The sequence below is a fragment of the Oreochromis aureus genome, linkage group 11 (genome assembly GCF_013358895.1).
Source record: "Oreochromis aureus strain Israel breed Guangdong linkage group 11, ZZ_aureus, whole genome shotgun sequence".
Taxonomy (NCBI): domain Eukaryota; kingdom Metazoa; phylum Chordata; class Actinopteri; order Cichliformes; family Cichlidae; genus Oreochromis; species Oreochromis aureus.
In genome coordinates this window covers 30601146-30662093 of record NC_052952.1, presented here as the reverse complement: position 1 = coordinate 30662093, position 60948 = coordinate 30601146, and the positions used below count along the sequence as shown (strand labels likewise).

Below are 60948 nucleotides of genomic sequence, written 5' to 3'. Positions count from 1 at the left end.
TGAGAAAGGTTGGGAAGGTCGTTAAAAATGTTGGAAGTTCATTCTGCAGTTACAGGAATAAGTGGTTCTGGACAGAAGTGAAGGTCAAAATAAATATTTGACCTGTCAGCTCTAAATGAAAGATCATGAGGTCAGTGCGTTTTCAGGCAGTCTGCTGTTGGATGAACACAGAAAACTGAAAGAGGAACAAACCAAATCATGCATTTCAGTCATGAACATATAAGTTCAAGCAATGGTTTAATGACACTACATGCTTTTATAGAGTAATTCAGCACCACATACATAATAATCATTAATGCAAACTCCTTGTGGTGACAACTATGGCCAAAAAAATACAAATGTCACTCATTTTCCTACATGAATATAGTCATGGGGTTTAGTGTTGGGGTGATGGTGTATATGTTCCTTACTTCAAAAAATATAGAAATATTGCACACTTAGTAGAATAATTAAATTATAAATATAAACACAACAGGCACTTTATATACCTGTTAAACCACTCATTAAAACAATGACTGATTATCAGCCAGTCCCATGGCAGCCACTCACTGCATTTAGGCACATAGACAGATCAAGACAACCTGCTGTTCAAAATTTGAAAATATCCATTGATATTATAGGAAGGAAACAGTAACTCAAAAAATCAGTAATTATAACCAAGATGTATAGAAAAGTCTTCCAAATCTTTGAATGCACAACATGTCAAACCTTGACGCAGCTGTTATGGCCCGTCTAGGGGCGGCCAGACCACAACATAAGGGTGAGCCATCTTCATCAGACCCGAAGCAGCCACATCACACAACTAGTAAAGTTTGATAATCATTTATTTAAAATATATTCATTCGTTAGGTTATTTGACACAGACGAGGAGCTGATTATAGCTTTGGGGTGGACCTAACGCCAAAACAACAAACAAAAGGAGCCTATCTCGAGGATTCACCAAACTTACCTAATCCAAAGAATTAAACCAAATGACAGCAACTTGCCTCCCTAACTACAAAAAACAGGAGAAAGCTATGATCAAACAAAAAGGCAGTCCACCCCTGCGTGCTCCTGTATAAGGTGAACAGCAGTGGGCATGTTGCAAAAGGTCTGCTGGTTGTGATGAGCTGAGGATGAATGAATAGCTGTTTCATCGTATAAGTCATCTCCAGCTAGTTAGCCAATCCGTATGGTCCGTCCTCTGGATCTACCAATTACAGAGAAGCCCCTACACACTGAGTCGTAACACAGTTAAAGCACAGTTAAAGCAGCATAGGACCACAGTGGAGTACCAGTGGAAAAGGAAACTGAGGCTACAATTCACACAACATCACTACAAATGGATCGTAGAAGATCGGAAAAATATTGTTCAGTGTGATGGGTCTCAGTTTCTGCTGCCTCATTCAGATGGTCAGAATTTGACTTAAACAACATGAAAAAAATGGATCTAATCTGCCTTCTATCAACTCTTCAGCCTAGTGGTCTTACAATGATGTGGGAGATGTTTCCACTTTGTACTATGGGGCAAGTGCCACAGCCTTTTAAGTTCTAAAAGCAAAAGGGGATCCAACCAATTATTAAGTGTACCCAATAAGTTGTACAGTGAATGTATGAACTGTAACTGTAACTATTTGTGTTACTGTGTTTCTTTCATGCGGGCACAAAGAAACCAAATGAAGCCCTGGCTTCCATTACAACAGTGTTTAAAACTGACATGATTTCATTCAATTCAATTTTATATATACAGCGCCAAATCACAACAACAGTCGCCTTAAGGTGCTTTATATTGTAAGGTAGACCCTACAATAATACATACAGAGAAAAACCCAACAATCATATGACCCCTTATAAGCAAGCACTTTGGTGACAATGGGAAGGAAAAACTCCCTTTAACAGGAAGAAACCTCCAGCAGAACCAGGCTCAGGGAGGGGCGACCATCTGCCGACCGTTGGGGTGAGAGAAGGAAAGGACATGATTTCAGTGTAAGCTGCCAGTATTATCCAACCTGTTTAGAAAATCTGGAAATGTAACACACAGGGTTTTAGTGTATCATATGATTATAGTTTATGGTGTTTTGGTGTATCATTAAGTTATTGTACAGTTAAGCTTTTCATCTGACTTACTTTGGTGCCCACATGGTGTAGAACCATTGGAAAGTATTTTTGAGTGGATATCCTGATCTTTACATCACTTATTTCTATATTTGTTTGTGTTTTAGTGTGTTGACATAAAATAATTCCAAATGAGGCATTCAAATTCAAAATGAACCCTTTATTCAATTTCATAGAAAACATCTGTTTACAATGTAATCATTGGAAAAGTGCTGAACAGAACGACAAGTCCTTGTGATCACAAGAGAAAATAGTTTCATAGATTTAAAGGAACTCACACTACCAGCAGGAAAGGAGTAGCTCCCATTGCACAGCAATGTTTCCTGTCTTTTTTCACACAGAAAGCAAGTAACAGTAGGGACTGAAACTATCACTGACTACCAGTCAAATACTGTAAAAAGAAAAAGTATGTTGTGCCATGTAGATATGTAGATTTAACTTGCGACTTCAGCATAAAACAAGCCTGTGTTCTGGATTAGACTTATTCAACCAACGGCATGCCCTGAAGTTACAAAAAACTGCATATGTTTATTTATTAACCAGAGCACAGCAGAGGTCTGCAGGCATGAGATAATTCCAGGGTTTAAAAGTGTTTTTTGGAATCTAAGACTCAAAAACATTTAATGCCTGTTTTAAGTGAACCTGTTCGCTAACTCCAAATTCCATTTCCTGTTAGAAAAGACTGTAAACAAACATATTGTACTGTAGTGTTGCGGATGTGTTGAAATGAACATTTACTCTGAACATTTCCAAGTGTATATTCGTCTTATAGTAGTCTAAGCAAAGCCCCTTCATTTTCCCTAATCTCTTCACAGGATGGGGTAGCTAGCGAGGTTGGTGATGCCACAGAGGTTGCCATGGTTACGTGCCATCAGGATGTATCCCTTGTTGCCCCATTCCTCACCCCAGCTGTGAAGAAAAGACAAAAGATGGAGTCGGAGATGGAACGACGGAGACGATGAAATATCGCCAGGAGTCAAACAGCATTTCAGCTTATCATTTTGACAGATGACATGAAAACAACAAACAACCAACACTTAATTTTAGTGGACATTTGAGACACCTGATGCCATTCAGACAAGTGACATGTCCCACCTGTTCTTGACAATCCAGTACTTCTTCCCATTGGTGTTCACTCCATAGCCTACTGCCAGTACGGCATGATTGACGTCATCTTTGTTACAGTTGGGATCGTAGTAAACACCTGGGTTCACGACAGAGAAACAAAGAGCTGCATTAGTGAACAGTGCATAAACTATGTACCTCGCACAATTTTTAATATTGAAAATCAACTGAATATAACCAGAAAGTTGTTGATGTGTTATGTTTAATTGTTTTACTGGCTTTTTCTTACACCATTATAACCTAATTTTACCTTTATTTAAAGTTTAATGCTCAAAATGAAGGTGTGAACTCTATATTTAGGTGATTTAATTCATATTTAATGAAGAAATCCTGACTAAACAGGCCCTTATAAATTCTAGGATTTTATTCAACACATTTTCCTTCCCTTATATGAAGTAGGTGCAGGTAACAATTTCATTTGACCAGACATCTGAGAAGTTTACTGACCATGCTTGTAGAACTGGAAGCTGCTCTGTTGTGCATCGATGCCCACAGACACTGGACCAACTTTGTAGAGTGCAACAGCCAGCAGCGCTCATTACCCACTGGGATCTCCTTGTAGCCTTTGCACTGGGCTGCCATGCCTGATGCATGTAGCGGCAGGACTGATCCTGCAGGCAGGACAAAGGAGGAGAAAATGCTAAAACCATTTGTTGCTGATTTTTAAAGTGGCAATTCTTGATATTTAAGATTTTTAATTTCTACTGTGTGTCAGCAAACTGTAAACATCATCGCTATGTTTGGGGAAAAGCAGACTTAAAAAAACAACTAATAAAAATGAAGAACTGCAACAATAAGCCACAATAACTGAACTTAAACCTCAGATTCATCAGGCTGCTACTTTTCATGTCTTTACCTCACAGTGTAATCATATTCAGGTAGAATATCGAATTTTAATCCAATGGTTATTACTGATTAACCGACAATAAAAACAAATGAATAATTGTAGTATAAATGAATAATCAAAATACTTGCTATGCAAGGTTTTGGTACCTTGTGACTCTTCTGTCACATGCTTATATCACATGATGTGTTTGGTGCAATTCCAACTAGCCAAACAATAGAGAGACGGCAGATTTTTATCATTACCGAGCCGATGTACTTCCTCCTCATATTACCAGATGACTAAAGAGGAAACTATGCACACGCTGTGGGAGAGTTTCCTCTTCATCATTTCTGCTGAATCACCTCCCTCTGGTAAGATGTTTGCAGCTACTTTACTGTCAAAATGGAATATTTTCTTTCTTGATGCGTGTGGTTGGTGAAGTGTGTGAAGAGGACAAGTGTGACACCCTCACAGCCAAGTGAGAACCTCTTCACCATTTTGGTTTCAATATGCGTCTGCAGCTAGCAGCGGATTAGATCAAAACTGACTACAGTTCCAACCAGTCTTTCATTATCCATTGATAACTCTGATATCACACCCTCCCCTCAGGTTAGGAGTCTTGGTGTCATCCTCAATAGCACTCTGTCTTTCACAGCACATATAAATAATATCACTCGATCTTCCTACTTTCATCTCCATAATATTAACCGCATTCGTCCCTCACTCACTCCACACAGTACCGCCATACTTGTCATTGCTCTTGTCACATCTCGTTTAGATTACTGTAATTCTCTTCTCTATGGTCTACCTCATAAATCCCTCCATAAACTGCAGTTAGTTCAAAATACAGCTGCTCGTATTATTTCCAGAACTAGATCCACTGAACATAACACCTGTTCTTAAAGAGCTCCATTGGCTTCCAGTTCACCTCCGTGTCAATTTCAAGATCCTGCTTCTCACTTTCAAAGCACTTTATAACCTCGCTCCTCCATATCTATCCGATCTTCTCCATACATACTCACCCCTTTGTACACTCCGCTCTTCTTCAGCTTCCCTTCTGTCTGTTCCACCTGCTCGCCTGACTACCGTGGGACTCAGAGCCTTTAGTTGTTCTGCCCCGAGACTTTGGAATGCACTTCCACTTGTTCTCCGGACCACACACTGTCTCACCACTTTTAAATCACGTCTCAAAACTCATCTATTTAGAATTGCATACACCTGATCTGTCTTAGTCCATTTTTACCTGCTCAGTTTTTATACTTGCGTTTATACTTTTATGACTGCTTATGTCTAAATTTTATTTGACCATGTTTATTATATATACATATATATTTTTTTAATGTTTTTTTTATGCTATTGTTCACGTGTTATTGTAAGGTGACCTTGAGGGTCTGAAAGGCGCCTATAAATAAAATGTATTATTATTATTATTATTATTTTTATTGTTGGGCAGCATGGTGGCACGGTGGTTAGCATTGTTGCCGCACAGCAAGAAGGTCCTGAGTTCAATTCCACCATCGGGCCGGGGTCTTTCTGTGTGGAGTTTGCATGTTCTCCCCGTGTTTGCGTGGGTTCCCTCCGGGTACTCCGGCTTCCTCCCACCGTCCAAAGACATGCAGCTTGAGGGGATAGGTTAATTGCATAATCGAAATTGTCACTAGGTGTGAATGTGCAAGTGAATGTGAGTGTGAATGGTTATCTGTCCCTGTGTGTTGGCCCTACGACAGACTGGCGACCTGTCCAGGGTGTACCCTGCCTCTCGCCCTATGACAGCTGGGATAGGCTCCAGCGCCCCCCGTGACCCTGAAAAGGATAAGCGGAAGCGAATGGATGGATTATTGTTATTACTGGGTATTATTTATAACAACTAGATTAAAAGACTTTTTGTGAAAGTCTGCAAAGCTTCTTTGTAAGAGTGCCTACACAGAACAAACTTCTAGCTTATCTTAAGTACTGGAAGGGGTGGGGCAATCACTCATTTAAAAAAAACAAAAAAACAACTAAATTATACTCGTTTATTACTTTAAAAAAACCTGCTTGACTGCTTTGGTCCATCTTGCCTTTATGTGTTCAAGCACCCAGTGATATTAAAATATAACTTAGTTTATAGAGAATGTGGCACTCACTACATGAAATGAACTGAAGCGAAAGGCTCGGATTAATAAGCTACTTCAAGTTTAGTTATGTGTTTGGCAGAGTGGGTTGCTCACCTGTCCAACATATGGGTAGGCCGCTTCAGAGTCAATACCTCCATTGTCATTCACATACTGGAAGGCATTGGTCATGTAGCCTCCTCCACAGCCGTCGTTCTCTGTAACACAGTCCACCAGGTTCTGAGGACTGAGGTCAACGAGCTGCCCGGTCTGCTTGGCCAACTGCCCCTTAAGGGCCCCGGCAGAGCTAAAGGCCCAGCAGGAGCCACAGGAGCCCTGTCAGGGGTCAAAGAAAGACTGGTGAGTAAGAGGTTTAGTTTGATATGTACATACCACTGTGACTGGACTGTGGCTGACAACAGTAAGAGGAAACTAAGCTGACATGGAAGCTATAATCAGCAGAAATGTAAGAAACCCAGACCAGACCAGAGTTGGTAGGAAACAAGAATAAATGTGCACATTGTAAGGAAATAAATACCAAGCTATTCTGATAAGCAATTATTTTTTAAGGAAACCACTTGTGGAGAGCCTGTTTTTTCATAGAATAATCAGACATCAAGAAATAACAGCATATTTAAACCATATTTATCATATTAAAGGGAATCAAATTAAACAGATTAAATCAACATCACAGCAAATACTGTGTCTTCTCCTGTCTGTCCACTGGGAGGCAGACTGTGACAGCATTGACAAAGAAAGAAAGCCATTTCTGTTTGCTGATCGAAAGGCTGTAACTGCTGTGAATTTGGGTTGTAAATAGAATCGGCTGCTGGGCAGTTTGTGGTGTGCAGTAATGTTGAAACAGTGTTAATGACACACAGTGAGAAATGGTCTTTTTTACAGGTCTGGACTGACACATCCAGCGCTAATGAATCACTGACACCGCCAACGTGTTTGGCTTTCACCCAGGAATTAGGGACTTGCTGTAATATAGATGAACATTTATGTTGAATTTAAATTAAAAGGTTATTCTTGTTAACATGTGTTGGGTGTAACTAATGCTTCTATGCCTGAATAGGAACAAATCCCTTCCCTGCATGTTATGAAGAACCTTCCTGGAGGAGTGCATGATGTATTAACACAAGATTAATGCTTATAACTCTGAAACACTTACGTGTCCACATACATTTGGTTTTAAAGCGCGTCTAGAAGTAGAAGGATCCATTTCAATCGTATTCCCTATTCAGACGAACAATTAATAGCTTATTATTTTCTTTTTTTTGGCCTTCATTTTGAAATATCTGAGTCTTCACACCTCTAATGCTCCACCTCACTCTGCTGCTCAGAGATGCCCCAATTAAAAACTTTGTAAATCTGAAATCCAATCGGTGAATGTTGTGTGTGGCTTTGAGCTCTGCGATAACAGAAATTTGCCTTAAACGATGAAAACATCAGAAACACAATTCAGTCATCATAAAAGGAGCTCAGGATGAAGCAGCAGAGCTGTTAGTATGCAGAGACTGCAACCAGTCTGCTGCATAATTCATGAACCACAGGAACCAAAGCAAGAGCTAAAAAAAAATCCTGTTTATGGCTGTGTGTTCAAATCCATCCGCCAGGGGGAGACAACGTAACACACAAGCTCTCAAACAATGTATGTTTTACTAACTTATGTTATCTATCACAGTTACCTATTTTTTAACACTGATATATGATGATTTCTATGATTTTTTTTCTCAAAATAAAGAAACAGTTGAACATTGTAAAAAATTTCCTACAAGTATATTCACCAATTCTACCAGATGAATGTTGTTTACATAAATGGTTGTTTAATTTGCTCTTAACGACCAATTACATCTAATAATGAAGGCCTTTGTTACCAAAGTCAATTAACCATGAGAACAGCCTGTTACTCTCAGTGTGGATCTGAGCACTAAGTGGGACTGGTTACGTCTTTAAATGTTTAAATAAAGGAACGCTGCAACGATTCAAGCTTTTTTTCAAGGATTTTTCTGAATCCTTTTTCTTTTTTCGAGGTTACAGTAAAAAAAATCTTCACAAATTGTGAATTACATTCAGTCTTTTCAAGGCAAGAGGCTGCTGAATGTTTTCATTTAAACTAGAGATGAATGTAAAGGTGTTCACCTGACATAAACTATTAATAATTCATCTCTGATTTCAGAGGGTTTCAGAAACATGTACTTTGACTTTGTGGGTAAACAATGTCAGATCACGCTGCTAAACACAACATAAAATGTGTAACTGAAATCCCAGTTGATGTCATTATTCTTGCCTCTGCCTTCAACAGTAACAGTTCACCACAGGGGAACTGTTGTGTCCCTCCCACCTGTTTTTCTTTCCAAAATGTTTAGTGTAGTTGAAATACTGTTCAATCCCACTGTTGTAAGTAGGAATTAATAAGATCCATACAAAAAGCTTTAAACGGGAAAGAGCTGAGGGAAATATCTGACTGAGTCTGACTTTCCCCAGCTTGGACTCGACCCACCATGCTTTATTGTGCCATTCTTGTCCATGTGTTAGACTTACTAATGAATGTGGCTAACCAATCAAAGGCTTTAAAAAAAGATATACAAAACTTTAAACGTCAATCATGGTGGGACATTTTGTATCAACAACTAAAGAAAATCCCTTTGAATACCTCATGTGAAAATTGTTTGTTGTGATGTTGCACTAAAAAAAATAAAAATGACTCATTTGTAACCCAACACTGCAGTCTGTTGACTTTATTCTGACCTTGTTCAAGGTGTTAGCAGGAAAGATATCTGGGTTTTAAAGGCCAACTCCAGCACCAATAGCTGCTCGGAAATCTGATTTATTTTTTATTTTGTCCAAAAACAAGAAAACACACTTACGAAACCAACTCTTCCTTTTAAACTTCCTTTTTGTTGAACAAAAATACAGTATAACATGCACATTTCAGTACTTGACCAGTTAAAACCCTCAACATCCAGGCATGTTTACATAAATACATATCCCCCTTTTGTCAGGTCTGTGATGGCAGACTGTGTGGAGAGTGGACAGACTGTGGACCCAAATGCAGACTAAAGACATGGTACTGGACTGCAGTCAAAAATGAAAGTGAGCTTTTTATTTTTGACAGCACAAAATACAACCAAAGCAAAAGGGAGACTAAAATTAAACCAATGAAAACTAAACTGCGAAAACTAAACACAAGGTACCTGGAACAAGAAAACCTGAGACCTGAAACATGACGGATGATGAACGAGGATCTGTTTAGGGACAAAGGGAAATCAATGACTGTAGAAAACAGTCATTGAGGGAAACTCACACAATAAAGATACACAAAGGCAAACGAGAGGGAACGAAACGGAACTAACTAAAAGAACCAGAAATGTAAATGATTAAACCAGGAAACTAAATAATACCAGAAAAGGACTAAGAAACATAAATCACTACCATTGTAAGAAAACGTCCAAAAGTCCAAAAACATAAATGCTCAGTAACAGACCCATCATCATGACACCTTTAAATTTAAATATTATAATTCCATGTTCATTATTTTGTGAATAAGGAACCAGATTTTTGGAAAATTATTTATTTTTATATCGAGTCAGATTACATAATATCAGTATCAACAAAAAAGCAGCAGTCAAAAAATATACAGTTGTCCAGCGCTAAACATCCGGTAAAGTCACAACTTTTTACAATAGATATACACATATTTTTAATGAAACCTTGTAGCCTTGGACAGACGTCTGTACTTCTGGTTACCCCCTGATTTAATGATAACCACAGTGTTGGGGAGTAATGAAATACATGTACCGCCGTTACGTATTTGAAATACAAAATATGAGTAACTGTATTCCGTTACAGTTATCGTTTGAAAGGGTGGTATTCGGAATACAGTTACTTTGTTGAAGTAAATGGATTACACGGCGGTATTTTCCTGTTTCATATGTTAGGCTATGCCATCTCTATTTTTGGGAATTCCATGCCGGTGGAAACCCAAACAAAACATGCATTAAGAGGCTCTAATGCCTGTGTCTCAACCTCGCGGCCCATGTCACCCCTACTTGCAGCCCGCATAATGACAAATGATTTAATATGAAGGCAATAGGCAGAGCGTTACAGGCATAGCCCTAAAGAATGTAGCCTGATGGGCAGTGTAGTCCGTGCTGCAGGGAGAATGGAATGCAATACCCGTTATGTGTCTGTGAGCGAGGGAGGGAGAAAAAGAGTCGAAAAGTAGGAGCTGTCACCGACCAGAAACGGGAGATGGAAGCATGTAAATATAATAATAACCACTGCAGCCAAAAAGAGTGCCTGAGGAGCCCATATGTAAGTAAGCTATTAAGACTCGACTGTACACTGTGTTCATGTTTTCCTCCGAAAACAATAAGTTCCGTTGGAGCAGCCTTTCAACACCTCTCTCTGTCTCTCGCTAGCAAAGTTGACCCAGACAACAAAGTAACGCTAGTTTTCGGTTACGAGCCTGACACGGAACCCACTGTATTAGCCAGAGGTCCCTTTACTACGGTTCGGAGCCGCGGACATGTTTTATATACGCGCGGAATTGTTTTCTATACGAGATCGCTGCAAGAAGTGCAGCCTTACATAATGTCCACCCTACTGTTACTCATTTTTTATTAAGATTTAAAAATTTAACTTCAGTGCACTCTGCAGTTACATGACGGGGTAGCAGGCATACAAAGCGATGCCACACTGGTTGCCTGTGTTGCGTGCCATCCGGATGTATCCCTGATCTCCAAAGGTAGTTCCCCAGCTGGAGAGTAAAATAAATAAAAAAAATCATTATGAAATTATGGCTCATCAGTGAAATTGAACTGTTTTTAAAACTCCACATGTCATAATAATGTATTAAGCCATTTTTATCTTGTTTTTCAGTTTTTACTATTATTTAAAATCTTTTTACTATTTCAAATAACACAAATTATTCACAGAAAAAAAGAAAACACAAGAACATAAAACCAGGTGCAGTGGATGAAAAAATGCTATTAATGCTTATTCATATGAATTCTAAACTTAAACCTGACTTCAGCAGCTGGTTGCTTTGTTTTAATCTATGAATAAACATTAACAAAAATAAATAAATAAACATTAACAAAACTGTCTTTCTTCTTCTTTCTTTTTATTTATTTACATTTAACTAGGTGCAGTGCATGTTTAATTATTAATAGGGATAAGGAACTTGTATACATGGGTATGTCAATACTTTTGATTGGCTGTATTCTTTTGAAGTCTTGATGTTTCCATGGATTAACTAATGTTTGATTAAACTTTAATTTAATGATGAAGGCCAACTGGTATATCGCAGCCCAACAGTCTGGAGAATTATTGCTTAAGTTTTTAAAAAAATATCATTTGAAGAAATCCACTTTAGTCCTGTCAGCAAAAACTGAATGTCTGAACAGAATGAAACAATCAGTCTTTGCGTGCTAATGATATGTACTCTTCTAAAAAGCCCTGACTTCTCTCTTTCACTTCTTATTTGTCTTCTAGAGTCATCCAGAATGCACCACATTAGTGAACAGATGGTGGAAGACAAAAGAAGCCCTGTCCATGAATTCACTTTGTATATATATAACCCAGATTCAAGAGAAATCAGTGCAGTGAAAAGGTCTCACCTGTTCTTTACGAGCCAGTAGTCTTGTCCATTCAGAGAACCGTAGCCCACTGCCAACACACCATGATTCACCTCTTGTGTGCATGATGGGTCATTATACACTCCTGAAATTATAAGAAGAATTACCAGTCTCATTGTAACATTCCAAAAAGCTACAAATAATAATTTCCAAGAAAGTTTTATTAATTCAAGCTTTTCTTGAAACGTCTTCATTCCTCCAAACTTCTCAAAACTGTTTTTCCATCTGTATTTACATATTAATTGACAAGAGTACATGTGACACCTGACGAAGTGTATCTTACCACTTCTATAGAAACTAAATCTGGGCCGCCTAGCATCAATTGCCACTGAAATGGGTCCAATGGTAGCAAGGGCCTGCTTCAGAGCGTTCTCGTCCCCTTCAGGCAGAAACTGGTAACTGGAACAGTTGGCAGCACGAGTTGCTGGGTTGTAGCGGCACTGATCATCCTGAAGTTAAAGGACAAAATGTTAAAGGATCTGATGCAGTCAGGAAAAAATAAATAAATAAAAATCTGAAATTATTCTTGTTTAAAAACATACAAGGCAGGCCTTAGGCAGAACTGAACTAACTGGGAGGTAGGACCTCATACCACTAGAAGTGACACCAACCAGCAGAAAACACAAACTCACTGCCACTCCTTAACTAAGCTTTATAATATGTTTAGTCCTTGAGCTTGCTCTACTTGCCCCATTCTAATGTGACATTTGACATATGAATGATACTTTGGCAAAGTTGTGGATTATTTTGGATTATGAGCAGCAGTTTTTTGAAACCACCCCTTTAGTCACCAGACACTGGGAAACAGGCTCTCCCTTGACTGAACTGCACCTCACTCACAATAGAGAAAGTCAGTGGTTTCATAATTTGTACTTTGGGACAAAACTAAACCTAAAGATGGTTTCAAAGTACACACATATTGTCATGTCCATATTTAATATTTTTGGTCATTATGCTTATAGAATATTTCACATCAAAAAGTTGCTTTTTCAAATATCTTTTCCTAAAATTAAAAACATCGCCACCCCCGTGAGGCTGGAACAGTCTGTTGAAGCGACTCACAACTGGCTTCCTCCTCCACACAAACAACAGCGAACTACATCAAGCCTGGAGGACAAACATGTTGTCCGCTCCGATTAATTTATTGTTGCTCCAAAGAGACGTTAACAGCTGACCACAGACAAGTGTGAGTGTTGCTGTCTACAGCCTGAAGGATCGGACTCAACTTCTTGCTGGTGTTTATACACCCACCTAGGTGTCTCATACAGGATTTTGTAAAGCTTGTGTTAGAGTCCTATGTTTAATATTTTGTAAAACTTTGTTCACATGGTATGAACAACAGAAATAAAACAGAATATAATGATTGAAAATCATTTAAACACAATATTTAATTGAAAATTAGACAAAGACAACATAAACTAACATTATATAAACATTATATTAGATTAAAGTGTATGTGTATAATAAAAAATAAAGTAGCTTTGCTCCTGTCTACTCAATTTTTACTGTAAATTATGAAGTCAGATGTTTTGGTTTTACCTTGAGAAAATTTACCTATTACTAATATTATAGCTGAGATTGTTTGCCCCCTGAAAACATCAGTTAAGTACGTAGTGCATGTTCTTTTAGCACAAAAGTGTACTCATAGGGCCACAAAAAGGTTGTGTGTTTACTTACACGTCCTGTATATGGGTATGAAGCATCAGAGTCGATTCCGTGGTTGTCGATGACATATTGGAAAGCTCGGGTCATGAAGCCTCCATTGCAGCCGTGGTTACCGTATTTGCCAGAACAGTCCACCAGGTTCTGAGGACTGAGATCCACCAGCTTTCCTGTACTCTTGGCTAACTGGCCTTCTAGGGCCCCTGCAGCACTGAAGGCCCAGCAAGATCCACAAGCACCCTAAGTTAAAAAAAACAAACTCATAGGATCTGTAATACAAATATGCTTATATTCTCAGTATTCCTCTAAACGTCCATCTTAATAGCACTGAATCACTTTTTTACAATACCAACTACAAAAGAAGTCCTGCAATGATTTGCAAATCCCATTTTTTGTTCAACATGTCAAATGTTGAAACTGAGACATTTTACAGTTTCATGACAAATATGAATTCAATTTTGAATTTCATGGCAGCAAAAGTTGTCTCACAAATGTTGGGATGGAGGCAACAAAAGTTTTGAAAATAATTAGGCTAACTGGCAAAAGGTATTTTACACAGCATCCCAACATTTTTGGAATTGCGGTTGTAAAACTTTGACCCCAAATTACATATCTGACTGCACTTGTAGCTGTGACAAAATAAACAAGCTGAAACACACTGGTCTGGCAACAAAGGTGTTCTTTATATTAGTTCTGTTGCTTGAGTTTTCCTTTCTAGTCTCTTTCCACACTTCTTAGAAATCCATAAAGAAATCCATTTTGATTTTGATTTAATATATACTATTCATTGATATAATAATAAATAAACACTGAGTGAAAAATCCCCCTTCAACAATGTTCTTGTAGCTTGTCACTACATCAAACAGAAATAGCATAAGTTCCTTGTGCATCATTTCACACATTTCTGTGTTTGGCAGCTCAACAGGTGTTTGTAGAGGTGAAGCCAGGGTCCAGCAGGGTGTAGGAGGTTAAAGAATTCAAGTGACTATATGAGAATGTTTTTTGGTCAGTTACATTTACCATGTTGCACAGAACAGAAGCAATGCCAAAATCAATATGTGTGTGTCTGTGGTTAAATGATATTCATCTGCACAACACAAGTTAAAAATGAATTGGGCATCAAAATCTGTTTCTTTCTTTTAAAATTATTTTTTTATCTGTATGATTTTTTCCCCTTAGACTCTATGCAAAGCAATTTTAGCACAGAAAGTCATATGGATTTAAAATATCTTAAAGTAATGCAAATTTTAGCACTAAAAGTTTCTAGAGACAAATAAAGTGAAGCTTTGGAATGGACTATTTACATACAGGAAGAAAAGGCGGAACATTAAGACATATATTTCCTTATTTCACCTTAAAAAATTTTTTTTTATATTAACCATCCAAAAACTAAGATAATGAGACAGTTTTGAAAGTATTTAGGTTAAAAAAAAACCCCTGTAAGACCATGCTACCCACCTTCTTTGCACCAAAACAAGTGGAAGTGACAAAATAATTGCTAAACTAGTAACTGTGGTAATGACATCCTGTGTAAACATGAACTTATTCAAAGAACAAGGAACAGGATGATGGGGGAGATGTTGTTCCTGCGTGGCTATGAGACATCAAATGTTTTTGCTCTTCTCAGCAGCACTAATACTTATACAATGATTTAAATGCCCTCTTGTCTTTTTTTTACCTGCATCTTGACTTTGGTGACACAACCCTTCTCTCTCCAGTCCATGGTGTCTGGTATGCCAGAACCTGATGCCCCTGCAAAGGCAGATGGCGCCCTCTGGATGTCAGTGGGAGGAGTGAGACTGGCAAAAAACTGCAGGATCTCTTCTTCTGTCTATGATAAAGAAAACACCAATGATGAAATGAGAAGCAAAAGCCAGTCACAGTTGGCAGACAGTTATCAAAGTTTTCAACTTCAATATGTTTTATAAACTTTCTAAAAGCTTTAATTTTTCATATAAATCTCCCCTATGCAATACTTATATGTTATAATGCTCAATTTCCCTGACTTCATAATCTGCTATAATTCTAAGTACAAAAACACACAAATTTACACTCCCATGTGTAATTATTGTAGTGTTTGTTGATTTTTGCTACAATACTGAACTACTGATAAACACTGATAACTGAATTACATTTTAATATTTTTTTTTTCCTCAAAGCAAATACAAGCATGTGTCATTTGGCGATTGTTGATAACCTCTCCTGGACAATGAGAACCTTTTTAATATTAGCAGAATGGAGAGAGCAGTCAAAAAAGAGAATAGTTTCAGCTTGCTGTTCCTGCTGTTGCAAGAGGTCACATGTAAATAAATAACTACCATATCAGATTTTTATGAGCACATATTAAAAATGCCCTGATAACATTCCTGGCAGTATGCAAAATTAAGCTAATGTGTTAAATACAAAATATGAAGACACTGAAACATGAAAACTGACACGGAACATAAAGACAGAGAAAGGGGAACACAGATGACACAATATTAGGAAAACCAGAAACATGAAGTGGTTAAAAAAACAAACAAACTGAATACCAGGACTATGGCAACTTCACTATCAGTTTATGTGTTAACACACCCTTTACTTCTTTCAGGGCTTTATGTAAAAACTTAAAAACTTTAAAGTTGGTTTAAACTTAAAAAAACAAATAAACTTCTTTTAAAAATGTTATTGTTATTATTAAATATTGTTATTTAAATCATTTAAGGAAATTTAATGTTTAATTTCATAATGAAACTTTGCATCTAATTCAACTACTAACTAAGCTGCAGGCAGCTGAAGCTGTAAAAACATTGCGGTGCATCAAGTCTCGCTCCAAGCACTAACAGGAAGTGTCAACAGGAAGACCAAATATGTCACAAGACAACAAAAAGGCCATGGTGGCTGTCTTTTTGATTTAAGCTAGACTTTTCACCTCAAGAATAATTTTCCAGAGCTCCATCTCACCAGACTTCATCTTTTTCCATTTGTGGGTCATAAAGCTCGAGATATTTCTTGATCTAAACATCTAGTTTTTATTCATTAGCTTAAACATGAGAGAAAGCAACAGGGGATGAAAGGGTGCTTCTACAGAAGCTAAAAATGTGAGCTGCAGAAGTGTAGATGTACATGCAGGAAGTGAAAAAAAAGTATTTTGAGGGGCAGGTGGAAAGTGATAATATGACTGTGGCAAGAGGTTTCGAGCCAGGCTCACTGTGGAGGTTTTATGTGGAAAATGATGGTCAAGTGTTTTGACATAACTCTGTTGGGCCTAAAGACAGAGACTTTTGAGTCACATGTATCCTCAGTTTTCTGCCAGTAATCTATCATCTATCACATACCCAGCTACTCTTCAATATGGATCAGCTTTAATTCTGTTGACCTTTCAACATCATTAATACAATCACCATTAATGAATAAAAATTATCATAAATCAAAAACATTAACAAAGCAAGAGAGTGTCTCACCAGGTCTCCCATGTGATTCATGCCCAGTTCATAGGTGTGAAGTCCCATTGAGGCCTCCAGGTTGTGCACAGTAATCAGCTTCAGGTTATTCTCCCACAGCTCCCGGCGGTGAGCGTTCTCCACCTCACATAAAGAAAGAGCAGATGAGGTGAAAATGCTGTATAAGTTAATTATAAGCCTTATGTAGCGCTTGTACAAATATAACACTTTCTAAAAAATATTTATTACTGCTACTTTTTGTCACATACATCATTTTTGTAGCTCTTCCCATGTGTCTTCTTCCACAGCTCCCAGTGTGCGTCCAGTGTGGATTCAAACATGGCTGCTGCCCCAGCACACAGGCAGATGAGCAGCAACAGCACGCCTGCAAACACACAAACATAGACGATGACACGAGAAGACAGGATGTCACCTGACCTTTGATGAGACTGATGCTCACTAACATACTGAGAAAACAACCTGCCTGGCAGAGAGCTCCAGTCAGAAACAGACCTTAGTTTCATAAAAACCACACATAGAGACTCTGGCACGACACAGGCCAAAATATTTTCAGAGTTGTGTTACATATTGACAGAAAGAAAACAATAAAAACACGGAAATCAAAACAAAGAATAGGCGTTTAGTGAAATATGAGCACAACTGAACTTATTTATGAGAGCCCCTGATATTTAATTCTTCTTATTAAAACCCAACATTTACTCTAAAAGGTTAACAGGAGCCACAACTATTTTCCTACATACATACATGGTAATTTTTCCCAAATCAAAAGGTCTTTTTTTTTTCACAATTTTACTGTCTTGATCTGCTTCTCAGTCAGAACGGGGAAAAACATGATTGTAAACATTGGTTTACATCACTTGTTATCAGATTGCTGGCAATAAATCTAAACCAAACTGATCTAGGTCACCTCTGCTTCTTAGAAACAGCACTCTGTATATATAGTTGAGTTTAAACCGAGTTTTTAAGCTCAAGGGCAATTTGAGGGTCAGGTCTTAGTAATACTATTATTTACAAATACTTCACATAATATGGAAGAATGGTTGCGTTTCAGAATGCATCAAGTAGCTGCATTTTAATTTCACTTTATGTTTTTTGGTTATTTAGTGCATTAGGTGGGATCAGTGAGATTTTTTTTTACACAAGTAAATAATATGGTGTAGAAAAGTTTGGCAACAAGCTGAGGAGGGCATACAAGAATCAACAAACAGGCCTCAAAATACAAAACGGGAGAGCGTTTGCTCAGTTTTCTTACAATGACAGAGAGCAAATACACAAAACTGAAGACACTGAAGTGATTCCACTGAAAACTGCTGTTTGAACTGAGTGCTCAAGCATGTTACCAGATTATAACTGGTGCTGATGTTGTCTTCAGGGGTTTTATACTGAGGTGGCTCATTGGCCTCATCTACATAGCAAAAGTCATTTTTTAAAAAACAACTTTTTGCACAGATCACTGTGTCTTTAGTTTCTGAGTGTTAAGAGAAGTCTCAAGTATCACTTCCACATATTTAAGGCTGTACAAAATTATCAAAATGACGCCACAGATATGAAGCTCCACCCGTTATACCCGGTACAGTTCCCAGCTGGGGAAAGGACCCTCTTCAGACAACACACACAATACCCTCAGTGTATAACCTAAATGTATTATGATATATATAATATTTTTAACCAGAATTTATAACTCACCAGGTTTCTCATACTAATGTAAGTGATTTAAGTAAGGGATCTATTCAATGTTTACTTGGACTTTTACCCCACAAGCACTTTGACTGGCACTTTTTTCCACTTCGTTTTGTTGTCAGTTTCATAAATACAAATACAAAAACGAAGAATTCCGGTTTTATATTACTTTTAAATTGTTTTACTAAACAAATGCAACAGCGTAGTTGTACAGCACAGCCTTCCTGTCTATGGTGTAGTTACATAAGGATATACTAAAAATACACCGAGTGTGTTTTGATAATTTCTTTTTCTCCAATTATTAAACATTATAGAAACACTTTACTTAACTGTGATGACATTATAATAAGGTTACAATGCATCTATCGTTGAACACACCTGCAGCCTGAACAAAGAAAAGTCTCTGAAAACTACAAAAACGAAAGTAAAAGCAAACTAAAATATGAAGCTTTTTATGGGGCGATGTCCCCCTTTTTGTTTTACCAGCCATTAATATCTCTACTAAAGCTATTAAAGTATGACTAGAAAGTGTTTCACTTGCCTTGATTAGTCGGACTCATCTTTGCTCGTGCGCTGAACCCAGTCTGACTGCGTTTCCTTGTTGCTATTATTTAAGAACAAAGTGTCACATGTTCTCTCGCAGTTCTTCCTCTTTCGAAAGTAAGAGCTACGGCGTTTTCCTCACAGTGCAGGAGAGGAATAGTTGAACGCATAAGACATCAAATAGAATGGTAAATGGCCTGTATTTGTATAGCGCTTTACTCAATCCCTAAGGACCCCAAAGCGCTTCACACTACATTCAGTCATCCACCCATTCACACACACATTCACACACTGGTGATGGCAAGCCACATTGTAGCCACAGCTGCCCTGGGGCGCACTGACAGAGGCGAGGCTGCCGGACACTGGCGCCACCGGGCCCTCTGACCACCACCAGTAGGCAACGGATGAAGTGTCTTGCCCAAGGACACAACGACCTTCCGATTACAAGACGAACTGCCAACAAAGGCAAGGAAGAAGAAGGTAAAAAAACACTTATTCAGAGGTTTTCCCAAAAATTGAACCACAGAATTGCACACGTTCGGAAAGTATGACAAGTACACACACTCAGCATTTTAAAAGTTAAAATTAAAATTAAGACATTAAAAGTGTCTTACTTCCCACATTTAGCCTTTTCATTGCACCATATGATCAATCAAGTTTTGTAGTTTTAATTAATTAATTAATTTATCTTTAGTTCAGTGTAGTTGGGTTATTTCCAGATTGGGGTTTGCTCGTTATTATTTTAAGTTTTAGTTTGGCTTCTTGTTAGATTGAGAGTTGGTTTTTTGTTTTATATTAGTATGGCAGAGGCAAGATTAAAGAAGTTCAGAATAAACACAACAGAAGCACACCGCTTTGTAAAAGAAGATATCTCACAGTCATGTTTCATATGACACAATTCCTTTCTTGAAATGACAAATTCGACCAAGCTGACAAAGATATTTCCAACAATATTTCCTTTAAGTTTTCATTTGATCTCAGTGAGTTTTGTACAGAATGGCATAAAATCATAATTTTAGCTGTAGCTACCCGTATTAACCTTGATGTGAGACTATCATATGTGCAAATGACAGTTTTCTCTGAGGGTTAGAAATATGGAAATGGAAAACTTGGAGAATGGAAAATGATATTATGGCAATACACTCATTCGAATTTTATATTTAATTCACTGAAACTAATGAGAAAGGTTGGGAAGGTCGTTAAAAATGTTGGAAGTTCATTCTGCAGTTACAGGAATAAGTGGTTCTGGACAGAAGTGAAGGTCAAAATAAATATTTGACCTGTCAGCTCTAAATGAAAGATCATGAGGTCAGTGCGTTTTCAGGCAGTCTGCTGTTGGATGAACACAGAAAACTGAAAGAGGAACAAACCAAATCATGCATTTCAGTCATGAACAAATAAGTTCAAGCAATGGTTTAATGACACTACATGCTTTTATAGAGTAATTCAGCACCACATACATAATAATCATTAATGCAAACTCCTTGTGGTGACAACTATGGCCAAAAAAATACAAATGTCACTCATTTTCCTACATGAATATAGTCATGGGGTTTAGTGTTGGGGTGATGGTGTATATGTTCCTTACTTCAAAAAATATAGAAATATTGCACACTTAGTAGAATAATTAAATTATAAATATAAACACAACAGGCACTTTATATACCTGTTAAACCACTCATTAAAACAATGACTGATTATCAGCCAGTCCCATGGCAGCCACTCACTGCATTTAGGCACATAGACAGGTCAAGACAACCTGCTGTTCAAAATTTGAAAATATCCATTGATATTATAGGAAGGAAACAGCAGTGTTGGGTAAGTTACTTTAAATTAGTAACTTAGTTACATTACTAGTTACTTCTCTAAAAAAGTAACTCAGTTACTTCAAGTTACTCGTTACTTTCAGAGTAACTAGTTACTAGGGAAAGTAACTTTGGTTTTACTCAGAATTCTCTTGTTAATGTGTTGCTTCCCTAACTGGATACCCAGCAAGACTGCCAGTCTTCTATCTTGCTTACTTGCCACAAGTGCACTGTGCCACCTACCAACAGAAAGGAAAAAATAATGTGCACATTTCCACGAGAGAAATCCGACGCCTGGACCGTCGTTGACCGCCGCCATGATTCTAGCCTGCTTTTTACATCCAACACAAAAACTGCAGTCGTGGTGCTTTTGATTGTACTCAGAACTTGGAAATTCTGCCTTCTGAATAGGAAGATGTAGGTAACACCAGACTGCAGATGAGCTGCATACAGGGCTGGACTGGGACAAAACAATCATCCCGGGCATTTTGACTAGAGACCGGCCCACCATTATAGGAAAAATCATAAAGCCTTTGAATGAAAATAAACACTGTTGTGACAGTGATGTACACTGTTCTGATGGTATATATGTATCAATCTATCAATCGTTTGTTGTAAGACTCAGATAATTATTTTTTTAAAAGCGAGACATTTTAAATGAGAATAATAAAGAAAAGTATTTCCTTGTGCCCCCCTTTCCCTGTTAATGCCCTACCTGGCCCCCTGGCAACACTTTGCTAGATCCGCCCCTGCACAGTTACCAGCTGTCAGCTACGTAGAAAAGGATCCTGGTGTTATTTGTCTCTCAGAAACAGTTCATAACTTCCCTTCAACTCATTCATGTCACCTAAAAGGTAAACCTGTTTCTCCATCACCTGTTCAACTCTGATGATTCAGTAAGGACATCTCCTGGTTTCATCTGCATGTTTCCTCTCACCAGATAACCAAACCGATATCATGACCAGCAGCTTTACAGCTGTGGCTCCAGCAAACATCAGCTGATACTAGAAATTAATATTAAATAAATTCTAACAACAGCTGATCAAGCTTAAACGTGCTGCTGTTGTTTAACGCGACATCCGCTGGTTTCCTCTTTCTGGCGCAAAGTGGGCGATAAATAAACAAGAGAGAAAAGCCGATCAGCTGATCATTGATCAGTTTCGTGATTGAAGTAGAAACAGGAGAGAATGAGAGAAGAAGAGGCAGCTGTGCAGCTTCAGCTTTGTGTTTTTTTTCATTGTAGCTGAAGTCCGGGACAAACTGTGTTCCTTTTCACCTCAGTACGAAACGCGTAATATTTTCTCTGAATACCAGACGATTCTGTTTTTTAGGGGACGGTTGGCAACTCTAATAATTAACCGTATGAACAAAATAAAGTTCAACATCAGTAACATAGCACCCACACAGCTGTATAGAAACTCCGTCATGCTAGCTAGCACGCAGTACGAAAATGTCAGCATACCGAAAATAAACTCCACCTAAACTTGGTTTATATCTGACTGATAGACTGCAGGTCATAACTTCTTACCTGAAGTTCAGTTCACCTGACACGCGGACCGGCGGCCGCTTCGGGTCTCTCCTCTTGCCTCCCTTTTCCTTCATCCACCTGCTGCCTTCCACCACTTGCTAATGTTATTGAATCTGTGGAAGCTCCGCGATATCCACCACACGAAGTAACGAGTAACGAGCCTATCTAAATCCCAGTAACGAGTAACGCGTTCCTGGTTTTGGCATAATAACTAGTTACCGTGCTCGTTACCACAATAATAACGTAGTTACTGTAACGCGTTACTTAATAACGCGTTAGTCCCAACACTGGGAAACAGTAACTCAAAAAATCAGTAATTATAACCAAGATGTGTAGAAAAGTCTTCCAAATCTTTGAATGCACAACATGTCAAACCTTGACGCAGCTGTTATGGCCCGTCTAGGGGCGGCCAGACCACAACATAAGGGTGAGCCATCTTCATCAGACCCGAAGCAGCCACATCACACAACTAGTAAAGTTTGATAATCATTTATTTAAAATATATTCATTCGTTAGGTTATTTGACACAGACGAGGAGCTGATTATAGCTTTGGGGTGGACCTAACGCCAAAACAACAAACAAAAGGAGCCTATCTCGAGGATTCACCAAACTTACCTAATCCAAAGAATTAAACCAAATGACAGCAACTTGCCTCCCTAACTACGAAAAACAGGAGAAAGCTATGATCAAACAAAAAGGCAGTCCACCCCTGCGTGCTCCTGTATAAGGTGAACAGCAGTGGGCATGTTGCAAAAGGTCTGCTGGTTGTGATGAGCTGAGGATGAATGAATAGCTGTTTCATCGTATAAGTCATCTCCAGCTAGTTAGCCAATCCATATGGTCCGTCCTCTGGATCTACCAATTACAGAGAAGCACCTGCACACTGAGATTTGTATTTTAGACAACGTTACGACAGCAGTCGTAACACAGTTAAAGCAGCATAGGACCACAGTGGAGTACCAGTGGAAAAGGAAACTGAGGCTACAATTCACACAACATCACTACAAATGGATCGTAGAAGATCGGAAAAATATTGTTCAGTGTGATGGGTCTCAGTTTCTGCTGCCTCATTCAGATGGTCAGAATTTGACTTAAACAACATGAAAAAAATGGATCTAATCTGCCTTCTATCAACGCTTCAGCCTAGTGGTCTTACAATGGTGTGGGAGATGTTTCCACTTTGTACTGTTGAGCAAGTGCCACAGCCTTTTAAGTTCTAAAAGCAAAAGGGGATCCAACCAATTATTAAGTGTACCCAATAAGTTGTACAGTGAATGTATGAACTGTAACTATTTGTGTTACTGTGTTTCTTTCATGCAGGCACAAAGAAACCAAATGAAGCCCTGGCTTCCATTACAACAGTGTTTAAAACTGACATGATTTCATTCAATTCAATTTTATATATACAGCGCCAAATCACAACAACAGTCGCCTTAAGATGCTTTATATTGTAAGGTAGACCCTACAATAATACATACAGAGAAAAACCCAACAATCATATGACCCCCTATGAGCAAGCACTTTGGTGACAATGGGAAGGAAAAAACTCCCTTTTAACAGGAAGAAACCTCCAGCAGAACCAGGCTCAGGGAGGGGCGACCATCTGCCGACCGTTGGGGTGAGAGAAGGAAAGGATATGATTTCAGTGTAAGCTGCCAGTATTATCCAACCTGTTTAGAAAATCTGGAAATGTAACACACAGGGTTTTAGTATATCATATGATTATAGTTTATGGTGTTTTGGTGTATCATTAAGTTATTGTACAGTTAAATCCTTTCATCTGACTTACGTTAGTGCCCACATGGTGTAGAACCATTGGAAAGTATTTTTGAGTGGATATCCTGATCTTTACATCACTTATTTCCATATTTGTTTGTGTTTTAGTGTGTTGACATAAAATAATTCCAAATGAGGCATTCAAATTCAAAATGAACCCTTTATTCAATTTCATAGAAAACATCTGTTTACAATGTAATCATTGGAAAAGTGCTGAACAGAACGACAAGTCCTTGTGATCACAGGAGAAAATAGTTTCATAGATTTATAGGAACTCACACTACCAGCAGGAAAGGAGTAGCTCCCATTGCACAGCAATGTTTCCTGTCTTTTTTCACACAGAAAGCAAGTAAAAGTAGGGACTGAAACTATCACTGACTACCAGTCAAATACTGTAAAAAGAAAGAGTATGTTGTGCCATGTAGATATGTAGATTTAACTTGCGACTTCAGCATAAAACAAGCCTGTGTTCTGGATTAGACTTATTCAACCAACGGCATGCCCTGAAGTTACAAAAAACTGCATATGTTTATTTATTAACCAGAGCACAGCAGAGGTCTGCAGGCATGAGATAATTCCAGGGTTTAAAAGTGTTTTTTGGAATCTAAGACTCAAAAACATTTAATACCTGTTTTAAGTGAACCTGTTCGCTAACTCCAAATTCCATTTCCTGTTAGAAAAGACTGTAAACAAACATATTGTACTGTAGTGGTTGCGGATGTGTTGAAATGAACATTTACTCTGAACATTTCCAAGTGTATATTCGTCTTATAGTAGTCTAAGCAAAGCCCCTTCATTTTCCCTAATCTCTTCACAGGATGGGGTAGCTAGCGAGGTTGGTGATGCCGCAGAGGTTGCCACGGTTACGTGCCATCAGGATGTATCCCTTGTTGCCCCATTCCTCACCCCAGCTGTGAAGAAAAGACAAAAGATGGAGTCAGAGATGAAACGATGGAGACGATGAAATATCGCCAGGAGTCAAACAGCATTTCAGCTTATCATTTTGACAGATGACATGAAAACAACAAACAACCAACACTTAATTTTAGTGGACATTTGAGACACCTGATGCCATTCAGACAAGTGACATGTCCCACCTGTTCTTGACAATCCAGTACTTCTTCCCCTTGGTGTTCACTCCATAGCCTACTGCCAGTACGGCATGATTGACGTCATCTTTGTTACAGTTGGGATCGTAGTAAACACCTGGGTTCACGACAGAGAAACAAAGAGCTGCATTAGTGAACAGTGCATAAACTATGTACCTCGCACAATTTTTAATGTTGAATATAACAGAAAGCTGTTGATGTGTTATGTTTAATTGTTTTACTGGCTTTTTTTTTTTACACCATTATAACCTAATTTTACCTTTATTTAAAGTTTAATGCTCAAAATGAAGGTGTGAACTCTATATTTAGGTGATTTAATTCATATTTAATGAAGAAATCCTGACTAAACAGGCCCTTATAAATTCTAGGATTTTATTCAACACATTTTCCTTCCCTTATATGAAGTAGGTGCAGGTAACAATTTCATTTGACCAGACATCTGAGAAGTTTACTGACCATGCTTGTAGAACTGGAAGCTGCTCTGTTGTGCATCGATGCCCACAGACACTGGACCAACTTTGTAGAGTGCAACAGCCAGCGCGCGCTCATTACCCACTGGGATCTCCTTGTAGCCTTTGCACTGGGCTGCCATGCCTGATGCATTGTAGCGGCAGGACTGATCCTGCAGGCAGGACAAAGGAGGAGAAAATGCTAAAACCATTTGTTGCTGATTTTTAAAGTGGCAATTCTTGATATTTAAGATTTTTAATTTCTACTGTGTGTCAGCAAACTGTAAACATCATTGCTATGTTTGGGGAAAAGCAGACTAAAAAAAGCAACTAATAAAAATGAAGAACTGCAACAATAAGCCACAATAACTGAACTTAAACCTCAGATTCATCAGGCTGCTACTTTTCATGTTTTTACCTCACAGTGTAATCATATTCAGGTAGAATATCGAATTTTAATCCAATGGTTATTACTGATTAACCGACAATAAAAACAAATGAATAATTGTAGTATAAATGAATAATCAAAATACTTGCTATGCAAGGTTTTGGTACCTTGTGACTCTTCTGTCACATGCTTATATCACATGATTTGTTTGGTGCAATTCCAACTAGCCAAACAATAGAGAGACGGCAGATTTTTATCATTACCGAGCCGATGTACTTCCTCCTCATATTACCAGATGACTAAAGAGGAAACTATGCTCACGCTGTGGGAGAGTTTCCTCTTCATCATTTCTGCTGAATCTCCCTCTGGTAAGATGTTTGCAGCTACTTTACTGTCAAAATGGAATATTTTCGTCCTTGTTGCGTGTGGTTGGTCAAGTGTGTGAAGGGGACAAATGTAACACCCTCACAGCCAAGTGAGAACCTCTTCACCATTTTGGTTTCAACATGTGTCTGCAGCTAACAGCTGATTACTGGGTATTATTTATAACAACTAGGTTAAAAGACTTTTTGTGAAAGTCTGCAAAGCTTCTTTGTAAGAGTGCCTACACAGAACAAACTTCTAGCTTATCTTAAGTACTGGAAGGGGTGGGGCAATCACTCATTTAAAAAACAACAAACACCAACTAAATTATACTCGTTTATTACTTGGAAAACAAAAAAAACTGCATTACTGCTTTGGTCCATCTTGCCTTTATGTGTTCAAGCACCCAGTGATATTAAAATATAACTTAGTTTATAGAGAATGTGGCACTCACTACATGAAATGAACTGAAGCGAAAGGCTCGAGTTTAGTTGTGTGTTTGGCAGAGTGGGTTGCTCACCTGTCCAACATATGGGTAGGCCGCTTCAGAGTCAATACCTCCATTTTCATTCACATACTGGAAGGCATTGGTCATGTAGCCTCCTCCACAGCCGTCGTTCTCTGTAACACAGTCCACCAGGTTCTGAGGACTGAGGTCAACGAGCTGCCCGGTCTGCTTGGCCAACTGCCCCTCAAGGGCTCCGGCAGAGCTAAAGGCCCAGCAGGAGCCACAGGAGCCCTGTCAGGGGTCAAAGAAAGACTGGTGAGTAAGAGGTTTAGTTTGATATGTACATACCACTGTGACTGGACTGTGGCTGACAACAGTAAGAGGAAACTAAGCTGACATGGAAGCTATAATCAGCAGAAATGTAAGAAACCCAGACCAGACCAGAGTTGGTAGGAAACAAGAATAAATGTGCACATTGTAAGGAAATAAATACCAAGCTATTCTGATAAGCAATTATTTTTTAAGCAAACCACCTGCAGAGAGCCTGTTTTTTCATAGAATAATCAGTCATCAAGATTTATCATATAAAAGAGAATCAAATTAAACAGATTAAATCAACATCACAGCAAATACTGTGTCTTCTCCTGTCTGTCCACTGGGAGGCAGACTGTGACAGCATTGACAAAGAAAGAAAGCCATTTCTGTTTGCTGATCGAAACGCTGTAACTGCTGTGAATTTGGGTTGTAAATAGAATCGGCTGCTGGGCAGTTTGTGGTGTGCAGTAATGTTGAAACAGTGTTAATGACACACAGTGAGAAATGGTCTTTTTTACAGGTCTGGACTGACACATCCAGCGCTAATGAATCACTGACACCGCCAACGTGTTTGGCTTTCACCCAGGAAATAGGGACTTGCTGTAATATAGATGAACATTTATGTTGAATTTAAATTAAAAGGTTATTCTTGTTAACATGTGTTGGGTGTAACTAATGCTTCTATGCCTGAATAGGAACAAATCCCTTCCCTGCATGTTATGAAGAACCTTCCTGGAGGAGTGCATGATGTATTAACACAAGATTAATGCTTATAACTCTGAAACACTTACGTGTCCACATACATTTGGCTGTAAATTGTGTCTAGAAATAGACGGACCAATTTCAATCTTATTCCCTATTCAGACGAACAATTATTAGCTTATTATTTTCTTTTTTTTTGGCCTTCATTTTGAAATATCTGAGTCTTCACACCTCTAATGCTCCACCTCACTCTGCTGCTCAGAGATGCCCCAATTAAAAACTTTGTAAATCTGAAATCCAATCGGTGAATGTTGTGTGTGGCTTTGAGCTCTGCGATAACAGAAATTTGCCTTAAACGATGAAAACATCAGAAACACAATTCAGTCATCATAAAAGGAGCTCAGGATGAAGCAGCAGAGCTGTTAGTATGCAGAGACTGCAACCAGTCTGCTGCATAATTCATGAACCACAGGAACCAAAGCAAGAGCTAAAACAAAATCCTGTTTATGGCTGTGTGTTCAAATCCATCCGCCAGGGGGAGACAACGTAACACACAAGCTCTCAAACAATGTATGTTTTACTAACTTATGTTATCTATCACAGTTACCTATTTTTTAACACTGATATATGATTATTTCTATGATTAATTTTTCAAAATAAAGAAACAGTTGAACATTGTAAAAAATTTCCTACAAGTATATTCACCAATTCTACCAGATGAATGTTGTTTACATAAATGGTTGTTTAATTTGCTCTTAACGACCAATTACATCTAATAATGAAGGCCTTTGTTACCAAAGTCAATTAACCATGAGAACAGCCTGTTACTCTCAGTGTGGATCTGAGCACTAAGTGGGACTGGTTACGTCTTTAAATGTTTAAATAAAGGAACGCTGCAAAGATTTGAGCTTTTTTTTCAAGTATTTTTCTGAATCCTTTTACTTTTTTCGAGGTTACATTAAAAAAAAAACTTCACAAATTGTGAATTACATTCAGTCTTTTCAAGGCAAGAGGCTGCTGAATGTTTTCATTTAAACTAGAGATGAATGTAAAGGTGTTCACCTACACTAACATAAAACGTTTTAAAACTATTCCTCTCTGATATCAGAGGGTTTCATAAACATGTATTTTGACTTTGTGTAAAACAATGTCAGATATTGCCGCTGAACACAACATAAAATGTGTAACTGAAATCCCAGTTGATGTCATTATTCTTGCCTCTGCCTTCAACAGTAACAGTTCCCCACAGAAATCACGGAGGTTTTGAGTTTCACTCTTAACATTTTGCCTGAAAATAGCCCTAGGAACTTTTTCTTAGTTCTCCACAAACTTTTAGACAAACAATCATATCCCAGAGCCCACAGAAATCCTAACTGTAGATTACTCTGTTAAAATCTACAAAAACTTCCTCCAGTAAGAAACCTGCTGTTTCAGATTTGATTTCCAAGAACTGTGACAGAGCAGATTGTCTCTGTCCTTTGTCCTGTTTGGTTTGCCCTGTGTTGCGATATGCTAAACTGTGCTTGATCACGTTAAATGTTTCCATTACACAAGCTGTGCCCTTGTGCTGCTATCAATTGTGTGTTGACTGACACATTACATTTGAATGCTATCTCTAAAGCCCTTGCACTGAATCTATTTATTCACACATTTCTGATTCAAGCTTTTTTTGTTAAGTGCCTTTTTCTTTCTTTATTAAAGGCAGCAGCCACACATTTTATACTCACTTGGTCAGTGAATAGTGGTTGTGAAAAAAAAACAAAACAGTTAAAGAGCTGCTTTCTGAAAACCAACATATGCAGCTACCAAACAACAACATTTCAGCTGATGATATTGATCCACGCTGACAGAAACTAGTCAAATATTATTCAATTCTCACCTGGTTCTTAACTGAAGTCACCATACCCTTCTTGCGGTAGTCAACAGATTTGGGAATTTTGGAGGGCATGTCATCCATAGCCAGTGTGAAACTGCGCTCCTGGTTCATCGGGATTTGCAGGCCAGTCATCTTCTCAACCACCTCCTCTGAGGTCTGCATGAACAGAAACACAGTTAACGTATTATAAATCGTGTTTCACGTCGTAGGGATGTTACTGAATGAACATTTGAACGATGTGGTAGTCGGGGTCATAGGTCATAACATCCAAGCAATGGGATTTTTGAATAATTGAGTGAAAGAAAGTGTTCCTGAATAAGAACCAGAGTGCCGGGGGGAGCTGGAATACAAAAAGATTTGCAAATGTGCATGTGACAAACTACAGACTTCAAGAAACTGCAAGCAAAGGAGTAAAGGAGAGAGGGATATAAAGAGCTCAAAGGGAATTCAAATTTGTGATACATTTGTACTTTTTACTGGCTGCCACAATGGAACTTTTGGTTATACAATATTTTTCTAAATAAAATAAAAAAAATCCCCACTTTGTTATTTTCTGGATTCCCTGGGGCTTTTATTACAGCTGAGTCTAAAAGTAGAAAGATCATTAATGGAAGAAATACAGGCCATCTGTTAATTTTGTTCATTTAATTTAAGTGCTTTCAATCAAAATGGAAAAGCATCCTTCATTCCCTACCACCTGTTATTTCATAAACATGAAATTGGCCATTTGTCAAGAATTCAGATGCGCATACTTGTTCTATCACTAATAAATGAGCTTGAACCCTGCCATGTTGTGCTTCATTTCTGGAGCAGCCTTTTAAAGCCTCTCCGTGTTGATGAAAAAAGCCACCATCAGTCACGACCCACGCTGGCATGTCGCTGACACCGGCTGATTTAAGGACACCAAACCCAGTTTCACATCAAGGGGCTGCAGCGTGCATTAGTGAATAAAAAAAGCAGAGATGACAAACCGACTGCAGCTGCAAAAAGCCAAAACAGCTGAAGAAAACATGAATGTGACATGCAGGAGCTTTTTTTTAGTAAGATTTACTATCAAAATTACCCAGACCTTACTCAACAGCAATCAAACAAGCAAAATATTTGCTGTTCCAGTTTCTCAAAAAGGTGGATTTGATTATGTCTAGTGTCATACATGAAAAATGTACCAGAAGAAACAAAATATTTAGTACTTGAGTATATTCAAAATTATGCTGGTGTGTTACACACTGCAAGTGACATGTATAAAAAAAATAGGGACAGATGGGCTTACTGATATGTAATGTGCTGGGATCACATACATGTCAAAAACAAGATGTAAAAAAAGTGAACATGGAGTCGCGATTAGGACAGAGACGTGCCAGACTGCATGTCGATCCACAACCAATAAGAGCTTCTGGTTTTTCAGAAACAGGCTTCTGGGAAGAGCAGTGTGAGCTATGGTACATCCACTGACTCTTCTTTTTGTCAGGTTTGAGACAAAGTCTAAACCAGTGTCATTAATTATAATGCGCTTCATGGAATAAAAAGTTTTATCTGGTATTTGACAAGATTGTACTCACCATGTCTCCCAGATGGTTCATCCCCATCTCAAAGGAGTGAATGCCCAGCGCGGCCTCCTCGTTGTGAGCCTCAATCATGCGCATATTCTTCTCCCAAATGGCCCTGCGGATCCCCTCCTCACCCTGAGGGGAACAAAAGTACATGTCACTGTACTTAAGTTAAAAAAAGAGCTCCCTGTCTTACACTTACAAAACAATCCACATTTTTAGAAGCTTTAAAAGTATCACAAATAAATGTTATAGCAGATGTTATAAAGAAGTCATTATCATTTCGTTGCTTCCATTATTATTAGAAACAACAGTGACCTCCTAATATGAACAACAAGAGGATTTTTACTTTCTAGGATGATGATGCAGCCTCACTTTTGAACTGGTGTGAATGGCTTTCAAAAGGCGGTCATAATGTATAAAAATAAAAGAAACACTTTTTCCAGTCTTAAAGTTTGCTTTCCTTGTTTCTACACTCATGCACGAACACCTGACAGCTGAAAGAAACTAATCTGGGCAAACAGGACAAATTTGCATTATAATTAGCAGATTAAAAAAAAGCTTGTCTGTGTTACAGCCCCATTTCATTAATTAGGTCAATTAAACCAGTGCACATTCACACAACAATCTTCCCTACAGCTTATACATATGTGGGTTAAAACATGAGTTCAATTCAAATTCCACCACTATGTGTCATCCACGAAAGAGTAATATTATAATATGGAAGTGAGATACAGCCAAGTGTTTGGTATTGAGAAAACCACATATGCTCTACTTAGTAGTCTAGGTCATCTCACCAGTGATTAGCATAACTATAAGCATTATTTCCATCTTGATATTCATTCCAGTAATGGAAAATGTAAATATGGCAAGGCGACTTTGATTATATTAGATCAGTGATGTCAATTCAAAGAAGGTTGAAAAGCTCTCCTGTGCATAAATACTGATTAAAATCACCATGAGGGGGAGAGAGAGATGTCTTTTCTGCACACTATGGAAACACATGTTATAAAAACTATATATGCACATTCAGTTCATGAATCAAAGCACATGTAACTATACAGACTCATGAAAACTAGACATAAACACACACACACATGCCCCAGCTGTGGAGTGCTGACCTCTAGCTTGAGGTGAAGAGCAGAGGGATAACAGATGCTCAGTGAGCATTCATGGAGTAAATTCACAGTCAGCTATGGTTTAAGAGCAAACTGCAAACAACCCCTTCTTCACAGCCAGGAACAGAAACAGAGTATAGGAAATCTTTTGCTTCAGAGAAACCGAGAAAGAGGAGTGGAGGACTTTCCTCTGTTAGAAATTTCTGGCTCTGGTGATATGACGCATAAAAAGCTAACGATAAAACTAATTTAGAAAATAGGCTAGGATTTTTTTGATTCATAAGATCATTAAATAATAATTTAAATACCCATAGCTGTTGAATTAGTCCTTTAAACTGAAAAGTGTTGAATTATACTAAACAAAAAAACTAAAATTTAAAGTCATTTTAAAGGAGGATCTAAACATCTACTGGTTATGGATGAGAAAGTTGGACTGACAGTAAATTGCATGTCCTGCTTCAGTTTAGCTTCTCTGTCTGTTTAATTTTCAGCCAAAACAAAGAAGAGGAGCAACCAGTGCTGCCAGGTAAGGAGGTAAAATCACCAACAGTTTATACATAACTGTTCTGATCATATAAAACAAAGTGTGACTGAGGAAGAATATTTGACATGCTTCCCTGTTAATGTTGCTGATGTTTCCTTCTGTGACTCTCTGGCTTTACCTGATCTGCTGTTAGCATTTCTGCCAAAATAACTGAAATTGGTGGAGCTTCCTTAAAAAGGGCAGCTTAGCCTGCAGAGTTACAGTAGCCTGTCTTGGGCTAAGATGTGGAACATGCTGAGTATAAATAAAATATGAGTCTTTGCCACATGTGTACGCAAATGTATTAAACTATGTAAATTATAAATAACTACATGTTGCTGGGACTGGATGAGGTTTTTCTTCTTATCTTTTTAAGACAAACATAGCATTGTGCAGTCATGGAGCAAGTTAAGGAAAACCAATGATGTTTTGAAACAGCGATATGGACATTTGATGGGAAAGTGCATAAAATGGCTAATGTTCAATAGCAAATGTGCATATTTTTAATTTCATTATTTCATTTTAGAATTAATGTATTCACCAAAGGCTTCACCAATACTGCTCTCAGTTTTGTTTTCAGGTTTAGTGTTTTGTTTGTAGAAGTCCTCTTTCAGGAAAATCAGATTTAAAAATCAAACATCTGAGAAGCATCTGCTTTTTAAAAACAAAATTTTTATATTTCCTACCTTATATTAAAGTTTTCTTTTGTGCTATTTCTATCTCTTAATTTTATCATTGATTTTAACTCTGAAACAATAGTAACACACACTCACCAAGCCATTGTATTCTCTCCTGTGTGTGCTCTTCCACTCTTCCCACTGGGCATCCAAAGAGGATTCATCAAAACGGCCCAGCGCCGAGGTAGCCAGCAACAGCACACACACAAGTGGCAACATCCTAAAAGAACAAAAAACACAAAAACCTTCACGTTTTTTTTTTATACCAAACCCAGAAATTTTTTTATTAACAAAGTTTTATTGTTTACATGTTTACAACATTATAATTAGGGTATGTATATGCATATTAAATATCACGATGTTATCATAATCTCTTAAGGCCCATTTATGGGAGTCCAAGAGAGGAACTACAGTCAAAATTCCCATTCAGTAACAGTTTACCATGTGAACTTCCTGGAGAAGCTCAGGTTTGAATCAGGTCACTTCTTCATTTATAACCTTCTTGTCTGCACTCGACTGTCATAAGGCTAAAAGCTAATATATATATATATGTATATATCTACATCTATATGCATATATATATGCTTTCCTATAATCCAGTGAAAGCATTGTGCTTCTGCAGGGGTTTACTATCATGTGGTTGGTTTCATTATCTCAATCATGCCACAGCGACAACAAGTTGCACTTCTTGGGAAACAAACCCCTATGCCATGTTTTGGTTTGAGACAGGAAACTCTCAGGATAATTTTTATCTGATTTTCAACAATTTTCACTTTCGTTTTCAGGGTCAGACCGGACAATGCTGGATATAGTTTGACAGCAAACATGTGAATAACAGCTACAGGATGAAGTCTCAAACACAACTGAACTCCACTGAAAAAATGTTTTCATTCTTGCTCTCATCAGTGATTCAAACATTTTAACTGTGGATTTTTTAAGTCCAGGCAGTGTGAAATTTTTTCTCTGCCTTTGTTTCTTGGGCTTTCTGAGTCCCCCTTGTATTTTAATACATTGTGCTTCTAATCTGCATTTGTGGGCTTTGTTTCCAGTAAAGGTCGCTGACCTTGGAGTTTCTCTTAACTAAGAGCAGAAAACAATGTTTCCTTTTGCTTTGTTTTCTTTTTCTCTTTGATTCTTGCTTCCTACACTCATGGATTATACACAGCATTGTTTCACCTTTGGGTGAAAATCCATGTTTTAAATAGTGCAATCCCATGATACATGCCAGTAATTCAGCATATGTGCACAATGCTGTGTATGAGTCACAAGACTTCTCCCTGTGGTAGCTTATGTTTTGAAAATAAATTTATATTTTGCATAAAACATTAGCATTCATGACTTTTTTCACATTCCCGGATGTGTTTTTTTTTTTTTTTTTTTTTGCATTGGTATGTCAAACTTTCCAGAACTCAAACTGGCTGCCAGTAAATGTTGCGTCTCCCTGCCTCCCTCTTCCAAGAATGAATCTATTAATGTGCATTTGGGTCAAAATTGTTCTGTAATCCTAATCTTTTTTAAGACTAATTACTTTCTTAGCTGCAGAAAAGTTATGCATATATTTGAACCTACATTTATGGAAAAATCTCTTTCAAAGTCTTGAAAATCAGTTCATGTAATTAAGTAAGAGCCATGTCTAAGTTCAGTTCAGCTGAGATGTTTTTACTTAAATAGTAAAATATCAGAAAGCTGCAGTTCTTTCAAACTGATTTAAAGTTTAAAACAATAAGGTTACAACACGCACAAAACAGCAAAAAAGACTCTGTGTGTTAAGAGTGTTGGGAGATCAGCAGTAAACAAACTTACCTGAAGTCCAAAAGTCAAAAAGCTCGGAGAATTCTTCTGAGTTTGACTTGGTCTTCCTCTGCTGCTGAAGTAGGTCAGTGGGCGAGTTTATATCGGCTGAATTTTGAGGAAGTACAATGGGAGCTCCAGGTCTGGGGAGGAGTTTTCTTCTAACATGGAGGGAAATTACATCTGGTTTCACTGAATAAACCGGATGATGTCAGGTGTCAGGTTACAGAGGCATGTCTGAAAACTCCACAGAGGATGTTGCACTGCTGCAGTCTGGGTTACTGCTTGAAGAACAACAGAGGTGCTTTGATTCTTGAACAAAGTACAAAGCATGGCCATGTATATAAATCAATGTTCTGCTATAAAAGGTAATCAGTGTTAGACTTATAAATAAAGGCCAAGTTCCAGGCCCTTTTTTTTTCAAAGTGACCTTTTAGTCTGCTTTCACGTTTACTCTAACTCATGAAGAAGAAGAATGATGCTAGGTTAACATAGATAAATGGATGGGCCTCTGAGTGATTAATTATTGAGACATTTTTATTCCAAAAGGAAGGAAAGAAGGAAGGAAGGATGCAGCAAAAAAGGCACATGGAAAAAAACAGTATGGTACAAGTGTGTACAATGTAATGGTTGTCAGTCAATAAACTGGGTCACACAGTTTGCACTAAAAATAATTTGACGGTGGGCACCAGCAGCGGCTGTTACAAGAAAACATGTCATCCCCTGCACTGCACATTTAGTACTGCTATTATTTATTTAGCATTTAGCTTGATCATTATGAATATAGCTGGAACCAAACCAACACGATAAGTCAAAATATTTGCAAAGGTTTTTTTTCAGGCCTGTCGCTGAAGATTTCCAGAGACTCTTCCAGTGCAATTTCTTTTGTTTCTTGTTATGCTGAAATTTTTTCATCAGAACATTGTCTCAGAACCTTCTGACACTTGGTGTGGAAAGGCTATAAAGGCTACTATATTCCACTGATTTTTTTGAAACAGTTATGCCTTTATTGAAGTAACGTCTTTAAAACAAACACTTTTATGTTCATTGTGTGTAACTGGAAAACTATTTCTCTACTTGAAGAATAAAAACCAAACGTGCTTATTTTAGATTTTAGATTAATTATACAAGAACACAGCATGTGAAACCTGATCATGAGTGGCAGCTTGCTAAAAAAAGTCCCACAGCAGAATCCAAATAGGTCTTTGCCATATTTGTATTTGCTCCAATTTCTGTCTGTTTGGTGGTACTTCCTCTTGCTGTTAGTCATGTGTGTATATACATGAATGTGTCTTATGACTACTATACTCATACTGTTGTCTAGCACATATCTAGACAGTGAATTAAATATAGGAGCATCCCGTGCAGCTGAGATGTCCAGTGATACATGTCCATGTTGCTGCAAGTTAATCAGACGTATAATCATGTCTCCATGAACAATAAAACATTGTTCAATGGAGAAGCCTTGCTAACACAACTGCTAGCACTTATGTTATCACAACTGCTATTACAAGTGCAGTCTCTTCATACACAATTATTCATAATACATCAATGATTATTCATGCATATCATTACATATCAGTCTATCATGTTTTTGTGATCTGGACAAATATACATGTATGCCACCTTGAACGTGAAACACACCAAGCGTTTTGCAGGCAGTGAAACTATAAGATGCTAACATGTCATATGATTGGGCCGACTGACATTGTGGTGCAGAGCTATGAACAATAAATGACTGGACTACCTTGTTTTGTTTTTATGTAAATTTAAATCTTTATTGGTTCCTTAATTCCCTCGTCAGTATTGGCTATTTAATGCAAGTCCTTGCTCTGTACAAAACAATGATCCAGCACAACGGGAAGCTTCAGCAATTTTAAGTAAATCAGACAAGTATGTATTATGCTCTCCTGCAGCACCGCAAGGAAACAAATAAAGGAAATTAAGATACCACTTTGATTTGTTTAAATCAGACTCCTGTTGTCTCATGTTAGCTTGAGCTTAATGTGATGCTGAAAAGAGACAATTTGTATGTAGAACCACGAGTGTGGATTTTGCTCCCCATAATTTATCTTGCCATTGCATTACAGAGGGATATCTTCAGGTGCTAAAAACACTATGAATGGTCATGAATCCATTTATACGATGGACAATGACAATAATTTTTCAATCAATATCTAACTAAAACACCTTTTTACACTCAATAATATTAAAATCTAATCTAAACTCATTGAACACTGGAAGTAAATGAAGTTTCCTCTTATTCTTTTTGCCACTCTGAGATGAAAACATCAAACCTGATGGCAAGCTAGACCTGAAGAACTAATATTATTGATAGCAGTAGATGAAGCCACAATTAAGCCACTACTAATACACAAAAATATGCTAAATGGCAAAACAAGGTCAAACAATTAAAAAAATAGACACGAATTGCCTTGTTATTACTCTTGTTATTACTCTTGTTAAAGTTACATGTCATTGTTAGATATCTAGCTAAATGCTGCTGACAGTGGATTACAAGTCCACAGCAGTGACACCCCTTAGCAATCCATTCTTATTTTAATATGCTTATTTATTTACTCATATTTTTTTTCATTATTTGGCCTGATTTTGATATACTATATATTATATATTTTAATCTTTCTTGATAGATTTGAAATATGACTTTTGGTTTAAATAAATATATTTTCCAAGATTTTTGTAGATGTTTGCGATGTTTAGCATCCTTTCCTTTTCTTTTTTTCTCCTTTCTAACATAAGTAGGTTCAGAGTTGTCCTCTGTTTTGTTTGAATTAATTATCAAGTGATATTATTATAACCAAAAGCAAAAGCAAGTTTTGAATTCATGACACGAGCATGTATTAGACAAAAAGCAAATGATCCAGAATCCTGCCTTGTGGGACTCGTAAGTTTTAAAAAAAGATTTTACATGACTGATTTTAACCTACTGGGACATTTTAGTTACAGGGAAACCATGAATATCAAAAGCGAAAACTTAAATAAGAAGAGTTTGTTCAGCAGAATCCGACGATTTACAATTTCAAAGGCTTTAAGAAAAAATCAATATGCAATCGGAGACGGTATCATACAGTGCACAAATGCAGCTATCGCTCTCTCCTTTGCTGCTTCAGTTCTCCTCAAGGTCAAGAACAATCTTGGGTGCTGTGCTAAGATTCCTGTTGTGTTAAGATCTCTAGTGTGTTAAGTGCAGTGCAGGCAAGCAGCTCTAGGCAATGGCTTTCATCACTGACAGCTCACTATCTAACTGATCGATATTTTTGTATCGAAACATCTGCTCACTGGATTTCACCAGGCTGGAGAGTGCATCTTAAGCCTTTGTGAGACTCTTCATTCAAAGGTTCCTCTTTGGCTCTTTAGATAATGAGACTCATGAATGGGGCGGTATTTTGATTGATCCACCATGCAGCACTCAACCCCCATCTTAGCATCAGGGAGCATACCATCATGCAGCAGGTCATGACCTGTGTGTAAATGTATGTGTTTGAGTAGACTGATTTATACAGGTATTCCTTACTAAAATGGTTATCTAGCAGTCAGTATAGCTCTGTTTTTTCCTCTTGAGTGCTAAAACAATCTATTAATATCTCCACATGGGGCTGATGCTGAGAATGCTTTTCTGCATTTATGACTTTTACTCATGTGACCACTTGGCAGCCATTTTTTGTTCTAGTCTGACTCTTTGTTTTGAACAGTGAAAAGTACTCTGAGGCCCAGCTCAGCAGTAAATTCCTCTTGTCTTCTTTTTTTTCTTCTCCTATTAGGTCACATCTGTTTCCCATCTCAGCACATACTCACAACCCACCGCAAAACTGGAAACAGCTTAGCTCCCAGAATCCTCTGCAACTCATATGATCCTGACTCACACCATCACGGGATAGGGTTGGGTTTTGTCATTACAAAAACTGAACTGGCTCTGTAATAGCAAGAAATAGCCTTACATCACAGTGTTTAGGTACTGCAGAGTAAGCTGAGTGACATCTCATTTTCTATATGCATGTATATGGCTCTCAGAGGAGAGATTATATGCCCCTAATGCTGTTACTTGTTGAAATCCATTGCATTTGAGCACCATAGAAAATCAGGCTTCATTCAGATTCTTTTCCCCTGGCAATCTAGTGAGAAAGCCCAAGAGGCTTTAAATTCTCATCTGAACTGTGTGCACTTTTCATTGACCAGTTCAGAGATTAGTGCCGCAGACACCAAAGAGGTTTTAAAGGCTTGTTTTGATTCCAACAGATTAGACGGTGTTGTCTTTTTTCATTCCAAGCTCAAATTGTTTATAGTGGAAAAAAAAAACCATTACGTGTATACTGAGTTGTTGTTGTCTGAGCCATGCATGTCCTGATTTCTCTATGAAAATACGAGTGTCTGTGTTTTACATTAAAAATGAAGAAGAGATGTTTGTCATGCCCTAAAAGCTGCCATTAAGTTTTGCTGTATAATTCTGTCTAGAAATAAGAGTAGTGGCCTGAAACCAGGTGCGTCTTTGTGTTACTGCTACGATTCTTCTAGAATTGTCAAATCTGTCTAAGGTATTTCTGAAAATTTGTTTCTGATGGATTTTCAGCACCTAGAGTGAAGACAAGACTTCAGGAAGTTACTGCTACTGGTCACAAAATAAAATCTTTTCATACTTACTTTTTTAGAATCCCTTAATTAGTAAATTTGTAAATATTAAAGCTGTTGGTCTGCATGTTTTGCTACTTGTGACTGTATGAAAGCTCCCTGCTATAATAGTCCCCATTTTTGTTTCTGAATTTGATCCATTTTTTTTTAAATGTAAATTAGTCTTTTTATGTCACCAAGAACAGAGATGAGTGTGACTCTTCTGATCAGAAGAGTCACATACTGGCGACTATAATAATAGGAATAATTTTCCAAGAGTGTTAAATCAAATTTCCTGTATTACATGCTGCAAATGAAAGAAGCCAGTATGTTTCAGCACAATCTGTATAGCTCATGCAGCACACTGAAATATAATAGCAAAGTAATAGTGGGAACAAATTAGTGCCACCTGGTGGCTTCTTGCGCCTCCTGTCAGAATTTACAGTAAATTTAACATCGTAAAGTGGTCATATAATCATATATACCAAAGTGATAAATTTCATATTTTTTTCAAGCTCCATTTCGTTTATCATGGCTTATGTCCAATTCAGGCAAAGCTAACACACTGGCACAGCTGATATGTATCTGAGAGCATGTCATGAGAGACATTTTCCATTGAATGTCAATTCAGTGTTCAAACAAAGTAAATTCATAAGGTACTTCCAAAAGCAGCACTGAGAGGAATGTGTGCAGCAATGAGCGACACATACAGTATGTGATGCAATAAAGCAGCCAGGAGCCACTGGGGCTTTGTGCTAATACCATATTACTCCTAAGGATATAATATCCACGATGACCTTCAGTTTCATTTGTACATTTCAGTAACTTGCCTTCTGGGGAAAGCAATTATTTTTTACTGTTGAGTAGCTTTTATTATTGTTATTTGTCACTATTTCTTCTAGGATAATCCTTTTCTTTAGTATTCAACATTCAAGATGGATATTTGCCAAATTTAGAAACAAAATGACGAATGAATAAAAAAAATCTCACAGTTTATAAAACAGAGCTCACACTCGGCCAGCAGTGATGCTGGTTCACTGATGACTAAGTTTAGCACATTTATCTGATCATTTCTGATCAGAACTCTGTTACGCCCTCTCGTCAGCTCATTTGACTGAGTTCATTTCAGAGTATAAAATAAATATTCTCTTCCATGAAATAAATCAGATCAAATTTCAACTTTTTGATTGAAGCTCAGATTGTATGCCAGAATCATTATTTAATATCTATTCTGGTAGAAAACGTTGCTCCTGTTTGCTGCAGTGCACTAAGAGAGTCTAAAATGTTTTTTTGACCTGTTTTTGTAACTCAGCACTGTTGTCAGAAGAATCAACATGCAATCAGTACATAATTTGAATAAACTACTGCCTCTGCTGTTCAAATAAAAATATGTAGTAACAACAATCAGCAAGGTTAAAAAGGTCCCCAAAGAACTTGTGTAGAATGCAAAATAAGGTTGAACTGACCAACATATTCAGTAGGTTAATTAGCTGAATTACCCTAGAGGAGCTCTAGGGGTTGTTTTGGCAGCAAAGTCACTGTGGAAAAGAAAACAGAACAAGCAACAGAAAACAGACAAAAACACACAGTAGAACTACACGATTCACTGAATCACGGGTAGATTCCCTGGGGGTGGTTTTTGGCCATGTCTTAAAAAATGTTCTTCATAAAACTGTTGTGAAGTTACTGTGGCTGAGGTAAAATTGTATAAACTGATGAAATCCACAACTTTGTTTCATGAGAGGTGAATGGATTTAGCCACCATAACTTTGCCCACCTGATATTGCTTAGAAAGTCACTACCACTGTCCACATGGTGCACTTCACACACAAAAACAAACTAATTCTGCTAATACAAGAGTTTTATTCACTACCCACTTACTGGATGCGTGCAAAAGACATATTACTAGTTAACTATTGCAATAAAAACTCAAGAACAAGAGCACTTTGATTGGGTCAGTGATTCCAATTAATTAATCTGACAAGCAGGTAGCTAGCTGCTGTAACCACCAGTCACTCAAAGCATCCAGGCTTAATTTGTGCTCTAGAGTTAGGCACTTTGACATTAGAGTCTATGGGGAAGGGCTACATTGTAGCCTGAAATATGAAATTGCAATTTTGACACTTCTAGACTAATTTTTCATGTTAATGGTTGGCATTTGAAAGCATCATCAATAAGCAAAGCTCAGTAAAGACTGCACATCATGGGGCAATGTGGTGATAGGTTTGATAAATAATGGCAGCTTTATACCTATATGGACCATTAATCAAAAAACAAAGAACAAAAGATCATGAATTTATTTCATAATGCCATCATTTGAGCTTATAAACAACACTAAGTGGTAAAAGAGCCGATTATAATAAGAAATGTCAAGGATAACAGCAAGATTTAAGAGAAGTTACATTTTGCCAAAACCTTATAATAAAATATAAACAAAAAGATTTAATCTTATGTCAACTTCTAAAACACTTTGACTGTCTTAATTTATTCGTTCCCTTTTTACAAACTTGAAATCCATATAAAATTCAATAAAAAATAAATAATTAAATTGCAGAACACTGTTTGCTTTATTTTTAAAGCATCACCTCACTTTGAAGCTTTCCTTTCTGCATCTTCATCATATACCCATGAGTAAATTATCAACGAATCTCACCATAAGCTGGCAGAAAAACAAAGCCATTCACGATTCCTGGCATCTAATCTCTTTACATGGCCTGGTTGCTGTGTATCTGTGCAGTCCATTGATGCACACATGTGCTCTGATGAGGATTAGTATTTATTCTAAGCAGAGAAACCCCCCCCATATCACGCACACGGAATTGAAAGCCCATTTCACAAACAACCTGCCAGCACACATTCATAATTTTTCCAATGGTTGATCTGTCACGTGCCGATCCATCTCCAAGTTCGCTCTTCAGGGATTAGCAGCCCACACGAGACTTTAAAGTGCTGCAGTGGCTTACATGTCTGTCCTTTAATTTATATTTTTAGGATAGGGTTAGGCAAAAATTGCTGATGTGCAGAAATTAAATGTGCTCAAAGCTTCTAGCTTAAGTGACACCCTCTTTATAGTAGTGCCAATATGTTAACCCTGAAGAATGCTTGAGCACTCAGCATTAGTCAGACTCTCAGCTGATGCCTCAGCATGGATTAAAATACTAAAAGATCTATTTGTGCTTGTTTACTTTGGTCTGTGAAACTGAAAGTGTCACCTTTGAAATCAGTTGATAGTTCATCACAGCTTTCATTCAAAGACACAGATTTACATCAAAAGGTTTAGAAAGGTTAATGAAAAAAAGCATCAAGACTTCAAAAAGATGCATTTTTGAAAAGGTTTCATTGAATATCAGAAAAAGGGGATTTAAAACTCCATTTAAAACGCCACCCTTTGTGAGAGACCGTCTGGAAAAATAAACTGTTTGCTTGTTGCATGTGTAAGGGTAGTGATAAGAAATACGCTGCATTTGCCTTAGCCGTTTTCAAAAAAGTCCCATTTATAATAAAGATGACCCATTATTGAAATCACACTAGTTGACTTTTTTTTCACCAGGCACATTAATTAATTAAGGAATAAATAAATGATCCTCACATAGTATCCATGGTTATAAGAAGAGACGCAGTCTGTGGATGGCAGCAGGAAGACCAGATGTCGCTGGCAGCCATTATAAAAAGGATAATCACTTGAGAAGCCTTGCTTCCTCTTCAACAACCTGATAGAGGTTCCTGTTGGCTAACTGTGCTGAGGCATTTAATTAAGCATCATATCGGCCAGTCAGCACTGTGGAAGAAGCTTTTCCTGCACCATAATAAGCACATGGGTCACCCTCCTAAGGATGTTTAATGTTATTAGTTACTTCATTGATCTTACAATCCAGTGTGTACCAACAAATCAAACAGCGATGACTGCTCTCTACGTACATACACAAAAAAGCTCACAACAGAAAGGAAAACAGAGAAGGGCAATCAGAGGTAACCAGCCCTACAAATTATTCTCCTCACATGCAAATGGACACGATGGACGTCAGCTGTTTGTTTTTGTCTGGCAAACCACATGCTGTTGAGAATCTGGTCACGTTTCTGCTTAATCATCCAGAACCTGCTCTTGACAAATTACCCTAATATAGAGGACTAGGGGTGAGAGCAAACTGGGTTTATGGGTACAATTCAGTGCCAAGGAACTGATGTACAATTTTCAGTTGATATTTATAATAACGTGCATTTGGAATTGGCTGTCTAAAGAGGAATGGGTGTAACTATTGAACAGTCACATGCCTTTCTTTATCAGTGTTGCTGTTATTTGTAGGATTTCCAAAAAAGTTTGCCCCGAGGGGCCAAAGGTCAGGCTTCATGATTCCTCTCTCCTAATTAGCTCTACTTCCCATTACTCATCTCATCTGATGTTGAGCCTTCTTGGGGTTTTATTCTAATTAAACCGCGGAGAACAGAATCCCACCGCCATTCGAAAACACAGATGGATGTGTCTTCTTTTGTAGAATGCCAGTTCACCTTCAGGCAACACTGTCCCTTCAATATACCATTATTGATGAGCTGTCTTCTTGGATTACGGCGTCCAAAACAATCTCTAGAATACAAGTTAGCTGAGCGCTCCTGGAGTGATGCTCTCATTGTTTTGTCCACATCTTCTCTAGATTGCTTGCGTCTACACCCTCCCTTAGATTATTTCAACAGCACATATTAAACATTCCTGTATGCTGAGTGTTGTAAGACTTCTCTTAAACCTGCCTGGATATGAACTGCTGACTTGTCCATCAAGAGCAGCCACCTGTCTGGCAGATGGTCTGTCTTCTGCTACAGGGAACTGAGGAAGGATGCCCTGCTCTAATCACAGAGCCAGAGGCCGATGGATGAGGATTAATTAAAATGGAAAGTGAGGTTAAGCCCCAGTCAGACTCCTTTTGGGAGCTAAAACTGAGAACTTCAAGCATCCTGAAAATCTGCTTACTGTCTGAGAAAACAATTTCAGTGCTTCGAGGAAGCTAAAGAACAGACTTTATTCAAAAATTTGATACAGCTGTTCTATTACTAATAATCTGCTACATAAATTGGTCATATTATTTCTTCTTCTTCAGCATGTCTTAATCAGTATGACAAAGTGTCTACCTTTTAACTACACAATGACACCAAGTATACCTTAAAAGTTAAAGGTCTCTGTTTCTGTATTTTTGTTTTTTATGCTTACATAAAAGCAATAGATGAAGGTAAAGGTGACTAAAAGAATTTCAGCAGGTGTAACGTTTATGGCACTAAATTAAAAGCTCAAAGACTATTAAATCAAATTTCAGCTGTTTGTCTTGTGTTCTTTACTGTCAAGAAATGAAAGTCTCCTGTTATAAATAATAAAAAGTGTCAAATAAAAGATAACCTCTATTAGTCCCACACATGGGAAATTTGTTACAATTTATAGTAGCCTTTAAATGAATTTATAATGAAAAGTCAAGTTAAAGTTAATACTTAAATTATATTGAGTTCATAAAGTATATGAACTAGCTGTATTTTTTTATTTAGGTATACACACACACACACACACACACACACACACACACACACACACACACACACACACACACACACACACACACACAAGAGTGATTAGTTGCAGAATTACTACATTTACTACATTTCACACAAAAGTTTATCTGCCCAGATGACCTTATGGTTGCATATCATATCAGTGAAAATTAGCTCCGCAGTCCCCAGTTTCCTGCCCTGTCAGTTTCCTGGCAATGTTTACTTTAGGAGAATCTAGTGTTTCAAAGCGAAACTTTTAAAAAATGAATTCTTTTATAAATTCTGTCCATTTCTGAAGACTCTCAGCTCTCTGCTCTCTCTTGGAATCCATTTGCTTTTAGTGGGTTTCCTCGTCTGTTTCAATTGCTCACGAAGGGAGCTCTGACAAGCACACATGGTAAAATCCAGAGGGAAGGTCTCTTTGGATGGGTGACTTTCCATTTCAGCCTGGGATGCATTCACTGTGAAAATTTTTCTGCACCTGTTTGCAACAGCTGAATGCTTGAATAGTTTAGCAACGGCCTTTGAGATATGTTTGCTCCCATTTGATGGGTGCTTTGAGACTGAAAACCACTGCAGCTGCGACAAGCACCCAAAGAATCAGTCATGTTTGAAAACACAGTGTACCAAATGAAAATGAAACATTTAAACAGTTTTTTTGTAAATTGATTTAAATGTTCAATTTTTATCTTTAGAAACACAAAATAGAATAGAAACACAAGTGTATCTATTCTGTGGAAACCACTTCAGTCTATCAAAGTTTATGTCACACTTACAAAATCACTGAAATGTTTCCATATTTGAGCTTGACTTGGAGTTGGTACTTTAGTGTTATGAAAGAATAAAGAATAAAAAGAATTAAAAATGCCTCCTGGCTATGGTTAAGTCAAAAAATTCTCAAACACAGCATAAGATCTTTCATGTCTATCATCTGACAATGCTGTCATTTGAATAGTGAACTACATTGAGACTATGATAGACTGTAGTCATAGACTAAGAAGTTGAAATAGCCACTGCAATATCACCCACTGCTTTTTATCTCCTTTTTGAAGCCTCAGTGTTGTTTTCTTTTTTTGGAACCAGAGGAGACCGCATCTGTTGACCCGGTCTCATGGCAGTTTGTGATACAGTCATGATCTGAGTTCATGAACTGCCATGAGACTGGCTTAGAGTTTAGTGAGCACCTGGCACAATTACACAGTGGAATAAAGCACTATGTGAGGGTGAGGGTGTAGCATTAAAAGCCAAAACAGCTTCATGTCACAAACAAAAAATCAGGGTGGAGTAAGGCTGTTAAACAGAATCTGCAATCCAGTGATGTTCAGGTGCTGTTCACCTGCTATATGATTTTTTTTTAGGAACTCTTAAAACTGTGCAAAAGGATGCTACAGCTTGAAACCATCAGACCTGCTGTACTTTGTAGAGAAGCCCCTGACAAGGTGCTCATGGTCAGTCTGCAGCACAGCGGAGAGGCTGTTCCATGAAATACAAATTTAGAATGAATGGATTTTTCATTAAATCTTAAAGAAGTTTAATTAGCTTTTCACTGTTCATTGGTAACTTGATAGTTAAACCCAGATCTGTCCTTTTATCTTTAGCATTTCATGTGCTATTCTTCCGTTCATCAGTTCTGATCCTGGTAACATCTGGTCACATCTTTATTTAATGCTTTCTTGTTCCTGTTGTATATAGATCTTGCAAATAAATCCATTTAGAAGAAGCTCTCAGTCTTGCATGTTCCTTTTATGCAAAGTATCACAGATATTCAAGTGACCAAAGCCATACCCCTGAGTACTCACTATAAGGGGGTGGCATGTTACGTTATCATGTAAGAATAGCAAGCTTGATTATAAAGATGCATCCATGAATTGTAGACATATATGTGCACTGCACTGTTGCAGATACCTGCTAATGAGTACTGAGTAACATCAAAGTAAAAAACTAGAATTTCACTGCACATTTTATTGTGACAGTCTTTGGAACTGGTTTGTATTTGAAGGTTGCCTCATGTGGCCACTTGAGAAACTTCTCATCTTCATTTTTCAGCACCAGATTTCTTAATAATTATTAGGTAATTTATAGACGAGACTTAATTGAAGATGTATTTTGATAAGATTTCCAACCTACCACGTTATTATTGTGCATTTCTCTATATCTTATAATTGAAAAAAAAAACCATTCTTGACTTTTAATAATTAAAAGTCAATTAAATTTGTTACACATGGGAAATATATGTGTATATGTATGCATATGTGTGCGTTTGGGGGGGTGGGGGGAATCCATTAACTTTATTTTGTACAGTCCCTTTATGTTGTATCTCTTTATGACAGAATGCTTCCATTAAGAACAGCTATAAATACTTGCTCCTTGAATTGGTTGCATACCACCAGGTCTCACAGTAAGTATAAGTGTGTGTGAGTGCATGATGTGTGTGTATGTGTTTAGAATGTGAGGTCCCTATTAAACAGGTTTTTAGCCTGCGGTATGGAGCATCTCTGTTCTGAGCGGAGAGGGAAGGTCAGTCTGCTTCATGTTAATAAACAAGAGCTGCACACAGTCAGTCCACTGACTTCTCTGTGTGAGCATGAAAAGTACATCTGTATAATTATGATAATCCAGGTTTTGAAAGATTATGACCTCACAGGAAAACTGAACTGAGGTGAACTGAAGTGAGAAGTTAAAAGGATGTCATTAAGGCCATTAAAACCTTTTTTTCAGATTACACTTGAAAATATCATTAATAAGTGTTTATGATGGCTGTCATGTATACTGGTGTTTGTGAGAGAGACAGTAGGGGCTTTCCTTGTCTTTAATATCCAGCTGTTTCTTTAATCTGAAGATTGAGCTGTCCCATACATATCTGCACATTTCTCCCTACAAGCTTTGATAGTAATGTACTGTCCTGGAAGCGTGCCAGGCCTCACTCAGAGTAGAGGATAAAAAAAAGAAAAAAAAAATCACAAATCCCCTCAGAGCTGACAGCTTGGGGATTTTTCCACCCATATTATTATTATTTGCACATCTCTATCACCCTGGATGTGTTCTAACAGTTACTTTTGTGACAGAAAGCTGCTTTTATTCACATCAACCTGTTGTGAGTACAGCTGTGGTCTTAGTAAAGCACTGCATCTTTTTTTTTTTTATCTCAATGAAAGTAAGAAGTCTTAAATTGTATTTCCATGTATTTTAGCTGGTTAAATAAAGGAATAACTAATGCTGTTGAGCTGTCAAAGGTCCCAGGTTCTCATGCAAAGAGAGTCAGGGAGTCATTTTAATAGGCTCCACTCCCCACTTGAAACCATACAGAGGAGAAAGTAGGTATAACTAATTGTATGGTTGCTAAAATCTTAATACATTGCAACACTGTTAGTGAGCAGCCTGACAGGACTGGAGACAAGAACTGTCAGATGATCAAATAGACTATAAAACTTTCCTTGACCACTTTTTCAAATAACTGAACTTAAACAAATCTCCTTGAAATGAAAACTGTCTACATTAGCCAAAATTCTAAATCCAATTTGTCCTCCAAGCCAACAATAAATACAGATATAGGTTTAAATGTACGGAGAGATATATATGCTTATATAAGTAATGTGCATTAATATCCATGTACCATGGTAGCACTGAAATATAGATATCAGCTTTGCATTTTGTTGCACGCAAATTATTTAAGAAAATACTTTGAAGTAGTTCAGTATGCATGTATAGTAACTTCTCTCTGCCAGGTCCTATTTTGTTGATTTCTCTGTAATGTTGAGACTAAAAAAGGGTCTAAGTATAACCCAGCAGAGTACCGTAACTTAATGAAAACATTCTGTTAATCAATTTTAACCCATGATGCTCTCAGAAGGCTAAAATTTCTCTATTACAGAAATGTGACTGTATTTTCTGTTTTTTTTTTATCGTTTTTTATGTTCTTTTTAGCACTTCAGACTCACGACAAACCTTTGACCATGTAGATATGAGCAGGAACAAGTTTAGGGTAAATATAGTACTCTTAGGTTCAAGACTTAACTTATTTCCTTATTACATTGCGTTTCAATTCGCATCAGATAACCTCATACACAAAATATATCATTATAGAGATATATAATTTCTATTTATAGCGTTAAACTAAAATGTTGAAAAAAATGGATTAGTATAATGAAACGTGTTTTTGAGTGGTTGTTACAGGGGCAGCAGCGCATGTAAAGGTTGATGAGTAATAGACTCATTCTTCGTTACACTACTCGTTACGTGCGGATTTGCAGCTCCGACGCATGGCACCGCTCCAGCCTTAAATCTGTGTGACTTTTGCTCCGTGAGCTGAGCAGAGGGATGGAGATGCGGAGGGCGCAGCATCAGTAGCACCGCGGTTTGAGCGCAGGAGCTTCTCCACAGAATCAACCACTCACAACAACACAGAGACACAGTCGACCTAAATTACTTCAGTAGCGCAATTATTGGACAACTCCCGGAGGTATTCGGCAGTTAGAAAAGGAAATTAATGAAGAAGGAGGGCGAAGTAAATTGCGCGACTCTGGCGTGACAGATGTTGGAAAAGTCTGGCTGAATGTAGACCAACCGAAAAGGGAGAGGAGGGAGAGGAAAAGCGTCCTGAACAGAGATGAGCACGCCTTTCTGTGGGAGATGGGCAGAGAGAGTTGAAGCGCTGAAGGCTTTAATGCGATGATTCAGGTGAGTTTCTTTATTTTCCTACAAACTACTTTGTAGGGTTCTATGAACCAGTCCTATAACAGAAATAGGCCACACTATGTTTATTTAAAGCATGAGTTGAGCTTAACGTTAGGTCTTCATCTTAGGGTAGGTTACTCTAAAACGAACCAGTGTTTACTTTATACTTTATTTTCTCGTATTTATCATTGTAGAATCGCTAAAGTTCGCATTCTTACCACTGGTCGCAGTTCTGTGACAACTTAAACAAAACTGAAGAAAAAAAATGAACCAAACATTTACATTATTTATGTATCTGTAGCCTACTTCGTGTTTCTATAACATTTAGTCCAAACCAAGTCTGTAGAATTGCAAAACAGATAGTAAAAAATATCATAACAGTTATAATGTGAAGAACTTTTGTGCCATTTATTGTGAGTTGTTTGGGGAGTTTAAACACTGACCTATATTCATGGTATCACCCCCTATTTTTTCTGTATGCGTTTATTTATTTTACTACTTGAAACCACCAAGAAAAACATACCCTTAATGTTACTTTAATGTTCAGCCAAGTTTTTTCTAGAGGTATGCTTGTTTCTTCTTGTTGTTGTTTGTGTTGTGGAGTTAGAGTGTCCATGGGAACAGTAATCCTCAGGATAGTTTGTTCCATAAACCTAAAAAAGGGCCACAGCAGACTGTGTTTTAACAGCGTTTAGGCAGGATTACTGACAGCTGTAACTGCAGCCTCATTTCCCCCAGGGACAGTGCAAGTCCCTCCGTTTGTCTTTATATTCTATACTACTTTGTAGTATACGCCATAGTATTTTCAGTACTATCGCTGAAAGGTATGTTTGTCAGTTTGCTATTATTTAAGATATGATCATCACCTCACCTGTAGTCAGGATTCACATTTCAGTGAAGGTACAGATATGAACTCAGAGCAGCAGCGAACTCTTTGTCCCCCCCTCCTGTCATAATGAGGACACACATCATATTGGTTGTGGCTCAGGAGGAGCAGATCACCATCAAGGGAGAACCAAGGATTTGACACTTGGGATTCTGCCAAATGGGCAATTTAATCAGAGGGCATTTTATGCACAGGAAGTATGTCAGTCTCCTTGTTAGAAACTGATTTATCTGGACTGTTATATTGGGCAGCCACTCCAGACCTCAGTTGATTGGAGCCTTAGGCAAAGAAGTACAAGACAAGTTTTTAATTGTTTTTCAGTTTCATTGCACGGCTTCAGTGGCAGACATATGCAGCTGGGTCTTGTGGTATGTTGGTTAGACAGTGAGTTTGCATCCTTATGTTGTGGTGAGTTTATACCTTTATCTGTATTATTGTTTGCGTGATATCAAAAAGAATGAAATGTTTCTCCTTTGTTTTAATGTTAAAAAAACTTAAGTAAAGGTAAAGAACGTTTTTTTGGACATAAGATTTCAAACACAGTTGTGATGAATATCAAGGGCTTTTTTGTACTGTAGGAAACTCAGAATCTTTGAATTTAACCCACTTTAGGTCAAAGTAGGTAAAAATAACTGGAGTTTAATCAGCCTTGGTCTGCTTTCTATATGGGAGGAAATGCTCCCAGGTAGAATCCAGACATTCATTTTATATCTACCAAAGAAGTGATCTTGAAGAGCTTGGCCAGATAAATAGTGTAGTGAGCCTCTTTGGTGGAAAGAAATATCATCACCCCTTCAGTTTATAGGTCAGGGATTACTTTTACTGTACTTCTGAATAAGTCAGCAGTAGGTAAGTAATTTTATAGGCATAAAAACAACTTGGAACCAAAGATATGATGCATTAACTTTGGTTTAATAGAGTCCAGTATATGTGTGTGTGTATATATATATATATATATATATATATATATATATATGTATGTATATATATATGGAGAGAGAGAGAGAGATATCGATATCTCTATCCATCTATCTATCGATCGATCATTGTCTGACTCACAAAGAGATTGAAATGATTATAAATTTAAATTAAAACATACTTTCTCTTGAGCAACTGTTAACACTGTCAACAACCCCACTTGTTTTCTGTGGTAGAAATTTTAGACAAGGTTTCGCTTAATTAGAGTGTGCTGTCTACATTATTAAAAAATATATGTTTGGCTGTTATTTGGCAGCTTGAACCTAAAACATTTGTGGGAATAAATATTCTGGAGAAAGAGAAAAATTCTTTATAAAGCAAAAGCAAGCTGTTGTATAATATTAGGTTTTTATTAATCCTAACACACTGTTTGGGTCAAATTTGACACATTTTGACATAGTCAAAAAATAGTCTAATTTTTTACTGTTGTATTGGTCTTATACATTTTTTCTACATTTTCCTTGTTTTTGATCAGATTTGACCCATATCTTTTTAGATGGATTTTAGATCCATCAGTGTGGGTCAAATCAAATAAATGATGGTTTTAGGGGATCTTAAAACTGTAACACTGTATATTTTTATGCGACATTGGTGACAGAGGACAAGAGAGACCTTTACACTGTAACAAAAGCATCACATCACCTATAGCCGTTTATTATTTCCTCACTTATCCCACAGAGACAGGCTCTGACTGATCATAGGGTAATCTGAAAAACAGTGAAACAGTAAAACAACATATATAGGAACAGAAATCATGCAGAGGTCAGAGGGTGATTTGAGACATGGTGCCTTGACATGAGATCTGGAATAGATAGATAGAGAGACTATTTACACATTAAAACTAATCTGTAGTTCAAAAACTGTTTTACGCACTTATTATGAGGTAATTCTTGGCCTTACATACTGTAAAGGTACAGATTAAATTTGGCATTTTTGTGAATTATTTTTTGATTTATTTGTATAGCACAACTTTTGCTCATATGTTTAATGTATTTTCCTTACCTGTATGGTTAGTTACAAGCAAACTTTTCTGTTCAGCATCCGTGAGGATAGCTTAAAAATAATACTTTACAATACTTCAAAATGACACACATTTCCATATAAACCCATCCCACGAGGAAAAAAAAGAGACATGTAGGTGGGAGATTACTTCACTGGAGCTTTGACTTTTTTCCAACTGCAGCTTCTTAATACCAGGCTCCGCCAAAGAGCTGTCTGGGAGAAGGTGTATTTTAGCCTGGAACAATGCATCCTCATATCCCCCAGCCGCAGTTTCAATCTTAACAGCTATGAGATTAACATCGCAGTTCCATTTAGTACTTCTGCCCCCCTTCCTTTTTGTGCAAAAGCTAAATCTCTTAATTTTCACATGAGGCCATGTGCCGTTGTTTGCCTTTTCATCAGTCTTAACTTATCCTGGTTTTGGAGGGATTGCACATGAAAACGACTCCTGTGTACTGTATCCAGGGCAGAATCTGCACAGCACATTTGAACTCACAGTACACAACACTCACTATTCAGGCCACATAGTCATTTGAAGTCCTTTTGTAGATGAACAGAAACATCAGATGTTTACTGCCACTGGAGGAATGTAGTCAGGGCTTGAATAAAGACTTGAAAGCCACTGGCCCATGGCTTGTGTTAGCAGCAGTCTTGTGTTGTTTGGCCATGAAAAAGAAAAAACTATATAATAGAGGATTTCTTTCATGCTACATGTTTTTCTAGGTTGTGTTTCCATTTTCATGATGCATGTGTCCTTTCCAGTTTATTCTATTATTTTGTTAATCTGTAAGCCATTAACCCATTTCACATATGAAGACTAACCCAACGTCCAACAAAGAGTAAAGCATAGGCACTTCCTAAGCTTTTCTATGGTGAGCGTCCAGGACTGTCTCCTTCAGGGTAAGATATTGTGAGGGCAAGGAAAGAGAAAATCAAAAGGGGCATTTCCAGTGTGTCACTCTTACTCTGTCTGTGTATTTTTATGACTCTGATGCTTTTTGATCTACTTAATTCTACTGAAAGATCTATAGGTTGTCATTCAGTGAGTGTGCTTAATTTTATCATCAAGTAGTTGGTGAGTCATACACTGGGGCCATTCAAAGCACCTCACTTAAGAAAAAATAATGTATAGTGTGGTGGGTAACACAGTTGCTAGTTTAATTCCAGCCAAGGACATAAATCCCCCCCTGGGTGTTGCAGCAGGAGGGTCATCCAACGTAAAACTCTCCCAAATCAAACATGCAGAGCTGAAAGTTAGCATGCTTCAAACCATTGTTGTGGTTACTGGAAGCTCGATATGTTGTAAACAGATTGAAACCACAGTAGGTCTCAAGCTTCTCGATCAAGCTGTGTTTTGTTGTCATTCACACAACTACTTTCATCAGTTTTTGTATGTGTAACTGAGTGCAATTTCATGAATGTCTTCAAGGACATGCTGTTCAAAAGCACTTCCTCATTTGTGTTATTCATTGAATCAAGTCTACAAAGCCGCACAGAAAACAGTCTGTGAAGAGATAAAGAGATCAGGGAACCAGTTTGATGCAGCTAGTATAAATAAGGCTGTGACCTCAGGGCTTTTGCTCCTCCTTTTAGTGCGGACATTGTGAACACGTATAAAGGGTTTAGGCTTTAGAATTTGGACGTCATTAAACGTGAACTAGTTTTTCTGAAGCAAACTCAGCTCCTTAGTAACCTACCCATTTCCTATCTTTATTCCAGACAAATATATCGTGCCGCTATTGAAAATATCACTTCCTGTTCACTAGGAAGATTTAATAAAGCAAACGTCTTCAGGCCATTAACCGGGTCCTTTCGCTCACCCCATTTAGCCATAGTCATAAAGGCTAGACAATATTTGCTCTAGGTCAAAAAATAAACAAATAGAGAACTAGATGGAGTGGCCAGTCTTTACTCAATGCTCCAATCAGAAAATTTCAAAGAAATAATTAAAAGTATTTAATACAGTATTGTGAAAAGGAGTAGTCAAAAGTTTATGTCCTTCTTGTCCAATTCATGGCTAATGCTGGGGCTCACATTGTAGTATTTCTTTCCATCTACATGGTGTAACTGACTGCTTCTCAATGTAAAAATATAAAAAACTAAGTATATTAGACCTAAAATTTCCCTCTTTCAGAAAAAGAAAAGGCCGTATTATTTAATGTTGTTACTCCATCAAGACGTCTTCACTGTGTTTTGGTGGAGGATCTAATGACAGAGTGTGTTGTACCCTGTTCAAATCACCAAGCTCTTTAAAAGAATACTGTCTCGAATTTAGGAGCGCAGTTCTATGACATCATCAGACTTACAATTTGGGTCATTCCATCTCAAATCTATGTGGGTCTTCTACTCGACCATCTCCAATTTGCATAAAAATGTTATGGTCCAAAGTTTTTTCTTCTAAGTCAATTTGTATTTTTTCTTACTTTTGTTCTCTATCACTTTTTTGTTAAGTTTGGACAGATTTAGGACAAAAATTATGCAGAAGTTGGACGGCAAAATTCTACCATGTTCATAAATATTCATTATGCTCAATTCCTCTTTGACGATGATGAAGAGTCCTACCCAAGGCACTGGCAATAAACCCCCGTTTTATGAAATTAATAACAAAGGGGACTTAACCAAGTTTTTTTTTCTTTCCTTTTTTTTCTGGTGAGACTGGGACTAAGTCACTTTCTAAATAGCAGTGATTTGTTTCCGTTTGCTTTTGTGTTGCTAAGACTGTCTGGGCAGGCTTGTGGTAGCAGCCTTGGCTGGTATCAGATTAGCATTAGCATTAGGTCTTCTAAAAAAGAAAAGCTCCACCTGCACAAAAGCGAAGATTATGGAGTTGGTGGATTTCTGTAAAGTAAAAGTTCATTCTATCTTTGGTGTTTGTAGTGATTTATAATTTGGTTCATTTTAGATGAAAAATATTATATAAGGAAATGTGATCAGACATTTTTTAAGACATTTTTTAAAGACTTTTTAATTTCTTTTATTTTGTTGTTTTCAGATCTCAATTTTCTTATTTTAGACCTTTTAGCTATTTTAGCTCTTAATTGTTTTCCTTTCCCGGATTCTTCTAGATCATTCTTTTCTCCCACTGTTACTTATTTCTACTATTTTCTCTTCCCTTTGGTTCTTTTCACCGTACTTTTTAGTATTTCTTTATTTCATACTTTATATTTCTTCTTTTTGCCTCACACATTAGTTTTCTCTTTAATGTTCTGCAAAATTATTTCTGTGTACTTTTGCTGGTAATCTTTAATTCATTGGAATTTTGTAGGATCCAGGTAGTTCTCCTGATCCAGGCAGTTCTGTCTTTTGTCTTTCATGACTATATAAACATAATCTCTCATTAAGCAGTTTAAGACCCATTCTGCTGTTCTGATTGCAGCTATATTCTGCACTCGGTAATTCAAGTTGTCCTGAATTATTGAGTGTTTTATCTCTGATCTGTTGCAGGTTAAGAGCCCTCAGCTCCCTATTAATGTGTGACCTCCCATTATCTCTTTGTTGTATAATGATGGATCCAGTGCATCATATCAGTTAGCTGAGATGACCTCATTTGTCACATCACATAGGGTGCTGCGCTGAATCTAATTCCCTTCCCTCATTTATTTGTGCTATTATTAATATTGCAGACGGTGCACTTTGCATGACGTTGCACAGAGTCTTAACTCTCTCCTTGTCGGAATGAGGAATTACAGCAAAGTGCTTTACCCAACACACAGTCTGGAACAAGGCTGATGTGAGTGAATCTGTCACTGTGACCCAGTTCCACCACACATTAAATTGGTAATCACACCAATATTCAATCACACCATACTTAATGTGTCTGTTCTTTCTTCTTTCTTTTTCTCTCTTGGCAAAATCAATGATAGTGACATGCATACACCAAGAGATAATAGAAACAGAAAAAAATACACTCTAACTCTTAAGAGACACACGCTAATTATTTATAACCAAGAGCTTTTAAAATTTGGACGCTGTTATGATGGGTGATAATGGAGTTTGTTCTTAACAAAAATCTTTACCATGTTAAAATTAGCTTAATAAATCAATCAATGATCTTTGGCAAACAATTAATACAGTCCTATTTGTCCCAAGCAAAAACTTATAACCATACTGACACACATTCTTCTTTATCTCAGTTGGACGTGTTAATTTCAAACATGCAACCAGGCAAGAACAATCTTCCTTTGCTATACTCATATATTCACAGGTCTTTGGTTTCCTCCCAGCATTTTAGAAGGTGATCAAATTAGAAATGTCTTACATGTCCTCCACACAGATTAGATTCTACCATCACAAACTGGATTACGTAACAACACCTGGCAGCTGATATGTACCTGCCCATTATTGTTTCATTCATTAAAATTTGCATAACATATCTTAAGTACCGCAAATTATATATATATTTTTTATGCACATTTTCTGTTAAGTCCAATCACAAATTTAGTTCCCAAGTAGCTACATGACTGTAGTATTAATAGTAATTTCAAACCTAAAGAACTGTGAGAAAATATGAACCATATTTCATTTTGCATCTGTTATGTATATTTTTAACATTTCCGTTGGAGCTGTTTATAAACCCAAGTGTTGCTGTTCGACTCTCTGATAGGCTGCTAACTGCAGCCAACAAATAATCGTGTAGGAAGGTTTCTCCTATTTGGACAGTATTCATAAACCAGTTATGCGGCCAACAGCATCTTTAGAAGATACACCATGCTGTTGAGTTTATATACAATTTACAAAGCTACTGAGCCAAGCTTGCTAATGTTAAGCTGATGTAAAATACATCTATTGGCATATATTTTATGGCCATTATAAGCTTGTTTGAGAGCATCATTATAAATTAATATTAAACAGAATTTTTTCATGGAGCACCAAATTTGAGTCTTTCAATATCAAACGTCTTTTAAGCCTTTTTATAACTTTTTGTATTTAAGACCAAGAAGAAAAAAGTAATAAAATGAAAAATGTATGTACTTGAATAATACCGTACAAATTCATAGTATAGCGTGGACTGGATGCAAGAACTTAGAGCATTATGCTGTGTCCACATTATACAATTTTGGGATGTACTTGATGAAAGATGACAATGTAAAAGAATAGTGTCAATATCGTGTTTGTGGTTCTGTTATACTGTAAGAAAGTTCAGTATTGGATGTCATAACGGTGTTGTACAGTACACAGTGCTTTACTTTAAATTCAGCACAGTAAGGCATGCTAACCTGGTTGCCCTGTTTTAAAATGCATTGTGTTTTCATGTAACCTTTAGATACAACACAAAGTTAGTGTACCTCAGTTTGTTTTGCATGTTTCTCAATATGAAAAAACATAACTTCACATTATATCACATGTGATATCGATTTTAAAAAATTAGGACATTACATGTAAGTCCTTTCTTAAGTATAACTACTCTTCTTTCTCCCCTTCTTGTCTTTCTTACATTTTTCTCAACGACGTTATCCTGTACTCTTTTCTGTCCTTGGAAAATGCATTAGTTGTGCCTACAGATAGCAGACACGTTGTGTGACAAACTGCACACTGCACAAACAGTTAGTGAAATTTTTTGAGCTTATAAAAATATTGCATTTGAAATTGCCTGCCACTTAAAAAATGTTTCTGCCTTTGTGCTAGCGTATCTTCTGTAATACTAGTTAGGTGCTGAAGTATTACAACCACAACTTATAAATATCCAAAAAACAAATCCAAAAACACAGTTCCAGATCGTCCCTCTGCATTTTAACCCCTGAGTACAGCACTATAAATGATGCATAAATTATGTTTTTGCTTCTTTCATCTCTTTGTATACAAGAATCCCCAGTGATCAATTCACCTTGTCTTTTGTCTTTTATGTGTTATATATTTAGGTGTTAAAAATGCTCAGAGATTCCATTGGAGAAGAAAATTTAGTTAAATTTATACAGCACATTTAAAAGTAAAGCATTTTGTATGCTCCAGTCGTATGACAGTATACAAACAAATAATGGAGGAACTGCATTGTGCGCTGCAATTCATTTCTTATCATCCAACAGTTTGCATGCACTAAACTTGATGTCTGGGAGTAGTGTACGACGTCTCTCAGTGTCCATTTAATTTATAGGATTGCTAAAATCTCACAGAGTGTAGGCGTATTTAGAATACTACAGAATCCTGTCACCCAGCTAAAAACCTTTTTAATTTCCTCCTTCTCACTTAAGACTAAGAAGCATTAAGAAAAGAACATCCGTGTTTCAGAATAGCATCCTGAAACTTTACATCACTGTGAGACACTAAACTCAGTACTGCAGGCTAATCAGCAGGTTTAAAAAACTGCGCAATAAGGCACACAAAGGACTTTATCCATAGGTCATTTGGGTTTTTGAAGCTAATTCTTCTACAAATGTTAATGCTGTTAACTAGGCCTTTTTACCAAACTGCCTTTCATGATATTTTGCAGGATAGATTTTGCAAGTTTATTAATAAATCAGGTACTTGGTGAGTGAATGATTCTAGTGTTTTAGTTTGTTTCACTGTGAATTAAAATTAGTTCAGTTCAGAAGTTAAAAAAAATAGTCAATCTTGAGTTTTTTCACACTTGGGGGCCATTTTTTCCATCAAGTATGCAGCGTGTCTCGGATTTCAATATAAGATTCATCATTTTCTACATTTGAACACCAAATGGATAGATCTCTGCATTATTTTTAGTATATCATACTCTTTGGCAACCTTGGGATTTATAAATTCAAATTATTTTGAATGTTTGTTTTTGTTGGTTTCAACAAGATTCCACTTATTAGAATAAGTTAGCGACCAAATGCTGTGACCCTGCTCTCAATGGGGTAAAACTATAGTCAGTAATTTTGCAACTGTAGCTCCTTTTGTGGTTCAGTTTTTCTCTGAGCTTTTACCCTTGTATTTCAGATATTTTCTTTATAGATGTGCCTCCTGACATGAGCTTGTTTACAAAGACTTCCTCAGATACACCCAAAGGGGAAAGACCAGGAGACTTGTGTTTTCTTTCTATGCGCTGAACAGCTGTTCTGCCAGTAAACCCTTTAATATTTGCTGCTTGCATGCAGGAGGTCTCAGGGGCCGTCACATTGTAGCAGGTGCCAGAAGCCTTAAAAAAAATGGAAATGAACAGCTCCACCATCGCCCCCGTCAAACGTGCTTTTAACAACTTGAGTGCACACACCCACACAGAGAAGACACAAATTCATGCTCTGTGATCCCTGCACTGTTGTTCTGTTCCAGCCTCTTTAATTGGGGATTTGAGCCAGGCTCTTGTCTTTCTCACTGTGACAAGCTAAAAATAGCACTTTGACAAGTGTCAGAAAACTCAACCGGGCTCAGACTGTGCATTCTGTGTCAGATGGGCTGCTTGGCGCAGGGATTCATGCTTGGGGCATCCAAATTCAGTGGAGTGGATACTGCCAAACTGTCATCCTGTGGCCCATGTGAGCTCATGTTCCTGTTCCATGCACCTGTTGCTAAAAGAACTTTTCTTTTCATCTCAGTAATTGGATTCTGTCTGTCACAATTCTTCACATTTTGCTTGAAGTCCTTTGGTGACAAAGAGATCGAATATTAAAGAACTCAGCTAAGGTGGAACTTTAAAGGGCTGAGTTTCAGAAAGACGTCCCTTAAAGCTAAAGAAACCACAGTGCAGGCTACAAGAGGAGTTCAGGTAAATTGAGAGTCATTGCCTCTTTCTTCCTCGTGGCAGTGTTTTAGCAAAGTAATGATGCAAATTGCT

The 60948-nt window shown here is 37.5% G+C and overlaps 3 protein-coding genes and 1 pseudogene across 3 annotated transcripts in view; 1 reads left to right on the top strand and 3 right to left on the bottom strand.

The window, feature by feature from the left end:
- Window positions 1-2233: 2233 nt before the first annotated feature.
- LOC116333464 lies at window positions 2234-7267 on the bottom strand (annotated as a pseudogene).
- A 1698-nt stretch (window positions 7268-8965) lies between these two features.
- LOC116333436 (cathepsin S-like) lies at window positions 8966-19228 on the bottom strand. Its single transcript, XM_031756670.2, has 8 exons — window positions 19110-19228; window positions 17137-17252; window positions 16889-17011; window positions 15124-15276; window positions 13461-13685; window positions 12067-12232; window positions 11766-11868; window positions 8966-10903 (listed from the first exon to the last, which is right to left on the bottom strand). The coding sequence occupies exons 1-8, from the start codon at window positions 19126-19128 to the stop codon at window positions 10804-10806; spliced, it is 1005 nt and encodes a 334-aa protein (XP_031612530.2). The 5' UTR covers window positions 19129-19228; the 3' UTR covers window positions 8966-10803.
- A 5133-nt stretch (window positions 19229-24361) lies between these two features.
- ctsk (cathepsin K) lies at window positions 24362-35691 on the bottom strand. Its single transcript, XM_039619859.1, has 8 exons — window positions 35540-35691; window positions 33833-33956; window positions 31431-31553; window positions 29875-30027; window positions 27051-27269; window positions 25787-25952; window positions 25319-25427; window positions 24362-25132 (listed from the first exon to the last, which is right to left on the bottom strand). Exons 2-8 carry the CDS (start codon window positions 33953-33955, stop codon window positions 25033-25035), a joined length of 993 nt encoding a protein of 330 aa, XP_039475793.1. The 5' UTR covers window position 33956; window positions 35540-35691; the 3' UTR covers window positions 24362-25032.
- Window positions 35692-50136: 14445 nt separating this feature from the next.
- The window catches only part of lingo4b (leucine rich repeat and Ig domain containing 4b), an 18253-nt gene continuing 7441 nt past the window's right edge, over window positions 50137-60948 (top strand). Inside the window, exon 1 of the mRNA XM_039619934.1 lies at window positions 50137-50359. The gene's annotated coding sequence lies outside the window, so the exon portion shown is untranslated. The remainder of the gene's footprint in view (window positions 50360-60948) is intronic.

Bases quoted from the DNA above. Each gene is read 5' to 3' on its own strand.
- LOC116333436 (XM_031756670.2), bottom strand. The intron at 17,012-17,136 runs GTATGTGACAAA...TCTTTATGTGAG, and splicing joins GGAAGAGCTACAAAAATGAT to GTGGAGAACGCTCACCGCCG. The intron at 13,686-15,123 runs GTAAAAAAAAGA...TTTTTAACTTAG, and splicing joins TCACCAAAGTCAAGATGCAG to GGTGCTTGTGGATCTTGCTG.
- ctsk (XM_039619859.1), bottom strand. From the start codon at position 33,955: ATGTTGCCACTTGTGTGTGTGCTGTTGCTGGCTACCTCGGCGCTGGGC. The intron at 25,953-27,050 runs GTGAGCAACCCA...TCCTGCCTGCAG, and splicing joins CCTACCCATATGTTGGACAG to GATCAGTCCTGCCGCTACAA. The intron at 25,133-25,318 runs GTGGGACATGTC...TTTTCTTCACAG, and splicing joins TACTGGATTGTCAAGAACAG to CTGGGGTGAGGAATGGGGCA.